At 38.6% G+C, this 72,089-nt stretch overlaps 4 protein-coding genes and 3 long non-coding RNA genes across 19 annotated transcripts in view; 4 read left to right on the top strand and 3 right to left on the bottom strand.

Annotated features, from left to right (window-relative positions):
• LOC111253981 (lysosomal cholesterol signaling protein-like) overlaps positions 1–7,498 on the bottom strand; it is a 21,382-nt gene extending 13,884 nt beyond the window's left edge. For 4 of the 5 annotated variants that reach the window (XM_022814329.2, XM_022814330.2, XM_086974380.1 and 1 more), the window contains exons 1-2: positions 7,147–7,498; positions 5,180–5,325 (exon numbers count right to left, since the gene is read on the bottom strand). In XM_022814329.2, the coding sequence (XP_022670064.1) occupies positions 5,180–5,325; positions 7,147–7,346 (346 nt within the window). In that variant the 5' untranslated portion in view covers positions 7,347–7,498. The remainder of the gene's footprint in view (positions 1–5,179; positions 5,326–7,146) is intronic. The other variant, XM_086974382.1, reaches the window with a different exon arrangement.
• Positions 7,489–16,542, top strand: LOC111254217 (uncharacterized). 3 transcript variants are annotated; one of them, XR_015316629.1, is made up of 3 exons: positions 7,489–7,622; positions 7,884–7,989; positions 15,319–16,542. It is a non-coding gene; the product is annotated as an uncharacterized LOC111254217 (long non-coding RNA). The 3 variants fall into 3 exon arrangements; XR_015316628.1 differs by lacking the exon at positions 15,319–16,542 and adding an exon at positions 10,315–10,631; XR_015316630.1 differs by lacking the exon at positions 15,319–16,542 and adding an exon at positions 8,729–10,631.
• A 13,200-nt stretch (positions 16,543–29,742) lies between these two features.
• On the bottom strand, positions 29,743–67,426 carry SmD1 (small ribonucleoprotein particle protein SmD1). 2 transcript variants are annotated; one of them, XM_086974392.1, is made up of 3 exons: positions 67,272–67,426; positions 34,516–34,701; positions 29,743–30,272 (listed from the first exon to the last, which is right to left on the bottom strand). In XM_086974392.1, exons 1-3 carry the CDS (start codon positions 67,277–67,279, stop codon positions 30,110–30,112), a joined length of 357 nt encoding a protein of 118 aa, XP_086830518.1. In that variant the 5' UTR covers positions 67,280–67,426; the 3' UTR covers positions 29,743–30,109. The 2 variants fall into 2 exon arrangements, with proteins under 2 accessions (XP_086830518.1, XP_022670070.1); XM_022814335.2 differs by lacking the exon at positions 67,272–67,426 and adding an exon at positions 35,409–35,578.
• Positions 35,748–42,102, top strand: alien (COP9 signalosome complex subunit 2 alien). 2 transcript variants are annotated; one of them, XM_022814332.2, is made up of 12 exons: positions 35,748–35,869; positions 36,684–36,806; positions 37,463–37,510; positions 37,620–37,705; positions 38,700–38,847; positions 39,118–39,289; positions 39,642–39,794; positions 40,081–40,223; positions 40,573–40,674; positions 41,052–41,164; positions 41,454–41,598; positions 41,838–42,102. In XM_022814332.2, the coding sequence occupies exons 2-12, from the start codon at positions 36,711–36,713 to the stop codon at positions 41,952–41,954; spliced, it is 1,323 nt and encodes a 440-aa protein (XP_022670067.1). In that variant the 5' UTR covers positions 35,748–35,869; positions 36,684–36,710; the 3' UTR covers positions 41,955–42,102. The 2 variants fall into 2 exon arrangements, with proteins under 2 accessions (XP_022670067.1, XP_022670068.1); XM_022814333.2 differs by lacking the exon at positions 35,748–35,869 and adding an exon at positions 35,975–36,115.
• Positions 45,953–50,510, top strand: LOC111254684 (uncharacterized). 2 transcript variants are annotated; one of them, XM_086974384.1, is made up of 3 exons: positions 45,953–46,020; positions 46,991–47,108; positions 47,840–50,510. In XM_086974384.1, exons 2-3 carry the CDS (start codon positions 47,007–47,009, stop codon positions 49,091–49,093), a joined length of 1,356 nt encoding a protein of 451 aa, XP_086830510.1. In that variant the 5' UTR covers positions 45,953–46,020; positions 46,991–47,006; the 3' UTR covers positions 49,094–50,510. The 2 variants fall into 2 exon arrangements, with proteins under 2 accessions (XP_086830510.1, XP_022671526.1); XM_022815791.2 differs by having other exon boundaries at positions 45,956–47,108.
• Positions 52,437–66,391, bottom strand: LOC147754203 (uncharacterized). The gene is made up of 3 exons (XR_015316631.1): positions 65,945–66,391; positions 54,092–65,545; positions 52,437–53,644 (listed from the first exon to the last, which is right to left on the bottom strand). It is a non-coding gene; the product is annotated as an uncharacterized LOC147754203 (long non-coding RNA).
• LOC147754202 (uncharacterized) lies at positions 65,798–71,617 on the top strand. Of its 4 annotated transcripts, none has more exons than XR_015316635.1 (3): positions 65,798–65,812; positions 68,711–68,982; positions 70,501–71,617. It is a non-coding gene; the product is annotated as an uncharacterized LOC147754202 (long non-coding RNA). The 4 variants fall into 4 exon arrangements; XR_015316633.1 differs by lacking the exon at positions 65,798–65,812 and adding an exon at positions 67,524–67,538; XR_015316632.1 differs by lacking the exon at positions 65,798–65,812 and adding an exon at positions 67,910–67,924.
• The last annotated feature ends 472 nt before the right edge of the window (positions 71,618–72,089 follow it).

Below are 72,089 nucleotides of genomic sequence, written 5' to 3'. Positions count from 1 at the left end.
ATATATATATATATATAGTGCAATCTGGGTCGCTACTTTTTATTTACTTAACCTAAAAAAGTAACCTTTATTTTATCTGAATTATCTTCTTTATTTAGTCTGCATTTATCAATACGTTTTTTATTAGGCTGCTACAAACGAGTTCGGTAGATTCTGGAACTAAACTTTGTAAAATTATGCACTATGTGCGTCCAACTTATTACTGTCCATTGGCAAGCCAAGCAGTCAAAACGATTCAAATATGCTTGATTGTAGAATTAAGCTACTTTTAAGTTCTGTTTGAAAAATTGACGAATTTTCATGCCATCATTTTAACAAAAATCCGAGTTCAGCCTAAGTGTTACGTTTCTGATAGATTTCAGATGTCTATAATAAGGAAAATGTCTCTTAAGACCGCTAGCCATTTAGTTATAATGATTATTCCCAAATCGATCTGGTAATTACTTATATTTTGCTTCATGGTCGTGTTTGTCCATCTATATGGACAAATGTTCTCAAAAGTAGAGTGAACTTACCAGCGCACGGTGGACCCACCATAAAGGAAATCGTTTACGCCGCGAGCAGACAATTTTTGATAGTGATGACAAAAACTATATTAGAGATAATGCCATTTTTTCTTAGTATTACAAGAGCAAGCTTTGAACTTGATGTTACAGCTGTTAATGGCTTTGCTGTTTCATGCTACTTACTTTAACTGCTACCATTCTAAAACGTTAAACCTTATCTATTGATTGCAATTATAAGTTACGTTTTCATGGATCATGAGTATAACAATCATCTCCAGCACCTGTTTAAGTTGGTAATAATCGTTGCTCGATGACCAACAAACAGTCGAATTCTAAATATGTCGATCATTTCCGTGTATAACGTATAATCAAACAGTCACTACCTTTTATGGTCTAGCTATCAAGGAAGATTTCTCCGGAATATAATTTTAAGTCCGCTTGATCTTATGATGTATAGATCTATCAATATATTGAGGTCAACCACAATTATTACCCCATCATACACCATCATTTTGGCACACGATCTTCAAAATTGAAGGTCGAGATCTAACTATTATCTTTTTTTGTAAATTATTTGTAATTTTTAAACCGAATGATACTACTTAAATATAATACTGTCAGTTGTTTTGCGCAAATTATCCAATAGGACAAATTTACCTTCAGAGGAATTACATCTAACGGTTAAATAATACAAGCCGAATTAGAGCAAGTGGGAAATGCTACAATTTTATACAGTAAAACTGATGTTATTTGTATTTTTTTCAATGTAAAAGTATACTGACATCGCGTTAGACAACGATGTAATGAAATCCCCCCCTCTCTCTCGCTCTCTCTCTCTCTCTCTCTCTCTCTGTCTCCCCTTCTCAGAATATCCTACGAAGCGCTTCGAGGCTACTCTATTAGAATATTAGGTTCTCTAAGCAGACCAAAAATTACACACAGTTAGCAAAGAAAATTGAGTAAATATTATTTAATTATTGCAACCGAATTCCACGGAATTAAAAAACGCCGCGAAACACGAAACTTGGCGGGTCGATACTCCAGTCTTCTAGAAACCTGTGAGTGGAAGCTGCCTGGGTTTATTTCAGAAGAAACGAATTTAAAAGGAACACGGCTTTACAGTATACTCAATTTCCGGCACTACAACGCCTTTCGTTTGTCTAACAAAGTAGCAGAAGCAAAATTACCTCTCAAACGTGACATTTCGACCCAATTGAATGCCACAAAGATATCTTATTAATACAGGATTTGCGTGAATTTATATGTACATCCTACAGCAACTACTCCAAAACTCATACAACCTTTCTTTAGTCCTGCAAAGGTCCCCTTGACAATTTAGCGTAAAGCAATGATCTAGGTAGAAGGCATTTTTAAGACGCTTTTCCTACGTGAAGTTTAATGTTTAAGCACAGTCCAGCTGAATGGCACACAACAACCCAAACATTTGTCCATTACGTCTACCATAGTACTATGAAAAGTACTACGAGCAAAATGATATAAATAAACGTCTAATTTACCTTTAGATCTATTGACAGCACATTAGAAGAGTACACATAATTAAGAATTCCTATCAGATTGAGCGCCAATATGTGTGGCTTAAAATACCCAGAATAAGTAAGTCATCGTTTTGTGTACATTATGCATACAAGTGAAAACAAGTTCGTGTTCAGCAGTTTTTTTCCTAACTCTTTGTCGCATGCTATATAATAGAATAAATTAAGAGCTTTTGAGAGGACTGTAGGGTAAAAGAAGCTAATTAATTCGACACGATATGATTGTGTTTATCTAGAGTACGAGCTCCGTTCAGAGCAGAAGGCGAACGGAAGAGCAAATGGAAGTAGGGCAAAAAAATGACACGGACCAAGGGATGAATCTGAACCAAACGACATATCATTCATGGTTGAAGGACTGAAGCAATTTTAATAATTTTGAAGATTAAACATTTTCAGTTATCGCGCCCACCAGGTAGATACATGTCTCTTTCAAAGCATAGCCTCAGCGATGGGGCAGCGATTGCATAACAGGATTCCTCGTTGTCACACGGCTTGTAAATTACGAAGGCACGTAAAGTGATTTTTGAGGGTCTTAACCACACTGGTTCGTACTTTTCTTTTAATTCCTAGATTCAAATTCGCTTCCTACCAAGAACTTGCATAGCAATCCCGACACAAACCGCTTTGGTAGGGTCTCTAACGAGAAAAGCTTCAAGAACATTTCAGTGAACACTTCCCAACTTCAGAGCCTCCTGGCGTCAACGAGTACAACACCGATTTTCGAGATAACCTACGAGAGGCAGTTCGTGACGTCAAACCTCACCTCAACGGACCACGGTTCAACGGTACATGCTAAAGTACTTACCAAGCTCAAATGCCAGCTAGCGTAATCTGCCCAGGGATGGATCCCTTTTTCATCATTTCACGCAGATGCACACAGTGCACTAATACAAAAAAACGCTGCTGTCCTTTGCCGACGTGGGGCAACATCTTTATAGATGGCTACGACGGTCTGAGTGCCCTTCCGGCCCCATCAGATCAAATATCCTCATTGCTTTTGCCCGGCAGAGCTTCCAGTAACATCAGCAAGTGTGAGCTGCCGGGAACGCCAGAGTCACTGTGGTGTGGTGCGGTATACGACGAACCGACAAACTGTATGAAGACTGCGGCACCCGTTGGCTCTAAGGTTGGTATAGTAGTAGCAGAGACCCAGCAGTCCAAACTGGACAAGACGACCGGTCCCAGTTAGATCAAGACTTCACAAAAGCAGTAGTCTTAGCCTCATACAAACGTGCTAAAAATCTTCAATACAATGCCGACCTACGAAGTGCTGCTTGCCACTATCCAAAACAGCGAACGTATTAGTCAGGACTCGAATTCGTGGAGCGGAAACCTTGAAGAGCTGTCACCTAAAAATATTTTTAGCCGTGCACTTTGCACCGTCCGTTGCTGGAAGCTGGATCCCTGTTTTTGTAGGAAAAGTCAATGTATACTGTATGCCCAATTTTGCGGGCCAAGATAAAACCCTGTAAGCACAAGAGGCATCATGTCTGACGTAAAATGGTATTGAAGGGAATACTGGGAGATTGGATTTCGTCCAAGCTCGCTGAGGCATGCTGGACTTTTCCCAAAGGTAACATGAGCGGCTCAGAGCATCAGCCTTAGTTCCTTAAATTTTTTTCGGTCCTCCTGAACGATCTTGCAAGCAGCATAATTGGTATGCGCAGGTCTGTCAGGACACTTTAATGATGTTGGAATTTACGCTGTAAGCCGCTGTGGGGGTCAATAGTTCAACATTAACCTAGAAATCAACTTGGACAAGACCAAAGTTAGAGTTACGAAAAGTATAATTACTAAGAGCAAATGACACTCGCCGGTTGTACCGTTTGCCCCCCTGAAGAACATGCAGCCATCCAAGCCGAACTCTGCCCTGGCCCGACATCTTCTACACTAAACATGTAACAACATACGTTAGAAAAACCGTGGTAGCCAGCGCGGCGGTAGAAGAATTCTCATTCCTCTTACTGAACACGGCGATACGCTTTTGAAAGGTCAGGTTCGCGCCAATGGCCTCTTAAGGCATTCAGCCCATCTGGGAAAATCTCAGTACAATTGAAAGCACAAGTGCTGGGTAAAATCGGCTTTTCCAGAGGAAGTACTAAGACTCCGCAAATCTTACTATAGCCGCTGCGTGTATTTGCTAGCAGATACGCCGCTATTTCTGAAGGGTTTCTAACGTTAGATTAGTCTACAAAAAAAAACGTCTGCCTATCCGGAATTCATCCGACATAGGAGGAAACGAATAGCCGAGGTCTCGAACTAGCCTGGAGTTCTTTGTCGCTGGCGTTAGGTTGAACAGGATATAACAAGGGTCAGATTGGACAAAATGAATTGCAGGAGTCCGCTACGCAATACATGGCTTCCGCCATATTGTATGTTAATTGTACCATGGCCTAATAAAAGCCGCGCCCGTGTCCGCTGCGGCAGCTCGTGTGAGAGATACAACTTAGGCTCATATCTAAGAGTGCCCTCTTTGAACAGTGCGAGGCAGAAAAGAACAACGTAGTGACAGCAATCTGAGCTTATATGTTTTATCTATATAACGTAATATTATGTTTAGTGTTATGCAATATACAAGGCCCGACAAAAATAAATGAAGATTATTTCAAAGTCTACTAAGCAGAAGAAGTACATTACAGAGTAAGATAGTTTAGTCTATTATACAAACATCCACCTTTCGAAATTGTGAAAAGGACTGAATCGGGTTTAATTGACGACTGTATACTGTCAATGTTGTACGTCGAGTTCAAGAATCTTGCGGATGTATGCCGATAGGGCGTTCTGCTCGAGACACCCCGAGATACCCCTAGCTCAATATGTTGTAAATTGGTTTATTTAGATAGATGAATAACCGCACTCAGTCCACGCGATGGGCCGTAAAGTTTATGATACGATTAGTAGCCAATGTCTTACATTGACCTATATAAATTAAATAACAAATTAATAATAAGAGCTTTAAATTAAACGTAAAAAAAATTGTTATATGATAGGATAACATTTTTTCAAGGCGTTGTTCACTGTGATCTAATACTTCTACCTTGAATGCTGCCGCAAAGGAACTGTACTAAAACTACTACTGTTACGCAACTTATTTAATGTCCTCTATCGATGACCACGTACCAAAAATCATGTTGGCATGTGCCTTTTGGAGATCGATGGAGGCCATGTTAGTGAACATGAGGGCCGGTAACGCTAAACTGGAGGTGAACTTCTCTACGCCCTGAAGCTGCTCTTCGTTGAGTAGATGCAGCTTCGAACTCACATAACTGCGAAACGAATATACAATTGCCCACTTACTCCTGTTCTGTTAGCACTATATTTAGAAATTTTCGAAATTAAGCAAAAAAAAACACTCACCAGTAAAGCTGTATATATCTAAAACTATCGTAACGAAAAATCGTTTAGCTATACGTATCAAAGCCCCCCCCCCCCCGACTTTGCAAATAGAAACACAATGTCAGACGATGCACACGTTGCGACATATAATGAAATGCTGGAACTGTGAATAGTAATCAGTGGAGATGAACGGTGCGTTATCATACAACAAGCAATAACTGACCACCATTGTAAAGGGACCAATCAAGCCGACTACTAGAACTTTTCGTATTTTTCGATTTGTCCTATCTTTGTTTAGTTCCGCTATTTGCAACTACTCTTTTCGCGACAATATCAATCGGCGGTCACGGATAGGCCAACATTAGCTTCCCTTTCAAAGCCTTCATTAGATATCGAGTGATTACAATTTCAATAGTTTAGATCTTAACGAGCTTTTTTCGCATTTATGTTGGAGACCTATTTTATATATAGTATTTTTTTCAACCTGAATCTTAAATATTGTATGAGTTTCCAAGTGTAAACAAGCGTATGTAGCATATGAAGCCGGTGCTACAAGTGCAGGACGCGACAATGGTTCACTACGCAGGTTAGATACAAATGGACATTGAACGAATAGGCAAAAAGATGTAGAGGTTTGAGTAGAAATACTTTTTACGCAAACTTTGAAATTAAGTTCCTTGATGTGAAACGGCGTACAAACTGGAACCCCCTATACATCTAAATGCGTATGTTCAATATTCATTTAGGTATAACGAAAATACGAACTATAATAACTGATAATAATACTAGAACTAAGAGTTACTAACATATCACTAAGATATTGTACTGCTGCATCCTCCCTAAATAATGATCTATCGCTTTAGTTTGCTCAATACAATAGATATGTGCTGATCGAGAACATCTGGTTACGTCCTGCTATGTATGGGGTCAGATTTTTCTCTTTCTTTATGTTCAGATATGGTGCGAATGGTAGCTTTGCCCCATAGACGCCAGCACTGATAGAAGCCGCCATTGCATTATTGACCTATATCAGAAATCTGAGTAGTTCAGCGAATATCTACACAAAGTGAGCTGTTTCACGATCGGGGTTCTACGCCAGTGCTCTGCATCCTTTCGAAGCTCCTAATGCTTCGTGCGAAAAACAAGCTTAAGGCATACGATGAGGCGGCTTTCCTGCAGCTATAAATGTATGATTGAAGTTTGACCAATACGCTTCCCTCAACAGGAAGGTGTCACTCGCCATTGCTACTTCAGTTACAGGTGACAACTGGCGAGCCCTCGATCCTTAACGAGGCATCCATTTTACTTGAGGCCTGTTGTAACGCCGCTTTCGGAGTTTTCCAAGGACTTTTTTTAATCTAGAAATTTTTTGACAAGCAACATCTTTCACGACGAACTTCTGTGCAGTTGGTTAGCTATGAAAAAATAACTAATAACATATTTTGGTAATCGCATCAGAATTATGCTATGAGAAGGAAAACACTATGGTCGAACAAACAGAAGTAACCCGTCGCTGCGATCTGAAGCTCATTCTATTTGAAGAATCTCCCTAGAAGCTGTATGACACAATCCCAATATTGCGTATATCCGAGAAAGTGATAACTGATTCTAGTTTAAAATCCGTTCACTTAGAAATGGGTCTTTCAATCTGGTCTATCATCTAACAGTAACGTTGCACGAAACCTATTGATAGCCCTGCATAGGTATATATTCATGCCAATGCTAAGTAGTAGCATTAATGATAAACTCACCCAGTTATTGTAATGAGCACGCACTGGGCCACAGTGGCCGAGGTATCGTGCACCACGGCCATCTTATCGTCTTCAGATTTCACGAGATGCACTAAATCTGAATGGGAGCGTGCAATGCCCACAGGATTCGAATCCGATCCATGCAGCAATAAGTGCTGTTGAGTCAAATGTCTCGTTGAGTCTGAGCCTTGGTTCCACATGATTACGGGTTTTACTCAAGGTCTGTATGTCAGCCTCTAACAATCTTTTCGTCGATGTGGGATAGAATCGCCCGTAGAGAGGAGCAGAGAGGAGGGTCCACGGTCGCCCGACGACGGCTAGACCGGCAGCGAATTATAGAGAAGCCGTTCGCGGATTCCGACAATGCTAGCTGGCCGATTAAATGGCCGCATCAATGGCAAGCGAACTAGTCGAGATGAGTCCAGCGACTTAAAGGGACCTCATTGCTTATCCATCGGGATACAACATGGTGCCAGGTATGAACTACGTCCGTAGGGGTCAGGGGCAAGGTAGCCGAGCGAGCGAAGACCGAGATAATGTAAACACAAACAAGCGTCAGTCGCACGGCTATTTGGCCGCCTGTATATCTGTTTATTGGAACGCCTATAGAGTACGAAATCCGCTTGGTAAAACAGTTCGATTATCGCAACTGTACATCTGTGTGTGCGTGAGAGTTTCTAATAGATGCCCTGTTCTGTCGGCCGTATGCTCGAATTTTGTGCGTTTACGATTTGCAGGATCACCACCTGTAACTTCAAAACAAACTTACGATAGTAGTATATCAGTGTACCATATCGGTTGGCTATTGGAAGTCACAATACGCCCTGTAAAACATGTAGCAATGTAAGTCTTCGAAGTTCTCTTATTGTAATTATCTAGTCAATCAAAATAAGCTATTTTACTCACACACTAATCAACGTTGACCTTTACGGTATTACTAACTTTCATAAAGGAAATTTCTCAGAATTTCAGAAAGGAAAGGGTTTGCTTAGCCTGCAAATACAATATGCGTGTTGCTAGAAGGACCGTGCAATGGGTTTCTGGCGTAGTGGTATTAACTATGCATTGATTTTCTAAACCTCCAAAAACTTTTGAAGCAAGTAGGTATTTGGTAACCTTACGATAGTTGGGGTTCGTAGTGGCTTTGTTGTTATCGGCTGTACGATCTGCATTAACTTCTATCACATAGTGCAACAAAAGTGCACAACTCGAAAATCTCTCTGTAGACTCTGCTGTAACAGTCGTTTGGCCAATTGCGTTAAGATATAAATTGAATTAGCGCTTCCTCGAAAACACCGTGAGAAGCAGACAATTATTTTTAACATTGATTTTATATATAGCAATACGTATGTTAAAATTGTTCCTGTCAGAGCTGGCCTTCCTTCTTCTGATCTGAATGTGCCTGTATACGGCTTGGCAATCTACCACGCATCTGTGATTGTATAATATAGACTAGTTTTAATTCGCGTCTTGCCCTACGGAAAGCTGGAAGGCCTTTCTAGTGGAGACTCGTCACTGTTCGAAGCGAGAAAAGAACGTTTAAAGCATTTTTGTCCTGTGTATCTGTTCGGACCTGTTTTAGATTTTCTGGAGGGCCGGTTTGAAGCGGATTTGATTGTGGAAGCTGTGCCAACTGCACCCCAAACAGTAGCTACTTCCAAGTCGATTTCATCGACCCCTTGCCATTTAGGCGTTTTCTTTTAATGTGTCTGGCCCCTATGCGCAAACATGCGTCTCATAGCGTATGTGACTAATTATGAAAAAATATCATATTTTCCCAGTTCGAATTGACTGGTACTATTTTAGCGTTGCTTCAAAGCTCTACGCACTATATGTACTGTAAATATGAACTTATTATATGCAGAGCTGTCCCTCGGCGAGCCAAGCAGTGGGGACGACTCAAAGTTGATTGAGCTTTTATGTTTTATTTCAAAACCTGACAGTGTTTGTCCGTCGCCATTTTGGCAGTTCAAAAATCCGAGTTCAACTTGAGTTTTTATATTTTTAATAGATTTCAGTTGTATTTAGTCAGGAGGAGATCTGTTATCCCTAGCAGTTATCCCTAGACTGATTTGGTGATTAAGTTCAATTGTCCTGTTTGTCCATTTATATGGACAAGTGCTTTCGAGAGTAAAGTGAACTTACTTGCCAGCGCGCGCTGAAACCACTACAAAGGAAATCTCTCGTGTTGACGGCAGGCGACTTTCGAGACTGATGACAAAACTGGTATTCTTAAGAACGATTTTTTAAACTCGTTATGTTACTACTGTTTACGGTTATATTGTTCTCATGTTAGCTGCTTTGGTTGATATCACACCAAGATGGAGGGGTTCGTCTACTGAGCCATGTTTTCAATCGGGGATATGAGAGTAACGACTTTCAGCCCCTCTTAGAGCTGCCAGTAATCGTTACCCGATGGCCGGCTGACAGTCATATTCCAAAAATGTAGATAACCTTTACATTTAAGTCGCGAATAAAACAGTCACTGCATATATAGTCCATCTAGCAACAATATTTGACAAATCAAATTGTGGGAAGTAATTATAAATATATTTTGGGTCTAATTTGATATGAGTATGTAATTGTTAGCACACCATAATTCTGGCACCCAATCTTTAAGACGTTTCTTTTGACAAAAACATTTTTTAAATTAAACGATATAATTTGAATATAATATTACAATTTGACATAATAGATAAGTTTACTTTCAGCAGAATATAGTGGAAAACGTTCGTATTAGGTAAAAAAAAAAAAAAAAAAAAAGAAGCTGTCATTACTTTCAATCAATGTTTTCAATATAACAAGTACATTGATGCTGCATCAGACAAACGTGCATGTTCAGATATAATTGCTTTGCTTACCACGCTATAACATTAAGTTCTCTAAGGTTATTAAACGTCTCGAACAACTTTCAGACTACGCACAAGTTAGTAGATATATATATATATATATATATATATATATATATATATATATAGTAGATAGTTATTAAGCGGATCTGTGAAACTGAATAACTTTTGACTCATACATTTGCTAGCAAAGGGAACTTGTCTGGTACATAATACCTCAGTCCTGCAGAAACCTTAAAAAAAAAACTAATCTAGACGGAAAAACATCTTTGAGTCCTAAAAATCTAGGCTCAGGTGGTCATGTTTTTGCTGCTCGAAGACCACCGTTTTCAGAAATTCCTCAGAACGATCACTTCAGAACCAATTCAGAAAGACTGGTGAAGATATGAAGCAAGGAGTCCTATGTAAAAACACAGTGTGTGAATGGCGAGAACGTACGAAGACTGGAGTGCTGGATATCAGCGAGAAGGTAACTAGGAGTCGATTACTCGGAGCACAAGAACGCATTGTCGTTTCAATTTCTGAAAGCAGGGGGTGGAGTCTAAAAGTCCTGTCGGTCAAAACTAGCTTGTCACATCTAATATGTTACAGATTTATAATCGAAATATTGAAAATAAAACCAAGTAAAAAAAATTACTTATTCCGAGAACTGACTCAAAAGACCCGCGCGGACACATACGATCACCATAGACGAGGCATGATTCAGTCTCCACCACGAGCCGGAAAGGGGCCAGGCGAACGAATGGTGTGTGGGATCGATTTTGGTGGCAGTGTCGATTAGGTTCCGATGTAAGGCTATAGAGGTACGTGCAATGAATATCACGCTGCTACGAGACGCTTGTCGAAAATAGAACAATGAATGCAGCTCGCTATTTCGAGCTCGTCGAGAAACTTACGGAGCGTTAACGCAGCAATAAAAACTTCGCAGTCTGTTTACTTGATGACAATTCCAGATCCCTTCGTTATCCTTCAATTAGTTTATGGATTGAGCGGGATCATATCCAACATTGAGTTTTTTTGAGCCTACTCATTTTCCCGATCCGAGTTTGTTCAATTAGGGCATTTTCTATGCCCTAAAAAGAACACCTGGTGAGCAACCCTACCAGACTATTGATTTAGTTCGAGAAGCCGTGGATAGACAAATGACATATGTAAATATGAATGGTAGGTGTATGGCTGTTCAGAAACTGCCAGAGCGCTGGCGTAAGCGCCTAAAAAATGAAGGAATATGCCCAACTAGTTAAAAAGGTATTCAATTTCAAAGTCCGTCGGGTTCGTTCGTAACGACCTAGCACACCTAGCACTAGATTAACTGTCATCAGAAAATAATGGAGCTTTGAGCTCAGCAACAAAAATTGTTCTAAGCACGAAAATTGGTTGACACACCACAAAGGAAGTATCTATATTTTAGAGCCTCTAACAAAAGCACGAATTGCAGTAATCACGGAGTCCTTTGAAAAAAAAATAGGACGTGAGCAGTGCGCTCCGTACCAACTTCATACTGTTTTCCTCGAAGCATGTGACGTAAACACATTAGAGATGGAGAAGAATAGCAAAGACTGTGTCTTCTATTAATTGAGTCTAAGATAGATGGGAACAATTAAAGTGTGGATATTTGGGGCGTTTGCCAAAACAACTTGTGCAACCACTAACAGCAAAAGACCCGACTGGAAAACCCCATCGAGAAGTTTCTGTGATCACAGCAGAGACTTATAAAATAAAATATATTTTTAGTAATTAAAGAGGAATAGATTTATGTATTAGACATACATTGACCCCGTTGCCACACGGACTTGTTGATAACATCTGTACAAAAGATTAGTTTCTCACTGGAAGTTTTTTTCTATAAAACATTTAAAAAAGACTAGCAATAAGTAACTCACTGGATTGCTTGTTTGTTGATAATAATAACAATAATAATGGATAACAAAATACTGATCACGAATGGTAGCAGGACCAATTATTGACCAATTATAATTGTTATATTAATAATTGTAGAGATATTATCTGTGAGGCTTGATCGAAACACAAATCAGCCGTTTGAAAATGGAAAGTTAATCATAAATGGATTGAATCTAGGACGATGCTGGAAGTAGGTGACACAGTGTATGTATCACAGCTTCCCAGTTACGCAGTCAGCGTCCTATTTAATGCAGCCACAAATCGAAATCATCAGGCAAACCTACATCAGGCGACGACTTTGGTACCAATGAGTAGTCCTGGCAGGCATACACAATTTTAGAAAACCGAATCATGTATAGTCGAAATATGTAGCAAAGTAAACACAGCTTTCACAGATATTTTGCCCGATCGGCACAAAAAGAACTAGACATCTGCGACGATGCCCCCGCCCGCATGATTTGATGTAGTGGCTATCAGAATGGAACGGTCAGTCGCATCGATATCGTGACGGATAGGTTATGCAACAGTCCCCAAGACACCATGTGGTGCCTTCGGCCTGACCGCTAACCGTTGTTAAATAAATGATAGCTGCCTCGTTTCGTGCCGAATCAAATCGCGACTCAAAATGTTTATTTTATTATAAAGTATTATATATTATTGTTGTGTGCGTTGCCTGAATACTGCACGTCCGATTGTATCTTTCGTATTGATTTCGAATCCTGATTGCTGCTATATCTGAGAACATCGTCATAAGACTATGCTATCTGCCTGAAATTACGTGGATGGATTCACAGCTCTCATCTCAATCAGTAAAATCTGTGCTTCATATAAAATTAAGGACGGTTACCAATAACGTGTGTTTTAAATTTAAGCAAGCGATACTTACTGATAGTGACAATGTCGAGGCAGAATAAGTATCTAATCCGTCGTGCTTATCTTCCCATTATCCTCGAGTTTCTTCTGTCTGTCTCGAAATACGTTATCATCATGAGCACACAACGTTGCATCCACGGTTGGTAGCGTGAGTGTCAATGGTAAATATCAAGTAGGTTCATAGAAAAAAATTTTGATAGAACATAAACAACAGATTAGACCTCAAGCTCTGCACGTCAGTAACGTTTTGAATTTTTGTCTCATTGATGCTGTAACGTTTTGAATAATGCCATGTTCAAAATTTTAGAATAATTCAGTTATTCTGTTTAGCCGGCTCTTCTCCCGCTTGCCTTACCGTTCACGAGCTACTCTATGAACGGGTGGTTGAGGTAAAACTGTCTACGTTTTGCTGTGAATTGTATACACGGAAGTAACGACTGAATTTTGTGTGTGCAGTGTTCGTTTGCTGGGAAATAGGCCTGCACCTATCGTGAGTTAACTTCCATCATCTGAATATATGGCACAATACCCTAATACCCTAGCGGTGAGTTCTCAACCCAGTGGAAAGGGTCGGTGGGGCAGCTTCGGCCATAGTAAAGAAAGAGGAAGAATGCAGCTGCATTGGTGGCGAGCGGCGAAGTTCGGAGACGTAATAGGCTTTTCAAAGGCACAGCAAGAGATAAGCCCTATAGTTCGCTGGTTCCCTTTCCTCAGTCGCGCCCATTAAGAGCGATAGGCACCTGCGACGGACTTTTGGAAAAACCCGTTGGGGATTTTCCGTGACCCCTCTGCATTCCTATCCTCAAACATCCGTTTTCGTCTTCTGCTTCAGGGAACTTTAGTCAAATATGGGCAAGTAGGAATTGTAGGCTTTTTCAGAGGAGAACACTCCCACACAGCAGCTCCTTTAGGTGAAACGTGTCTTGATTAATATGGAATATCAAAACGGTATATGAGATCGGTAAATGTTGAGGTTCTTAGCTCATTCTGCTATTTGCACAATACAAAAGGGCATAAAAATCGGTGAGCAGTAAACGCGTGTCGAATAGTATGATTGTTTTACGTTCATTACGCCCGTCGCGTATTGTGGTTTGCAAGCCCTATTCCGGCAACAGATGAAAAATAAATAAACTGAAATCTGAGCGAATAGCCATATTTACTTTTAAACTCAATAACGCATATAAACCATGAAAGGTTCGTGATTTTTTCAGTTGTATTACAATATCAGTAATTTTCAAAGAAATTAACAGGACTTTTTGCAGGTTTTTGTCATAGAAATTAACGATTTGCACCAAAAATCAGCAGTCAGATGAGGATAAATCTTCTATGACGGGCATTTTTAATTTCGCATTCCTTTAGATCCCATCATCGTCAGAGACTGTTGAATGAAATAAGTCGTAGCCCCAACCTCAAAACAACCTTCCAATAAGCCACCCACACACTATAATTTTCTCCTCATCTTGGTCCTTGGCTGTCCGGTTGTACAAAGAGGAGGAAAGTGTGGGAGGAATGCGATGATCGGAATACTTCGCTCATATTTATTACTTTACTCCGCTGATTATAGACATTATCGATGAAGACTTTCCGCCAAAGAGAATCGCTATTATGCCACTACACCAGGTTGTTGTATATCATCCAGGTATCGCTCAGATCTAGATATTCAAATTCGTCTTACAGCACTAAAATAAAAATCCTACAAATTCGAGGAACGTCAGCCCTATGCATATTAAGTATAAAATAAATAGCGTTTTTGAAATTTCTCAATATGTATAATTGGACAATGGGTAAAGCCCGGCTCTGAGTCTCAACTATCATTTATTTAAAATACTTTACCCGACCCTTTTCAATATACCAGTTTCTCTAGTCTGAAAAAGACTAATTGTTTCTCCTTTCATCCAAGATCCTCACTCACTCACTCAATTCTAACGAGCCCAATTAGCTCACACAAGGGTAATGTGTGATAGGAGTTTAGACGCTCTAGCTAAAGCAATCGGCAGCACTTCAACCTTACGTTGATAACGAAATTGAGTAGGAGACCGGGCAAACGTAGCCGTATTAATAAGCAAGTAAGTGAAGCTCAGGAAAATAGTTAAAATATTACGGTGATTTGAAGTGAAGCTTCGGAATGTTATTTGTTTCGAAAATGAATTATACATTGCTGCCAATTCAAAATCAGAGCATCTCTAAGTATAGCTGATTGAAAAGCATTTGACGTTCAAACGCTCTTATCACGTAATTTATTAGAGTAAACGCGATACATAGAGGGATTCTGTCGAATTTTCAGATAATAAATTCGAGAGAAATTGATTATTGTTTCACATAAGAAACAACTAGATAGTGGTTACTAAGCGACACGGAAACCACTCATAGGTTTTGGTTACTTGTTAAAGTTACACGGCAACCCTAGTGAATCATGTCACTTCCCTGGATAAGGCATAAAACAAGAAGCAAATGTAAACTACTTTAGTAGTAAAGGAAAGTTAAGTTTCAGATTTAAGCGCATACGCTCTATAGGAGCCACTTACACTGGAATATCTTTTTAATTTAGGCTGCCCAACGGACGGAACTCCTGGCATCAGCTGAATCTGATTCAGCCGCTTTGATAAAGCATTTGGTGGTAAGGTATTAATGCTGCCTTGGCTTTGAAAGAGTTTGATAGTTCTCGGAAAGATCGCCCCATCAGTTAGGACTATAGAAACACGGAGTGAAAAGGCCGTACTCCCAATAATTCAGCCTCACATAATTGAATTTTGGAAACTGTAAGGCGCTTCGAGATGAAGATCGGGAGAACCAAATGGACCCGCATCAGCGGAACTTTCAACAAAACTAAATACTTTAAAAAGTGTCATATCGTATGAACATTTATAGAGCTTCGGCAGTTTATTAATAATCCCAGAAGAGGCTCACATGATGCAACGTTCAAGCTAGTAGTAGAAGGCAACTTAAGGTCTTTTAATCTGCATTTTCTCTTCGTCCTAATAGGCACGTGTCTTTCTCCTAAAAGACACAACATGTCCTTTCCAAACGAGGCATTTCTCAGCTAACGTTATCGCGCGTACTTACTAAAACTTAAAAAACGTGATTGACTCACTTATGGTCAGCGCCTGGAAACAAATAGCACTTGCTAGCTTATTAACAAAATTCTCCTTGGGTTTACAAGTCTTGCATAGGAAATCTCGAGCAGAAGAAAGTCAAATCCAATAAGAGCTACCGCTCATATATAACCAGCCGTCTACTAGTTAGTTTGCTAAGCTTATTGAAACCTATGCCGCGGAACAAGAGGGCAAAAAGAGCTCACAAGGATCATCAAGTTCATTACGTTCTCAAAGACGAAATTCCTCAAAGACGAAGAGTAGGAAAGAATAAGCCGAAAACTGACGTGGAAGTAAACGATCCGAATAGAAGACACGGTTCTCAGAGAGGTATCATTCTTCACTGCATCCTGAGCGACAAGAGAACGAAAGAATCCCATTTTCTTGTTCAGACGAACCATTAGATGCATGGACAGATTCATCTGACATGGGCGGCTTTGAAGATATTAAATCTGTGAAAATCGACATATGTCCACTTAAATAGTACGTTATCTCTCATACGTCAAAGCATATATTAAATTTTAGGCTTGTAACGGTAGCGCACATTCTCATTGGGACTACTGCTATATGGCTGCATAGCATACATAGTGTTTATTTATCCGTAGATCGTAATAAAGGTGAACGTACATACGAACCGTATTTTCCCAGCTGAAAATAAATGCACGCCCACGCGCAGACGATATGGATGTTTTCATTAATTTTCATTTTTGCTCAAGTAAGCTGATTAAGGCTAATTTGACATGATCAAGATCTAAGCTGTAAATGCAAAGAACCAAATCCTTTAAAGTCTAGCGTTTGCTTAGATAAAGACATTACACAATCAACAGCAGGCCAACCTTGAAATCACGAAGCTCCTGTAGACCGAATTTTTTTGCTAAAATAGTGTTATTATTTAATGCATATGAAGACCTAAAGTTGCGGTATAGGACGCATGAATTTTGGCCGATTCGTTTACAATAATGATAATACTATCGAAATAATAGACGTGAGATATAAGCATCTGTACACGTAATAGTTAACAATTTCGTCGAATTTACAATAGAACAAGATATTACTTTTTTGTAGTTAATGGTTAGACGAGGTCTAATATATCCGACATGAAATCAAGTAGCTAAAACCGTAAGTAAGTATAGAAAATGAAGAGACAACCGGCTTTTTCCATGCTTGGCCTTTCGTCCAATCGAATTTGCCTGCATGCATATGCATATTTGTCCTACCTGAACATTCGATTCTATCCAATGGGTGCTATAAGATGAATACCTTTTGGACAACAGTATTTTGATTTGAGAGTGCGAGCCCGATGTGAAGTTTCACTACCGGACAAAACGATCCTAACAGACTTGTAGAAAAGCGCTTTCGAATCAACAAACAACAAACTTCATTAAATCGTTTTAGAACTTACAATTATTATATTTAAATACTGAGTATAGTATTAGTGATAGCGCAGGCCCCGGATGGCCTATAACATTTTGCAAACAACAAAAAAGGGGCGATATAAGAAAAGGAGCGGTCTTTTTTGCGCATGTATTATAGTTGTCGGAAAATCTCAAAAATGGTTTAAACGTTTTTGACTATTTTTGCGGTTTGGCTTGATTTCCAGTCTGAAAAGATGGTCTTTATCTTAGAAATTTACTGGAAGTACGAGTATGACGTGACTCAGTAGAATTTTCAAGTGATTAAACTTGCAACTTGCTGCTGCTTAGGGTCTTCGGGCCACTTAAAGTAGCGAGCAATAGTGAATAGAATAACAGACGGTTATTTGATCAAGCGTAAAACAGCCATTTGATTCCGGTACTTATTCATTCAGTGTTCGTTGCAACGGCTGTATTTTTACGCCGCACACTTACTTCGTATCATAAATAAATATCTAAAAATCGGGTTTATATTGCGTTTAGCTCGTCAGACCCTATAGTATAGACTGTATGTATAAAATATGAGTAAATATATCACAATAGCCTCAACAGGAACTTGCCTTCTATTCCCAGCAGAAATATGTCGACTTTATATTTGCAGAGCTTTTAAGTAAGGCGAACCTCTTTATGTATGTTTATATTTCAGCAAAAAATGAGATCCTCTTGTTCCGTATCGTTCCGTATCTACTAACGAATAGTACCGCTCGTAGGACTGAACCTTCGTCGACTTTGACTTGATTGCTAGATGTCCTCCAAACTGCAATCTTTACATTCTAACCCTTACCGATTTCCCGAAAAAGAAAAACAAAATTTTACAAAATAGAAATGCGAGTATGTACTAATCTTGTAGAGCTGAAAACATGAACAATGTGGATTATTCTGAAACTCCCAACGATCGGCGGACAAACTACCCAGGCATAGCTAAGTTTATCTCAAACCGTAAATACATCAAAAATAGGAATTTATGATAGATATCATCCTAGCAAGATCATGAAATCATCTTATACAGGCTAATCAGATCTTTCTTAGGCTTCGAAGTTTTTAGGTTGAAACAGCAGGATGACAGAAATAAGTACGTATAAAAATATGAGAGGTTTTGGGCAAATGCGTTTATGTGCACGTACCGCGTTACATACCTACTCCTCAATGCAAACCAAGTTTAATATAAGCATCACACATTTATTGATGAGTATGTACTAGTTTCCATCGGTGTCTTTAGGTTAAAGCAAGCAACCAGTGAGGACGTCTAAACGGAAACGGTACAACTACTTAATAATTAAGAGCTGTGTAAATAACCCCCCTGATGTGCTCAGATCCGAACGCTTTAACGAAGTGCAACGGCTTGACCGATAGCCTATTGATTTTGTATCATGTTTTAAGGAAGACCTTTCCAACGATCCAAAGTTCCTCTATATACGTGTATTCGTTTATAGATTTCCTAACAAATGATGCAGAAAATTTGCTACCAAAATGATGACGTAAACGCCGACAGCATTTTGTTTCTGTTTGGGCAGGAGTAGCACAAATTCATCACCATTCCGTTAATTAAAGCTATTTTTCTAATATTATTAGGCAGGCAACGACGCATAATGCCGCTATTAGCACTAGATCATTTATTTGAATCATCTACCCGCCCGTTAACATTCGGCTTAATAGTCTCTCTTTTTATCTTTCTTCATGGCCTGTCTAATGTTCTCCTTTTGAGACCATAATGAACTTTGTGGTCTATACGGGCATCTTTTGTCCTGCTGTTTTCCGACATAAACTTGTCATAGGTCTCGCTAGTTACAAAGTAAAGACTTAGTTATATATGAGCAACAGGCCTTACTGGATTTGACCACTTTCTGCTAAAGCTTCTTTGTGGGAAGGTTATAAGCCTGATAAAATTTTGCTAAATAGGGTCAGAAAAACGTGGGACCTAGAAGGACGTGACGAACATATTCAGTGAATACGCAGCATAATGAAAATGCGCGAGTAAATTGGTTGTAATATATTCTAATAAATAAATGCACCAGGCAACTTAGCTGGAAAATCGCTAAGTTAGGAGGAAGTGTCGTACAATTAACACCAGAATAAAGAACATGCGCTCACTGGGAAAATTAGCAAATTAGGGAGAATAAAGAGTTTTAGACTAAAGGGTTTCAGGTTTTACGGTTGTCTGTTACCATTAATCCGAATTTGACATTGCGCAAGCGACCCCCTAACTATTGATAGGCAGCAAACATGGCGTGGACTTAATTGACTTACAAGTCTTCCGAGAAGAAATCACATTGATGCTTCGTTCATGCAATTAAATTGTGGGCAAAAATTAAGGAACTGAACATTTGTTGCAATGACCGCCAGCATATTTAAAAGTACTAGCCTATGCAGTGGGGCAATTACATGATAAAAATATACACACGTATAGATCACGTAATTTTTGTGAATAAAATAACGTTATGTATACTATATCTTCGAAAGAACAAACAAGGTGGTAAAATATCGACTATAATGGTAACTTTATTACCTGACTCCAGTGGGGTGCCGAATGGGTCGGCACCATCATATTTATACCAATCAAGAACAACGGCGTTTTTTTCTTAATTCAAGCTTCTTATACATGTTTCCCTCTACCTGTGCCAACTAACCTTGTAGGCAGCCTGTGTATCTCGGCCTCTCTCGAGGTCTCAGACAGTGTCGGATTGGTCACAGTGTTACGAGGTAACTGGATTTGCGATGGTTTGCCGAGTATAAAGTCGAGTGATGCTTTCATTCTTGATTTTAACTGGTTCATCAAACCCATTCTATGTTGCTGGCCTCTACGCGATACATCACCTTTTTAGATCTTCCTTGAATCTAACTTGGTCAGTTGGGGGCGGGCGGCATCTTTATTTCGAAAATCATGAACCACTAAAAATCTTTGTAGGATCTAGACCGTACAGTCGCGTGATTTTTTTCGCCTCGAAATTTAAAAGGTCTAATACCGTACGGACCTTTTTCCCTAGGAGAGCTTTTTTTCTGTGAAATAGGGAGTAGCTCTGATATGTGTGCTGCCAAGGGACCTAACAAAGTTAGCGGATGTCGCTAAAATAAAATGTGAGTCATTATTGCTAATTATTGTGTTGAGATTGCTGAATTGTGCGAAAATGTTTTATGAAGCTTGGATTGTAATGTTTATAGTTGCAGATTATATCGTGTAAATCTCAAACCGGTTAGAAAAGGCATCTAAAAGACCTGCAGGTCGATATGTCGACTTGTCAACTGTTTTGATCGCCTCATATTTGAGTGGCTGTAATGTTACTATTTGCTAGTTCTATTTGTAAGGTTTATGACAAAACAACACCATGATTTATCAAGATATAATTTTTGGTTGGCTCAATAAATATAAACGTGATAAAAACTACTAAAGCACGTGATGTTGTTTGTTACTTTCTGTAGAGTAGTATAATTCTTCGTGGCAGAGCGAATATCCTCTAAAGTTATTTGAAATGTATGAACAGTCTCTAAAAACGTTTCGGTTGAACTGGGCGAATACTTCAGTTTCCAGTTTCCGTTATTTTAGTTACTGAATGTAATAGAGCAAATAAATAAACCCAATATTAAACTGCTCCAATCAACATGGGCTCAATATAAGATTTAAGCACTATATTGATCGAACAAATTTGGTCTAGCTTTTGAGCTATGAAACGCGACTTCTCTTCATTTGTTTGGCCCAGTGTCTTTTTGCACAACATCCGAACAGCGAGCAGGCCTTCAAAATGAAGAAAAAATCGTGTCGAAAAGTTGCTGCCTGCTTACCAACTTCCTCGTATTTTCCGACCTTCTCGCTCCCTATTGTACACTGTTTTCCGAATCCCGTAATTGCAAAAAAAAATAATAAGTGCCGATAAAACACCGTCAGTGATTCGAATGGTTTGGTTTCTTCAAGGGAAATCAAGTTTACTGTCAATAGATATCTAAGACAGTAGAATGTCTCCTTAGATTTAAAAAAAAAATCTATTTATCACAAGTGTATAACAAAGACAAATGTGATAAAGATATGCTGAAGAATACAGGTTCATTCTACTCGATAAAAAAACTGTGAAGGCCAAAGTCTGTATCAGTTTCAGTTAGTGGTAGTTTATTAAGTATGTTATCTTAATTAACTTCTTCTATATATATATGTATATTATGCATAGTTTACGCATCCCCTCATTATCCTGTTGGTTTTCCTTTCAAACTTAAAATAATAACAACGAATAACTTTGACCTTTTTTCTCTAAGCATATATTCGTTTATCTGTGTTTCGATATTGCCGTACAAACTAATGCGTGTTGCCGATTGAAACACGTCAAATGGCACACAATGCAGAGACGGCTGACGACACCTCTCGTTGCTTTACACATGGAGAAGAAGAGGCTCTTTAAAGCCATTTTTTCACAAGTGCAAAACGATAGGACCACAAAGGACATTAAAAAAATCTATTTCTCTTAGTCATTCAAATCGTAAAAAGTTCAAAAATATTTTTAAAAAGATTTTTTTTTTCAATATTTTCTTTAGGTGTTATTCATTCGTAAATCAACAGGGCTCTCATGAGCTCCAGGAAATTTACTGTACATTTTTAAAAATCCTTGCAAGCTTCCAGCACGTCCACATCTTTCCAAACTTCGAAAGGTATTCCACTTTTTCTATACCCTGGAACTTATTATATTGAACACATGACGTTAATGATGTCTGAAAAACTAAAATCAATTTTTGAGTAACCGACCTGGAACGAGTAGACGGTGAAGATTCCCACTTGTTTTGCTATCGGTTTAGTTGGCTAATCGTGATGAGGGCTACCGATTGAAGTTAGGATGAAATTTCGAAAAGCATATTCGGATATTCTTAGTGTCAAATATTGGCTAAATAATAGAGTCGACAAATATCACTTGCATCGAACAGATAATACCAGCATCTTCTGCTAAACTTACGCTTTCGCCCGTATGAGATAAATTTTCGATCCGTTTTCCATAGAGGAGACGGGGGCACTTGGCAATAATTTCTTTGCATCAGTTGGGCCTTGAGGTAGTTGACAAACTATGTTGTCACCCATAAGATAATGATTCCTGCTTGTTTCAAAGATGTTTGTAGCACACTTTGTTGGCATGTAATTTGTAGCCAACAAGTAAAACACTGTAATCATATTTGTCTCTAACAGAAATCATCAACTATACCACACAGGCCACCATTACAATCTTTATTGGTTTCGGTTATTATTATTGATAGCGTGCGTAGGCCTGACTAGTATCGAACATCTCGCTAACAAGAGGCGACAAATTTTAAGGCGAAATCAAATAATTCAAAAGGCCATTTTTTCTATGTGTTAAAGTTGCCGGCGAAACCTCAAAAAGGGCTTAAAAGATTCAAAGTTTTTGCTGAAAGGAAAAATTATTTTACCATTTAAAAATCAAAATGAACCGATTTCAACGATTCGTTACGCATAGCAGTTTTTTTCGCGTGATCAAGCTGCCTACTTGCTCTTTAGGGTTTTCATGCCAATGAGAAAGGATCACTAAAATTTGTCCTGACGTGTTGAAGCTTTTCGGTTTCGGTATTAGGTTTTCTTCATCCACTGTACGCTGAGATGGTTCGAGCAGTTAAGGTTCCGGGAAGGTAATTGGTTCAAGTCCTTCCATGAAATATGCGACTTCTGTGGGTTTTAAAGAAGCCAACTAAAACAAATAAACGTTGGAAGATGGAACTTGCATATCTTTAGTATATAGTATGTTTATGTAACAAGTAGTTGTACACGGATAAGTTTGAAAGAGTCCTGTTTATTCTAATAGCTCACTGAACACATCAATGCACATATGTTTAACTCTCTCTCTCTGTACCGAAGAGTGAGATCCGATTCTCTGACCGCTCAGTGAGCAGTGATGAATTATGCAGTTCCGCAACTAATCCTTTCCTTACCATAACTTTCGGAACACTCGTTAGATGTCGTTCGAAACAACACACCGATGAAGTAATATGACGAGCTCTTCATTACCAGAGAAGATCTATGACCTTTATGACATGGGATGCGGAAAAACAATCTTATAGGAGGCTGATAAGGCCCTGTTGTCGTGGTACTACTTCTATCCACATATATTTCTTAAGTGCTTTGCTTTGCTTTGCTTTGCTTTGTTTTAATCTATTATCTTCTAAGGCCTGCATATACTTACATATTTTGTTCATACCAACAAACTAACAGCGTATTACCCGTGATTCTCGCCCCCAGCATTGCTACGTCTCGTTACCCCAATCGCGTAAAGCCTTTTTTGTGTAAAACTTATTCCAATATGTTACGTAAAGTTTATCAAATGATTAAGCGTGACTAAATCATGTTATTAAAGTTATAAAATATTTTATTAAATCAATTTTTAACTTCCTCGTTTGCTTTAAGTTCTCAAAAAAGGCAAAATTCCCTTAATGTCCCAAAAAGGAGAACCGAAAAATAATTTGAATAGGTTGATGATGCGGTTAGGTTTTCTGAGAGCTAAGAGCTGAGTTGGGAAAAGGGTAAAGGAACAGAATAAATATAAAATAATGGTGATCTTAATAAATAACGACTACTGTTCTAATCTATTAATGTGTCACTATTGTATACGGGCTGCTCTAATCGCCTGATTACAGAACACCTGTACGAATCAATGAATCATTTCTTTCATCACAACACTAGATACCAATTTTTTATCTTATTTTAATCACTTTATAAATTCTTTAATGTATTTTGATAGTCGATATCGAGACAGGGACGACTCACAACAGAGTGTAGAGCTCTACTCATCACACCGGCTCGATTTAAAGCCATTTGGATTCTTTTTATACGTAAGTAAATGCGTAACGCATCCAATAGTTAACCTATTTTATTTATTACAAGGTATGAAGATATATTTAAGAAGATGTTGAACAAGCAATATAATTATATTAGGTTGTAACGTATGATACGGCGATCTTTCACTAAAGCCTAAGAAACAAATTAAATTATTATACATTCGTCGTCATTTTCTGCAACTCTACCCCATCTCTCGACCGGTTTAAATATTCCGCTTTGCCAAAATTCTTCAGGTCTAAAATTTGAAATTCATCCAGTTAGCTTTTGACGGGCTCATCATTATCAAATGCATTGATATGGACTTGATGTGCTAACGATCTTCTAAAATGGCAATCATTTGACAGAAGGTCTATGGTAGGTGCCAAAGAACCTACTATTCAGGCTATTGTGAAATCGCTTGGAGGATATACGGAAACCGGCGTTGCCGAAGAGAAGAATCATTTTGCCTTGTCTACAATAAAAAGCCCGGTTTCCCTGGGCTTCACCCAATTCATAAATTACACAAATCTTTTGATGAATTCTTTAGATCCAAACGCCTCTTGATGATGCATTTTGCTTTCTCGGTCAATTATTTAGACCGTCCTTTTTTAAAGGTTTTTTTAGGTGGTCTTTACCGACTTTAGATGGTCGACAGGGTACATATGTCAGGTCCAAAATCCTATCATTAAACTAAACAACTGTTCAAGCAGTCGTCACAGTTATAGAGGTATTGCTGTATACTGCACAAACGTCTCACTACCTCAGCTGCTGTTTTACCTCGGCATAATGTGAAATAGCATACGTGCCGAAAATGCATCTCTTTTTTACTTCGAATATCTTTCTTTAAAGCCTAAGCTATAATTGAAATTCTATTTACTCTACATGTAACGGATTAGCAGCATGAATTAACTTTAACTGTGTTCTTAATTCTATCATCTCCACCATCTTCTAAATTCTCACCGTTATTGACTTTTTACATATTTATACATTCTACTTTATTCTATCTTAGTTCTTTTGCAAGTTCCTACTTGTTTGATTAACTTAAATCAAGAACAGAGTAGGGCCAACGAAGAGATGTGCATTGAGCTCATTCAAAAAATGTTTCAATTCACCTCAAAATTTATATCCTTTATTCAGAGTTTGCATCGACGTGCTTGTGACGTATGGCAGTGAGGTACAGACCAGATAAAAAAAAAAAGGCTGAATGCGATGGAGGATAGTAATTGTATCTCTTACATCTTGTCTGTAGTAACAGTAATTCATGGTAGGAAACAAATCGTAGGAAGTTCGTGAACCCTATCTATAAAATAAAGGCGAATAACTACTGAACTCTGCTTGGGACCTCAGAAACACTTAACTTAGCAACGATTTGCTTTCGCCTTATTGTACCAAAACTATAAACCTATCGAATATCTGCCCGCCACGTACCGCCTCTGATCATGGGTATTCTTTAGCGAAACTGTACAGGCAATTATCAACGCAATACTGTTTTTTTTTTAGAAGAACACAGACAATATCCAGAAAACTCAAAACGAGTCATGATCAAACCGGCAAGTATCATATGGGTCACACTCTTCTTCGTTATGCCGCGCCATGACGTAAGTAAAGGGACGTCATTATGCCTACTATGGATTACATCAGGTGTTAAGCTTGAAGCCGCCGGCACCGCAACCGACTCCCAAATATAGATTAGAAAAATGCTTTTAGTGCAGGGTTTTGAATGGTGTTCTTTTCGTATCTGACTAGAGTCCACTGCTTTGTCCAAGCATACTCATAGAACGTCGAATCAGTCTCCGTCCCGAACTCAAGGGCCGTATTAAATTTTCTGCAATAGACGTTTTTAAAGCCGTGCCTGAAGTTCGAAGTTGATATTAAACATGATCAAGCCTGTTAGTATTCTCTGGTTTATCGATGAGGATAACACGAGGCACATTATACGGATGGCTTCGTTTTTCGGCAGGATTCCGTTCGATATTTTTAATTAAGTATGTCTAGATTGAACTGCACTTAGATTTATTAGAGGGTAGGGCAAAGTTTATGAAAAAAAGCCTCTTAACGGCCTAAAAAAAATTCATTTTGTACTTCCGTTGACCAGAGATTGTTCTAAATTGCCTAAAAGGTTTCGCTTGTCTAAGATCTTGCATTGTAGTTTTCTTGGTGTCCAATGAAAGCATGAATGAATATTTCTGAATGTTGATCTAGAGCATCTTTGTAGTAACGCTTCACCTCCACTGAAGAATATAGCAGCCCATCCAGGCTCCTTTCCATGGACAAATCGATGAACAAGCCATTATTGGCTTTTGTAACAAATGCTTCTCTCTTTTAGCTGCTCAAACTGCAGGGAGCCTATTTTTGATCGAAATTAGGTGGCTAATTGGGTTGATCATATCATAAATAAGTTAGCAGGTAAACTTCGTCTGGTAGGCCAACCAGTCTAAACCTTGTCCTGTATCATTTGTTAACCTATATTTCTTAATTTGATCCTAAATTTCTACGCAACTGATGATTTCTGACGTGTTCGTAGTGGATAGGGGTGGTCCATAAAACAACGACAACAAAACTTTCAGACACCTCCTGCATCATATTCTCTTCATTTGCAAAAAAACGAAAAGCTTAAGAAAGGCCACGTAAGGCCTACATAAACTTTTTCAATGCCTTAAGGGAAAAAGCAGTAACTTCTGCACTGTTCCAATTAGGAATTAGTAAATATACCGTTTTAAAATTAGGATACCCCATTGCATGCGGAAAGTCACTTTTAATGAACTCATCGCTTGTTTTATCAACAAGAAGAGATAAGTAGTGACCGTTAAGGCGAATCGACCCAAAACCACAGGCATTACGTTATTTAATAACATGGCATTTATCTGCTACGAATTCGACGGTATACTCTGCCTCATTATTATAAACAGGCCTATATAGCATCGTCGCCTATATATACAAATATTATATAGAGTGTGTCTGCTGCAGGAAACCACATTTGTATTGGTTTCCAGTGCTTAATCATAGTCCAACAGCCCTAGCAACATATCTTGCAGTGGATGCGCTCTTTGCACCTAAGACTCGTGCGAATTCGGTTCTTTCTTGTAATAGGCTCGACAAAACCTATTGCAAAGATGACACGTATTGTAGATTGTTTTCCTAAGTTCTTCACAGACTGGATTGAGCAAATGTATATTGTATATGGCCGCTTGCTCCCCATAGTAAGCATGCCTGGTTTTCTTTCTGGTCAAGCTTCTTTCCTTTGCAACAGGGCCCCTTCTTCGGCCTTTGCCTCAGCGCCAACAATAACGTGGCCCACTATCGGTTGTCTCGAGAGTGGTTTGCCTATTGCGGCGGTTCGGAACCGTTTCTAGATTTCGTAGTTCGATTGCATGCAAAAGTTCGGTTGCGCGCAAACTTCGTTGCTGCTATCAGTTTTTGAATAACCAAGCCGTTGGTCAGAGAGTAACTACGTATCGAGTAGCGGCTAAGACTTTTACCTTTTACCCACGTCTGAACAAAAATAAAAAATATGTATGTATATACACACATATATATATATATATATATATATATATATATATATTGTCAAATGTATGGATTTTGTGTGTATTGAGCCTATCCTACTACTTCGGAATATGAAATTCAAATGCGTAAGTCACTGAAAATATAGTTTGGGTGGCTCACACAACAAAGACACCTGAATGTAAAGCAGCCACTAAGATCGTTCCTTACATAATATAGCAGTTGATTTAGGCATCCATTATAAAGTTTCGTAGGTTTCAGCAAACCGAACGAAAAATTGCAAAAGTCGAAAAAACCGAAAAAAAAATTGAAAGGTAGGAGAACTAAGCCATTCCAACTATGTTCAGCCCTATGCCTTGTCATTACGTGATAAGGTACTCTTATTCTCTATCTAAGAAACCCAACATTTAATTAATTCAGTGAAGTATATATATGCAAAACATGACTGAATTTGCTTTGCTAACTTCTATTCTATGGGTTCTGTACGATTACGTTTTTTTTTACTAAAAAGCAATGATAGAGCAAACTGGAATTGGTCGATTCTTACTACCCACTAAGTGTATGGAACAGATAAGAGATTCCCTTCATGTGTATATTGACTTTTTTTATTAAGAATTTAATCACATTGCCATTAATTGGTTAAAATAGTTGTCTTCGTGTGCCAAACTGAATGAAGATTGGGTATTTAAAAAGCTGCAAAACCCAAGTAACTGAAGGAGAAGCTGTCTAATTTTCTACAATAATAGAATTACAATAAGGTAGCTATGCCGGATAGACTACAAAACGAACATCTTAAAAGCGCACTAGCTATAGCGCCCTGATCGACAAACGTTGCCACTCGGCAGCTTTGCGGTCAAAAAAGAGACACCACTCTATTGGTCACCCTCAAAGGCCCAGAGACAACTAAACACAGCCCGCATCAAGGGGAGCCTACTTCTCTCCTATCTTTTACGTAAAGGCAAGCAAAAAGAAGCACAAAAACTAGGCAAGTTTTTAGAAAGTGTGGGTGCAGTTCCACAAAAGCAACATGAATGTAAGGGGATGCTTGATAGGAAAGGCAGTAAGACTCTCCCCACTAATATGAAACACTCGAGAGTTCCGCATAAATTCACGTATGCTATATTTGTGGATTGAGGCACATTATATATGTCTACATTAAGGCAGCTTGATTTCATAGGGAAGCAGTATAAATAACTATCGCAAAAGGGGAAGTCTTCACAAATGTGATCGGTATGATAGCAGTGACACTTTAGGAAGCAAAGTCACAACGTGCGATAAAGTCTCTGAGCTGCTACCGGTCTTTCAAGCCATTGGTCTGGCATAGGGAGATAATTGAACTTATTTTTTTCTACGAAGGACCTATCCAAGTGGGTTCATGGGACCCGAAACCTTATGGAAATGCTCCTTTAGGCAGATAATCTCTTTTTGTACAGGTTCTAGATACAGCAAGCCCTTGCTAGGCCGCATACATCCGCCGTGGAGCTCGGTTTGATGTACCTGACAAAGACGAAAACGATGAACCTCGAACAACAGACACGCTATCATGTACGCTACTAAAGTATATCAACAAATTTCCGAAACTAGGGCACCTTTTACCGCATAACGGCAGCAGCTTCACAACGCTCTTGTCTTCGATGAAAGACGTAAAAGGTACCTGGTATTGGAGCGGCTAGAATAGAGACTCCGCAACGTTTGTTTATTTCAAATGCTGTAGATCTTTTTCATCTCAAACTCGCTCCAGTAGCAACACGTAATACAACAGAATTTAAGCGTAAAGAATATCGAGTAGCTAAGTCGACTTAGGGCGTTCTTGAAATACGCGTTGGGGCTGGATCGCTTAGCATAAAATAGACTTATGCATCCCCTATCGTTATCGCGCGACTTACGGTCCCTGGCTCCCATCATATGCTGTGTATTAAGTCGCGTCTGGTCAAAATTTAGACACCCCTACAACACGCATCATCAAGCACCATGCCCCTAGATACACTCTCTAAGAAATTTTATACAGTAACGAAACTTGTGAGACTTTTTGACAAACCCATTACACTTCAACATATTAAGAATGTTTATACAATAACGACTGACCTTTTTTTTGGATTAAAGCGTAAGAACTTCTCATCTTAATGAAATAATTTGTTTTTACTTTTGCAAGAAAAATATATCAGTAGTAACGAATTATGGCAATTTATTATTCACCGTTCTTTACTCCTTCACTTCATCACCTACGCTGTGTCTCGAATCAACATATGGCGCCTTTTTACATGAAACGAATCAAACACCTTTACTTTAATATATTCACATTTTAAAGTACATATCGCGTGCAACTTCACATTTGGCAATATGGACGCCTCCGCATTGTCAAGTCCCAGCAGAGCTTGTTGTTTTTTTACCGACATTTGTAGCTACGAATGATCACACCGCAACCATTTATTAAAAACGCCGATCGTACTCATTTGGGTAAACTGAAATCGTTTTGTAGCAATGGGAGATGCTGCCGCAATCACCACAGCAGTTGTAGATGACAGACAGCTTCTGCTAACGTCTTGCAGCCCTTCCACGAGCGCGACCTCGTGGCGCACCCCTGCCCCGGCCTCTGCCGCGTCCTCGACCGCTGGCGCCCTCTTTTTTCTTCTTCGCTTTTGGTGTGTCATCGATCAAAAGCGTCTCGAGCGGCAGAGAATCGGGGAGAATATAGTACCTGGAATATACATGCAAATTAAATCTTGGATTTATTTCAGACCACTGTAAGCTGATACCACATCGTGTTTTTTTCCAATCAATTTCTTGGTAAAAAAAAAAACACAAATTTTGTGGTAGTTCCGGCAATGATTGAATAAGCAGATCTATCATTGCTATTATATTTGCCCCACTTGTTTATATGGTGCATTACAAAGCAGTACATCAAAAAACGTATCTGATCTGACTATAACTAGCTAAAGTCACTTAGGAAAAAGATGTAGTTCTACGTCAAAATTCCACTACTCACAATGAAACACTTGTTTTTGCAGAGCTAAATGTTTACTGGTTACTCAAATATATGTATATAGGAGTCTTATAGTAGATTGTTTAACCCAACGTAGTCCTGTTGTGATGAATGTAGTTGGCTTATTCGCTACACTTCTGGGCGCCGTAATGCTATTACTAATAATATTTCTCGATACGTTGATGTCGTTTTTAACATCATTTTAAAAAACAATTCATTATTTACTTTCAATTGATTGGCATGTTGCTCCCATTTCTTCTTCCTTTTCTATGCACAACACTTCCGGCACGTGCTAGAATCCGCTCTGATAACCAAGTCGGATATCCGCATCCTCTAGAGCTGATTAATAAAAAAGTTTTCTTTGAGGTAGAGCGTTCGTTCATTGTACGGATCTTGTGTTCATTTTTGAATTTTAAAAAACCAAGAGGATTTTCAGTTTTTTTCTCCAGGAAAAGCTCTACTCGGGTAGTTCCTGCCGAATTCGGATAATTTCTGTAGAAAATTACAAGTAGGTCACAAGCCATATCCGAATCTTTTTTTGGAACCTCTGTTGAAAATATAGATAAATTTGCGGATAGAACAGTGCGGTTCTAACGTTATTATTGATCCGGAACTTGGAGTCTGTAACTGTTTGTCATGTTTGGAGGCCGTTATCATTAAAAATTGATTGCCAAATTGTGTGGTATCACATGTGTATTTATGTTGGTTGTCAGCTGTTTAGAAGATATATTTGGAACCATTTCTCCGATATTCTTCGGTACATAAATTAAATTTAGGCTAACTAGTTTACCGACGTTTTTCAAATCGGACTTTCAATCTTAGGTCCATGATTCGTTAGAACAATTCATTATTCCGAAATAACAGAACTAACAACCACTGCGCCATTTAAATAGGCATTAAAAAAATGTATCATTAGCGACTTTTCTATCATCCTTTGGAAGATAGCTGGAGCCGATTGCACTCACAGACAATCTAAGGAAGTCGATAGTTTTTCGAATTCGTCATTAATTTCAACGTGCAAATATCTACTGTGAAAAAATATTTCCGCCATCGAGCTTAGTAAAGATGCCATCTGGTGTTGGTAATGAGTGATATTGTTCTGTTCATACATTATCTGTTAAATTGCTACCACTGGATCATCATATTTCAGGTGAGTACTTAGTCACAAATATCAGTTATATATAATACTACTAACTCCTTCTCTAGTTTAGGAGGAACATTGGATAAAACCAGCCACGACCTAATATTTTTTTATTAAACGATTTTTCATACTCCGGATACACACGGATGTAAGCCTTTATTGTGGCGTATTTGCCCAAATCGGCGGAAAAAATTGCGGATATGCCTATTTCAGGCTACTAAGCAAACCTTTTGATTTTGCTTTCAACTTCTACTACCCCTACCGTTGTATTATCTCCGGATCTTCCCGACCACACTTCTTTGCTTCAAGCAATTCGTAAAAATACTATATTGTACTCAACGATACAGTAGTTCTCTCATCGTTCTTTTGCGTCAAGTGCGTCAAGCAACTTAATTTCTGCATGTTGGCTGCACATAATGCACTTTTATAATGTATCAGTAGGTTTTTTTAATAGTAGTAACATCAGATCCGGTACCTTGTCTCTATGTAATTTCCTTTGTTCTGCATTGACGCACTGTTCTATAGATTCTTATAAAAAAATTTATCACTAACTTTATGAGCCCAGTCTTAAGGCTCCGGTTAGTAAAGTCGATTGTCGCGATGCTAGGCCAAGTTTTTTAGAGCTGCCTGTTTTCATATTCAAATTTCGTAAAACATAAGTCATAACGGAAAGCTACTCCATTTGATGTAGACGGTTGATTTTACAAACGTACTCATCGAATATGGGGCTACATCGTTCTCGTACGCCTTGAAGAACATACATTTTCCGGAACTCGATAACTGACCATGAGGCGACGTGCTTTGAGGTAGCTTATCGTATCATCGAAACTTACTTGGACGGTGCGCCTGAGAGCACGTGTGAACTTAATTTCGTCTATTGACAATCAGGTCTTTATACCTTACATACCAGTTTTCAATCACAACATAATTCGCAGATTCATACAAGAGCTAGAGAATTTCATGAAGTCTTCTGTCATGAAATCACTGTATACTGGAACTCTTTCGCTGCTGTTGTTGTTAGGTCACTGGTAGGATCTCCCTTATGGTTTGTAATAGCGTACCTTGTAGTGCCTTGTAGTGATAACAGGAAGCTTAAAAAATCGCTAAATGGGTTTTATAGGGTATATATGGTATATTTTGGTAAAACTGGATAAAATGGTATCAATCGTCACCGATTACATATACAGACATGCATGTGTGTCTGTGTGCATATATAAAGGGAGAGAGAGAGAGAGCTACGTCTAAAAGTTATCTGTTATCTACTGGCCGAACATGATACAGTGGAATTCAAAAATTTTCTTGCTAGGGCTAAATTTCGTAATTTTGGGTGTTCCCTTTGATTGAAGATCGTCACCTAGCACAACGAAAACCAGCTGAACTTTTTTCAAAACGCTCGTATCTGTTATGGCTTTAAATATATTTACAATGGGACGTATTTAAGTACAAATAATCACAAAAATATCCAAATTTCTTACAGTAAGAGTAGTACAATGAAACGCCTACTTGGAGATCGGATGATCTATTTGGAAACGCGCTAGTAGGTGGGAAACTGAACTACTGTAAGGGCCATGCACCAACTGTCGCTTTGTTATTCCTTATCATTTCGATCATTTAATTTTGTCTTAAAGAATCTTAGATAGTGTGTCGGACACGAAAACAATTAGATAGTATGTTAGCTCCGATGTATTAGCCATTATCGCTCCTTCCAACACATCAATACTTTAAACACTAATAAAAAACATAATAGTTTTTTTTTGGTTTTTAATCAGTTTGACTCACTTTTACTGAATAATCTTTATAACGATGCACAATTTTAGACGGAGCCTGTTTGCGCTCCGGTTAATACTCTGATTTGAAGGCAACAATAGCCACACTACAAACTACATCTACCTTATGAAACCTTAGATCCAAAAAGTTGAGAAGGTTTATCAAATTTATCAGATAATGTATACACCTTTAGTCTTATACTTCATCCTAACAGTTCAACAATATTTATTTTACCACGGAATAAGCAATAAGAGCAATACAATACTTTTCGTTTTTTTCATCTTTTGATTATCGACCAAGTTGTCTATCACGGTGCCATCCAAAATTCAAGTAGCGCAGTAGATAAATAAAAGAAGCGCGTCAGACTGGAGCCCAAATTTTTTATATAACAGCATAATTTAAAGCTTTTTAGAATGACTCTTCGATGCTCCGAATATATCATTCAGCGTCTACCATTGGATACAAATTGTAACAACCGACAGGACGTATGGTAATCCATATCGTACATTAAGTGTGTTTGGAGCATAAATCAAAAACCTTCAGAATCCATCTCTAACTGAGTAGATACGTCAGACCCTCGGATATTTAGGTACGTGTCAATATCAATGAGCGCCATTAAGAGCAGCGCTGTTATTTGGTGTGGGATAGAAACAAGAATAAACCTTAGTGTGCATATTATTGATATCACGCCAAGGCCTAGGCCGAGTAGCTTTGCTCCACACACTGCAAAAATCCAACTCTCTATTTTGCCAGCCAGTCATCTGTTTGGTGTGCTGCTAAATTCACTTGAAGGAAAAAGATTTGAAAAAGTCGCCAAGAATAGGGAATACGCATGAAAACAGAAAAATATATAAGTCAAACTTCTTCAAATATGGATGCGCGAATCGCACAGATTTGTTTCTTTGCACAGCAGTTGCATCAAAAGAAAGAGGAAAAAGTGTCAGGAGAAACTTAGGAAGACCCCATATCATAGCTACGTTTAGTTGCGCTATTTTTGAAAACATTTTACAATACTATTATATCACAAAAGGTACAAGGAATATTTCTTACCGAATGTTATTTCCACGAATAGAGAGCGTATCTAGTGAGATGGGATCCTGTGCATTTTTGGGTGTCATTTTGACATTCTTGAGATGGGTGTTCATGGCCACGTCGACACCGGCAACTGTGCCACGCACTTGAGATCCATTTTTCAATTCAATTGTTACGGTCTCGTGACTCAACTTCATCAGAAACCTAAAAATGCAATTGTGTTTTAATGTCGCGTGAAATCTATCAAACAATATATCTGACTCATCTGAGCTTTAGACGGTGCATGCAAGATCCGTAGCATAAAATATGCCTTATTCATAGTACATATCACTAGGACAAACATTTTTATGTAAAATTCAAAACGTATTTGCTCCAGCCTTTTCAACCTTCAACATCACCAATACACTAATACGCGTTGAATACTCCACCTCTATTGGAAACATGTAGAAAGCATCATTGCCGGTGAAAAAATTAGAAATGATTGTTTGCCTTTTAGAAACATTGAACAATTTTATGAACTATTTTATATCATCATTTTATATTTTCATTTAATATCGCCTTCTAGGTTTACTGTTTATCCACATCCATGTCTATTTACTCGATTTCGAAACACTGTGCAAAGTAAAATCAGTCCAAATTGTAACTGCAAATACCATTGTATTTGTAAATCGTAAATAAACCGAAATAAGTTTCTCACGTTAAGCCACTAAGATTAATCAATGGAAACGTAATGTTATAATAGTAGCCAACTGTTATATACAGTTAACTTTACGGCATTTGCTAATATAAATGCTTTTGTCTCTCTTTGGCAAGCTACAAGAAGCTACAATCATGTTGAATTATCTAGGAATCCTAGGAAGGTGGAATCTAGAAATTGTCTATGCGTGAATGGTTATTAAACAAAAACTTACCGCACTAACTTCATTTTAAGGGACGATTTAAACGGATAGAGTTTACAAACTTCAAGAATTGAACCACACACAAGTAGCAATGAGATTTAAGAAAGATGATTACACTTCAACCAGATGCCGGCTTAATTGTTTGTAAACACATCGACTTCCTAGTTGCGCGCTCCGTGCGTAAAACCAGATCGAAACTTTTCTTTTGCTTAATTCTTATATTTACTATGTAATTATTCATGTTAAGCACGGCTATTCATAATCTAAACTTGCGAATAAAAATGGTTGCCAGACACTAAAAAATTGACTCGATAAAAACTAAAGGATTATGATTTTGCGCTTCTGCCAAGCAAATGTATTCAATAAATATCAAAGCCCAAGTGGTTTCGTTTTCGGCACAGCCCTTCGTACCCCGTCATTGATTGTTGACTGCTAGTGCGGCAATCAAGAAAAAAAACAGATCGAAATTCAAGGTACGTGCAGCCTTACAGCAGAATTACCCAACTTCACCTATTGTGTATGAAACGATGTAAAGTAAAAACAAATGGCTATTTATGTAAACAGGAAGAATGTTTGAAAATAACTTTATCTGTAATGAATATTCCCGGCGTTCATAGAAAGCGTGAAGTAGTACATTTCCAACGAATGTTCGTTGCAGTAAAGAAAACGATTTTGTGCTTTGTCGCAAATTCAGTAATTGCAACTGGTATTGCAGATAAGTTGCGTATAGACAGCTAAAGCAGATATAACAAATAACTGCAAATGATTTTTTAGTTTAATTATACCTTATCGACATAAACAAAGCAGTAAATCTATAGCATATACACTTTTATCCTAAACGCTGAAAGGCATTTATTATTATTGAAAGTATTATCTGAAAGATATTATTTAAAGTTTATTTTTCATCTTAGTACAGCCAGTAGTTTATTTGAGACTAACATGCAAACCATGTATTTTACCGCAATACCACAATACTTATGGCTGATATGAGTTTTTTTCGAGCTATATCGATAAAGGTAAGGTGGTATTTTATCATAAAATATCATTTTACCACACATATTGTTGCCTTTCGACAATAATTTGTCACTTCATGTAGTTTGAGGGGATCACATTTTAACATTTTTGGAACACGAGAATGACTAAATGAGAAATTGTGCTTATGCCCAAAATGCTTCCGTTTAATTAGTCAGAATTTGAAATCAATGGTTCTAAAAACTTGTTAATAATGTACAAGAGAAAAAGCTATTGCTGGGTCCTTAAATGTACTTTAAACATTTTCTATAACAGATCGTGAAAGACGATACAACTGTGACTATGTCTGACGCCGAGGAAGATTATGAACTCGAGTACTCAGAGGACGACGATTCGCAACCTGATGTTGACCTCGAGAATCAATATTATAACTCCAAGGTAGGATGCTGTACATAGCTTTATAGATTTCGACTAAATAATGATTCGAATAGTTTAGAAATTTCTATCACTAGAATATCGTACTATATTCATGCCTGTTCCTTCAGCAGATTTAATGTTACTATGTTTAGTGACTTCCTTATACTTATAGTTGCACGCGAAATTTAGTTGAAAAATGCCTCTCACAGTCGTCTCACTAAAGATCTTTACACAAAAAAAAAGTTACAGTACTTTCATGATAAAAGCCGGAAGTTTCATTTTTAGCACTCTAATTGAAATGGCGAATTCGGTAAGGACGTACTTAAAATCGTCAACCGATTTATAATACTTAATTACCGACGAGTAATATTTTATTCTACAAATGGTAGCCAGCTACTAAAAATGAACCTCGTGTACTTAAACAACCACACGCGTAATGTATTGGCCATTGGAAGGGTCCAAGGGAAATATGCCTTTAATGTTTGTCCAAGTGGTCCTTAAACTACGATAAGATAGAACGGTTCTTATTTTGCTTAATGAAAACGACACTATTTGTTACAACTATCGACTCGATTTAAAAACTATGTGATTCTTTGTATGATTTGTTACAGTAGCTAGAACACTCAAACGTATATGAATAAAAATATTTGAACCTATTATTATTTGTGAATTTCCAGGCACTTAAGGAAGATGATCCCCAGGCAGCACTACAAAGTTTCCAGAAGGTCTGCTCATTTCTTAATTAATTATTCTATATCTAAGATTAATGACATTAATTATTTGAATACTAAAAGCATAAATTTATCGGCTCCGATATTGGTTTCTTTCTTGTAGGTATTGGATTTGGAAGGCGGTCAAAAAGGAGACTACGGGTTTAAAGCACTAAAACAAATGGTGAAGATCAACTTTCAGCTTGGAGAGTAAGTATCTTAAATCATCGTGGAATAATGTTTACGATAATATATTACAACGTGGCATTACCTCGTGGAAGTGTTTCTTTCATGCGTAAGTGTTCACCGCTTTCGTTTTTGTTTCTATTTTTTAATATTTGTTGATAGTCGAGCTTCATTTACCCTTAAAAAGCTTTTTCATTGCTATACAGGTTGATGTCGTCCTTTCGTCCGTTTTTACTATGCCTCACATTTAAGCTTTGAAATAGATATACCTGTTTTCATACTACAACAACTTCGATGTTTCATAAAGTGAAAACTTTTCTAAAGATTTAAAAAATCGCAAAAAGGTCAAGAAAAAATTGAAGTCGGGTAGGTGGTTGGAAAAATATTAGAAAATAGATAATAGAAAAACATTAGAAAAATGCTCATTATAAAAAGAAAACCCTGGAAAAGTATACAAAAAAGATCACGACTATTTCCGAATTTTTTCAGTTTGGTTTCTGTATTTTTAAAATGTCTGATCCAGTTATCTTTTAATAATTTTTAAGATTTGTTTTGTATTTTCTACTAAATTTCCCTAGCTGTTCCAAAATCTGTGTCCAATTTTTTTTAGATAGATTTGATTCCTTACGCTGTCCAATCACGCATTTTTAATTGTGAATATATTTTTCCTTATATAGCTTACACATCTCCAAAAATGAAAAGCCAAATTAAAAGAAAGATCATCTCTTTTCCACGCCTAGATCCTTGGACATTTTATGATCTGCACATAACAACAACAGCAGGCTTGTTAAAGAAAAGGAATATTCCCAAACGTGTACAACGCTTGACTATTAGCACACGAAAAATGGCAATAACGAAGTAAAAAACGAAAACGATGAAATAATAAGCATGATAGGTAATATCGTTAATATCGTTAGGTAATAAGGCACAAGTTGTTTTTATAAGTAAATGTATATTTAATACGTATTTTGTACCTTATTATATGTAAGTGTTGCGAATATCTGATCAATACTTGCAGATTCAAAGAAATGATGTCTCGCTATAAGCAATTGCTGACGTACATCCGTACTGCAGTAACCAGAAACTACTCCGAGAAATCAATTAACTCGATTCTCGATTACATTTCAACTTCAAAAAAGATGGACCTTCTACAAGAATTCTACGAGGTACACATTAGTGGTACTTTTACCACGGAATATCAAGCAGCTTAAGAGGTTTTTTTCAAAAAAGAGACAATAAATTGCTTTTATTCACTGAGGTCTCGATGATGTTGATTACCCTATTGAATGTGTGTTTCTTATTATCGATTCTATATAAATATGCTTCGCTTGGACCCTTTGTGATGTTTTTGATAATATATGATGCAAGAAATTAAGCATACGACTTGTAAAAAACATTGTTAAGGAGTATTTTGTTCGCATGCATTTCTTATATAGGTTACTTTGGAAGCGTTACGAGATGCTAAAAATGATCGTCTTTGGTTTAAAACAAATACGAAACTTGGCAAGCTATATCTTGACAGGGAAGAGTGGAACCGGTTAGCGAGAATCCTCCGTCAGCTTCACCTGAGCTGTCAAAATGTCGACGGTAGTGACGATCTGCGGAAGGGTTCGTTGTTTTCACAGCCGCGGTTTTTAGTTTCTAAGAATAATATCATCAGTACAGCAGTTGATTTTGTTCCTTCTCTGACTGCTAGTTCACCACTTCTAACGTAATTGAGGCATTAGTTACTCTCAAGAATATGGCGATCTTTTCTACCTGTGAAATATATGACTTCGGAAGCTTGAAGAGCGACTAAGGACGCAAGTTCTCTGAAAATACAGTAATCATACATACCTCGCAATTGGCAAAACTCGAATTAGGGTGGTTAGCTATGTGTAATGATCTGTGTTGCTGTCTATCCCTTTGCTGTTTCTCTGCTTCTCGTATCGCATATGGATATTTTTTTATTCTATTATAGGTACTCAACTATTGGAGATTTACGCACTAGAGATTCAGATGTACACGAGCCAAAAGAATAATAAGGAGCTCAAAAAACTCTACGAGGCATCACTGCAGATAAAAAGCGCAATTGCGCATCCGCTTATTATGGGCGTTATTCGTGAGTGTGGTGGTAAGTTAATTTTGTAAGGGTGTACCAACGAGATTATCTCTCTCAGAGTATTTTTCAACGAACTGCATCAAAGAGTACCTAAATAAGAGGACCATATATTAGAAAGTATGGTGGATCGTAAAGTATGGAATCAAGGCTTCCCTATTAGTCTGATAGTAGCGTATCTTTAGATGACTAGTATAAACTACAGCGTGTCGCTTATGTGTGTTACTCGTTTATTTTATATTTACTATACCAAGCAAATAATACATTTTAGTCACCTGACAAGCTGTTGTGAAATGTCTAGGCAAAATGCATCTTCGGGAGGGAGAATACAATTCGGCTCACACGGACTTTTTTGAGGCTTTTAAGAACTACGATGAGAGTGGTTCACCACGACGCACCACTTGCCTTAAGTACCTCGTTTTGGCATCTATGCTTATGCAAAAGGTAAGCTGGGTTAGAAAAATCATGTATAAACAATACACATTAAATCGACCCTGATCGGTAGAGCTTCTCCCCAAGATTTCACGGTTCCAACACGGTGGTTTCCGAAATACGTTTATTTTCATTTGAACTATTAGTTCAGATAAATAAGTAAAACTATATAATGTCTGCTTACATTTGATTAAATAGTATGTTACGAATGGCATTTTTATGTATTATTATCTATAATACGGAAAACACCGTATCGAACTAAAATTGCCTAACTTGTAACTGATAATTTATTAAAGTTTTCAATTAATTAGTTTAAAAAAACAGTCATTAAACTGTGCAATTTCTGACGATCTGTATTCAGGAAAGTGCCAAAGTGATCAACGTTCTGGATTCTCAGGAAGCAAAACCATATAAAGATGACCCGGAAATTGTTGCGCTTACTGATCTGGTTGACGCTTACCAGGTAATTTCTTATACTTATAATATTTTATATTATTAAAGTTAGCTTATTGAGGTTGTCTTATAGTTTAACGTATTGTATACTAATAATTACACTATTTTCGCTATGATGCATCTACCATTTCTCCTAAAACCGGGCAAAGTAGGTAAATGAACAATATACAAAGTTTAAAAGTCGTACAGTCACCCCAAAAAATATCGCAGTAGAACAAGCTTTTCTCTGCTTTCAGAAGTTCTTTCTGCTCTGTTTAGCGTCCCATAGTCGCCATTGCTAGGAATACCTTCTAGATTTATCCAGCTTTTATTAGCTTTTTCTCGAACATGGTACACTTCGTGTACATGGTAAGTGTTCAACATTTGTTTTTGCATACATTTTGCCAGGCGCATGATATAAGCCGTTTTGAGTCAATTGTGTCAGGCCCTCACAAGGAGTCGATCATGAAGGACGCATTCATTAAGGAACACATCGAGCAACTTCTGCTTAACATACGACGGTAACTACTTCTAGTTCCTCCATTGTTTATGTCTGTTTCATTACTATTCTGCAAAAACTGCATAGCTGCTTCAATGTGCTTACCAACGGAAGTATATCATCGTTTCAGTCTTCGTCGAACACGTAAAAAACGTTGTTATTATATTTTTAGGTCACAAGATAGGTTTTGTATTCCGCAAATGCGAGAGAGTTCTATTAATTCGCAGTGGTTATATCTACAAATCGTCCACAAAGAACATATTAATTGCTGCTTTTATTTTTTATTCTTTATTTATGTATATGATCTCTAGGCAAGTATTAATTCGGCTGATTCGCCCTTATACACGCATTACAATCTCGTTCATTTCCCGAGAGTTGAATATCCCCTCTGCGGAAGTGGAGAGCCTACTTGTATCATGCATCCTCGATAATACTATTAATGGACGTATTGACCAGGTGAGGTTCGTTTATTGTTCGTATAAGTGGTTATCAAAACTAATGTTTTAGTCCTTTAGGATAAAATTCTTTCCCATGAATACAGATAAGAGGTGGAGAAATACATATACGTATGTGTAGTTTGGTTGCGAATAAACTATCATTTACCCTTGCTACTAACCCTTGCTTGCCATACGTACAGATAAATAGCCATTTTATAGCGTGTAATCCTATCGTGTTCCCTGTCCTGTTACGCACAGGTAAAGCAGGTGTTGGAATTAAATCCATCGCCCACGGATCGACGATACACAGCAATGGAGAAGTGGGCTGCCCAAGTGCAACTGATTCAGAGTACTGTTGTGGGAAAGCTGCTTTGAAAGGCTTGCTAAATGTTCAATTGTAAATGATGTAATGTTTTACGTGCAAAAGCTGTAAAGGAATACCGAACTTATCTTGACAATGGTTTTAAACAACTATTGTATAATCTACAGCAATCTACAATAAAACCTTCAACGTGGTAACGTCTGCAGCCTTTGTTTTCATTTTCTGTTAGTATTTTGTAGTTTATAATTAAATGCTTATTGTTGTTCGTTGACCATTTTTTTTTTTATAGAATCTTACAATTGTAAAAGAACATCGCGAGCTCCTTTGCGTATGGCAAAGGCCGCATAGGAACGTTTATCTGGTTAAAAATTTCGTTTTTTTTAAACTATCCCCCATATATAGTTTGCATATCTGCTATCTGTTCCGCGTTATATTAAAATTATACGCAATAGATTAGTGTTTGCATTGATTGAGCGTAAAGAGTAAAAAAAACGGCGGAGCTGTCTTTTAATGTATCACACTATCTTTAGTACGCGAGTAGGTATACAATCAAGTACCGTGAAGTAACTTTAGGCGCACGTATCTATGAAATTAGATCCCTTAGGGATGAACCTTCACCTCGTAAATCGTATTCAAAGAAGCTTCTGAACAGGTTCGTAAGGTCTAGCGCCAGCGCCAGACTCGATTAATGTTGAGGCTTACCTTTTGTTTGTCCAACGCGCTCCAGGAGACATCGGTCATGGTTTAATTTCAGTTGTTACCTCGCCCATCGAACTCAGAATGTTTCTAAAATACCGGCAAAACTACAACCAGCAGTGCATCATTGCTTACAGCGTCCAAAGTTACCAAGGTACATGTCATCAAGCGCACGAAATACCTAGAGCACTAACGGGCCATTCTCAAAAGGAAAGCCGATCGTTAGCCATGTCAAAGAGGTCAGTGGGACTAGCCAGAGTTCAGAATGCCAACGTTAAAGCTGCCGTGGAGCTAGCGCCGTGCCGGGCTGCCTTTTTCAACGAACGTCCTTCTTCCGGATCATTTCCTCCTTATTGGCGATATGTAACTTTTCTCGCTCTTCCACAAAGCAAATGCATTTTAAACTAACCAACATCGCAGCGGCACATCGGGAAAAATAGCATGTGTTATGAGTTTCTTCCGTACATGCTGACGTGTATACTAAACATGTTTCTGGATAATGTGAGTACCATACTTCCAGAAAGGCTATTCGACCGAAATGAGTCCCTATTCGTCAAAAATAAGCGAATTATAAGTAGTCCGCGACAGTATACCTACGGAGGGCTTGTAAACTTTAAAGCTGTTTTTAACTTCATCCTAATTAAGCCTTGCAAACGTGCTTAACTTGCTAGCTGTGACATTCCAGGAAAACAGGGTTACAATCCAGGATGGGTTATCGGAGCGGTGAGCGTTTTTTCAGGTTACAGCTGTGGTTTGGCGTGATAACTTGAGCGTTCTCCTTTTCTCGGCCTGGCTTAAGGATTTTCCTGACAAGACATAAGAAGCTAGAGATATGGTGAAAGTCCCCTTCTATGCAGACGATTTAGTTATTTACGGAAGCAATGGCTTTCATATTCCTAACCAGGTTATATTCTGCCGTCTCGAATTGGCTATCGAGACAACGCAATTCAGGAATGGCAGGTAGCAGAATTGCGATTCATAATACACTATGTTTCTTTAGCAGATTTATGACCATATTAATCGATTCTTGTTGCTAATCTCATCTAAAAGCCAAATTTTCTCCGACGACAATATAAAATAACCTTTATAGCTTCGTCTTCAATATTTAGTCCCCACTGATTATTCTTCTCAACCGCTTTGCGATTTTTCGATCCAAAAGTTGCGCCAGTTGCTGCGTGCAGGGTAAGCTTAATCTAAGCCGGAGAATTTCAAGCATTTGAAGCAAAAAACAGCCTTGTTGCTTAAACGAGCGTTGGGATTGCGACTGACAACCCGTAAGAGGCTTGTCTACTTTCTGGAAGTGACGCCACCATTCGCCGTGGATCTCCATCACCATCTTAACCCACCGGTAACCTTAGTACTCCAGCTTGACAACATGGGATGCCAAATCGAAAATTCTATGAAAAGGGAATTAGGTCGGAGAAATTCTAAAGGACTTGAATGGTCTAACAGATATGTAGTAACGCGCTATACAATGCACGGATTTAACAACTGCCTATGCATAATACAGAAGTTTCATAAATTTGATAAATCTTGTGTTTGTTCTAGCCCATAAGTTAAATGGCTAGTTAGCCTTACTCGGTAACTAAGCGAAGAACGACAGTAACATAGTATATAACATAATGGAATCATTGGTAAGTCTAAAATAACCCTGTTAGCCTTATTATTCGAGGAACCACCTCATGACATTTACCTTAGCCAAGCTCATTAAGTCCTCATATGTATGGCATATGAGAACTTCATGAGCATTCAAAAACTAAGCATATGAAGCTTAGTTTGCCAAGCTGTTATAAATGTATATATTTCAAGTATTCGTAATGTTACCTGACACAGGTGAATAAATAAGTTTGATTAATTTAATAATATATAAATTTAAGTATGTCGGAGCGAACGGTTCTTGAGCCAGTTTTTGCGCAAGAAGTTGCTGAATGTTTGTTTTAAGTACCGTCAGACCTCATCAGCCTCAATCTTCAACACCTGCTACATTCTATCATTTCCATGTTACATTGAGCACATGGTTGCACTCTTAATGATAAAAATTTTCATATACATGTTTAATTTTTCTGCAAGTAAGGGTCACCCAAGTTCGTTACACCGTGGCCCTGCATAAAAACATAACTAATATGATTGATTGTGTATTTTCAAGATCTGTTAATGGTCATATTTTAGTATATATCATCAAGTAACTCTATACATGACCTTGATACAAAGCGAGAACTGTTGAATACAGTACGAAATGCAAATCTTGTGTGAAATTTACATAGTATAATCTATTTGTCTACCTACCTTCAACTTTGTATCAATTTTCGCAGTCCTACTGTCGCTGAAAATTCAGATATATTCAAATGCTAAATCTTTTATAATTTTAACAGTGAAGCTTGCGTAGAGCATCTTTTTATGATAATAATGTATTATGTGCTTGATTTCATTCGAGACGGCCGGATAAACGGTTCTCTCGAAATTGGTTTGAAGAAGTATATATCTCAACCGGAGTGAAAGCGTCGCAGTGCAGCGGCGGAGTGTGAAGGGAAGTATAACCGTTATTGAACGCAAAAGAATACTAAGGAAGAATGTTTCAACTAAATCGAACCTATTGCTAATACGCATATTGTGTTTTACAATCCAGAGAACACTTATGATTCCTATTTTATCAACATGCTGAACAATCTAAGAAATCACACCAATAATATATATTTTTAGAGGTTGAGTAGGTTTTACTGCCGATTATTTTATCAGAACAGGAAAATCAACTCCAATCGTATAACCAAATTTCACAAAATAGCAGAGTTTGGGATTTACTATTTTCTCCATTACATGCCATCAAGTTCATTAATATTGGTGTAACGGTAAGACAGTAGAATTATTACTTCTGTTCTAGTGTTGTGGATGTCAATCTAGCAAACACTGGGAGTAAGATCCTCAAAAGAGATTGCCTTTTAACAGTTATCATAACCTTGCTTGTATGTATCATATTTTCGATTATATTGCTATTATATATATATATATATATATATGGCTCTCTACCTAATGTATTTAAAAATACTGCTGTCTTCCATTGCAGGATATAAAAAGTATAGTTGAAACATTGCTCCGGCCAAATTGCTGAAGGAGATTATTATATCGCATTATATATATACATTACTTAACTCTTTGCAATGAAATTTACGTATTAGATGAATATAATTATTAAGACTAAAATAGTAGGTATCTTATCCGAGAAAGCATACAAATCAGCATGGTAAAAACACAACAACTCTCTGAGATCATTTGCCGGGTCACCTCGATTTAGATCCTTCGCTTGCAGCGGACGACGCTGTATCTCTAGCAGACGAAACAGTGTTTTGTTGGTGGTGTTTCGCTGTTGGCAAACAAAGCCCCCATGGCGAGCGAGAGAGGAATGTCAATGTTCGAATCTTAGAAAAAGTGCGATGCTGTTTTTTGCAGGTTCTTTTAGAGAATACTTAAGTAAAAAAATAGTTCTATGAATTTCCCGTGTTATCCACATGGTACTGATTAACTAAATTGTCGATCAGTGAAGCTGCATTATCAGCTGGGCCAACTTCAGACAAAATCACTGTGTATCGGCATTGGCAAACGATTTTGTCTAAGACAGCAAAACATTGTGCTCTGTGTATATATGTGTAAAGAGTTTCGCCGGCTTACGCTCAATATTTTTGCACTGTGTGACTTGCTACGATTTTTCCGGACTGTCTTTTGCACTCAAATAGCAAATGCGTGCAGTCTGAATTAGACTATACATGGAAGAATCGTTGGTGATCTCGTAAATTAAAAAAAACCGAACCTATTTAGATAAACAAAATCGTAGCTATCTCATAGAAGATACGGCGTTTGAATTCCCGTTTATTGAAAAAAAAGTGTAAAGTCGGCTTCGGATTTACTCCATTCAAATTAATTTAAAATTTAGTTCATCTTTCGACCGGAAGAACGTTTTTCGTGCTTAAAATTGGCATACCAAACGTAGAAATTTGGATGTTTATTATACCGACAAGTATAATAATTAATAAAACAAAAAACTGACTAGAGAATTTTTCATAAATAAACATAGCCGCACACTCTATATTTTTCAAAATAGTGCTAAAATGCCTCGCATAGAAAAATAGAATTCGCCTACATCGCATATAAAAACCTACATCATGATTTAATTAGAAAATGAAAAGTTCTATAAAACGGGTCTCTCAGGACGAAACGATGTGAGAATAATATTGTTCAAAACAGCTAACTACGATCAATTGCCGAAACTAAACGAAGAAATTTTTTATGAAGACGGAACATTGTGAGAGGACGCAGCGTGAGGAGTGCACGCTGTTGGTATAGTCATAAAAAACAAAAAAAAACTTTGCACTCGACTAAATGTTGTGAGGTGATTCGTCAGTTTTGCCTGGTGAACGATGGATCCCAGTTTAGACCCGAAGCAGCAATACGGAGAGTTGAAGCGGAAGGTTCGTCAGCTTATTGCTGAGAACGAAATTTACAAACAGGAAATTGCCAAGGTTAGTTTTTAACAGAGCTCAATTTGTTCTATATTGACCTACGATATCTTATTTTGAAATACAAAGTTTCGAAATCGTTTATCGAAGCTCTGACGGCTCCACTAAGAGTGAACTAGGAGTTTCTAAGTAGTGTTTTTGTCAAGCGTATGGCATGCTTTATCCGTAAATCGGGTTACCTCAGTCATGCTATTTTTCCTTGTTATAGTGTATCCACATCCTTTGTATTAGCGAAGTTCGAACCGCATTGTTTATACATCTCTTAATTGCCGGTTAGGATTCCTTCACAGAGAGTTATATGCATAAAGGAAAGATATAATTCAGTTTGTACATAATACGTTGAATTTATATTAATGTATACATCCTTTATATACGGCCTGAAGGATGAAAGCCGTATGTGAAACATTTGTTCGCCCTCAAATTTAACCACTCACATTTATGCTTTTTAGTTCTTATATCCGTCGAAAAGTAGCTGACTTTCTCGCACATTGTTGCTTTTGGAACGCGGCAAATTTTTACAGTTGGACAGCTATATGATTGTTTACAATCTCATTGTGTTCAAATTATAGCATATACGGGTTTGTTCCTATGCTGATACCCCATCCATAAAGCTCGGATATAAAGTCGACAATTGAGATCCATTGTAACATCGCGTTTTTCTTGCAATTTATTATTAACGATTATTATCTGTTACCTATAGTAGCAATGATAATTATAACATTTCATCATTACAGGTAAATGATCGCCTGCTCCGTGTGACTCGCGATAAGGCATTCCTTTTAGATCAACTTCTGCCATATGAAGAAGACGATTCATCTACTGAGAGTGAACTGTCTGATTCAGATCAAGATTCACACCTTCCAACCCCACAACCACAACCTAATACACCATCTGTACCACGTCGCACACAACTACCGCATATAGGAACAACAGGTCAGGAGAAAAATAATCGTAGTGGAACTTCAGTCGCCTCAGAAAAGCCCCCATCTGGTACCAAAAAGCCGCGACCTCCGAGGCCGCGAAAGCCTCGCAATCCACAGGGTGGCGGGCCCGGAGGAGAACCAGGTGGCCCCTGCAGTAGATTTGGTGGAGGGGGTGGCCCAGGTAAAAGCGGAAATGGCAAAGGAGGGAACAGTAGTGGTCATAATCTTGACGCTAGTACAGGGAACGGTGGTGCTGGCGGTGGGGGTTCGAAAAGACTTACAAGTAGTAGCAACGCTCAAGAAAACCATTACCTAGAAGGAAGTGGTGGAGGGTCAAGTGGGGGCTACCAGAAAGGTTCTGGAAGCCACAAGGATGCCAGTGGAGCGGTAACTCATGGGGCACCTGGGGATCGGTCCTTCCACTCTGTTAGTCCTGGGAGCGGGGGCCGAAAGTCTGGTGGTGGTGGAGGACAAAGAAAGAAAGCTCGATTAGAACAACAGGCTGCGGTAATAGCAGGGCAAGGTGCACAACCCGTTCAGGCTGGGAGACAACAACATGCCAAATCAGCCTCACGCCACAGAAGTAGTAATTCCTCCAACACCAATCAAACTTATCTTCATCAAGGCACAGGAGGTTATACACAAAGTAACACCTCCGCACGTCATGCTTCTTCCGGTCGTAAAAGTGGATCACATGCAGTCACAGTCGCTGCAGCTGCTGCTCTGGCAAGCAATGCCGGTTCTCCCATCGGAGTTGGACTTACGATATCTCGCGAAAGTGGAACAGGAACAGCTGTGTCAACAAATTCAAGTCTTGAGGCGAATCACAGCCGTAGTGGTCACCACGGTAACTCTTCTGGAGTAATACCTTCTCCGTCTGTGGCGGCAGCAACTCGTCCCAATAATCCCTTAACACCTGAAGAACTTGAAAGGCATCTAGCGGCCAAACAAGGGGCTCGAAAGATACAGTCACTACCGCCCCAGCCAGCATCATTGACACTTCCGGCTGAATTATTCAATGAGGATGCTTTCTTAGGTGACTTTGCAGCTGAACAAATTGTCTAGCGGGAGTGAGAAATTAATTAGAATAACTTAGGCGTATGTATTGTTTTCTTCAACATTTATCGCAGAAAAGTGTTCCTATCGAATCTTCAAGCAAAGTACCAATGATGAGTAGTTACACTAAGCGAACCTTTTGTGAACTGCGCTGCATCTGAAAAAGTTCACATAATAGTATCAGTATAGAAAATGATTGTATTCACAGTCAATATTCTGTCAACATTTATTTTCAAAATTTAGCGTGGGCAGCTGTTGCAGTAAACCAGCCGGTCAAAACTGTACAGCTTTGCTTAACAAGCAGTCTACACCGTATATTTTATCGTTACAAGATCAGTATCTTATTTATCTTTTGTAATATTATGGATTTATCATGGAACGCGTGCTGTTTGGTAGTGATTCCGGTATTTCGCTGTTTGGTAGTGATTTTGGTATTTCACGTCATGTAATTAACTTTCTTCTCTCTGCCATAGATCTCCATTGTGTAGAAGTCGCTTGAGAGCGCAGATGCATCGATTCGCATCTGCGAAAATTTTCGATCTATTTTAAGCTCAATAAGAATTCAAGACGAAGTTTTGTAATGGCCCACGCCTGATACTATGTGCATGATAATAATATTAGGAAATTACTAATTGTAACAGTTAAATATTGCATTTAAGTAAACCCTCATTCGTTGAAGTATTCTCTCCCGTTTAATATAAACTGCCCAGCCGGACCACCTACTGTTTGACTGGGACTGTATAGCTAACCCTGTACATACATAGAGGTTGGGATATGTCCGAGAATTCAACTTAGTTGTTATAACTTTATTCATTTTGCTTTTTTACTACTACACCATTAATTATTAAAAGCGTTAATTAGTTTTAAAGTATTGATTAATGGTGAATAAAATGCAACTTATATCTTCTGAATTTAGAGTTCACAGCATCGTTTCTGTGTTTATTTGCTTCAATCCCCTAAGAAACTAAGCTGTCCACTGTCGGATGCATCCGAATTGAATCTACTAGTATTATGGCCAATAATATTATGATATGACCGAACAAAGCGTATCAAGTAGCAGCCAAAATATTTAATATCACGAAAACAATAACTAAGTACAGGTTAAATAAAAAAAAAAGGATTTTTTTTATTTAGAAAAAGGTGTGCTAACAGCTTACACTGTGGTGTACGTGCGTCAACTGTAGGGTAGGGTTTTCTCCACACAGACACACACATTGATATTTCCATCACCCTGTATAATGCTTATGCTTATTAACTGTACACAGTTGTAAATAAGTGAGTGAGTAATTTTGTCTGACGAACCTGTCCGCTACACTGAAGTGTTTTCCTTAATAATAAATTTTCGAGTGCGCACTCGAATTTTTGAATGTGAATTAATTAACAACAATAAAACAGGCTGAATTGTAATTACGTGTAAATAAAATTATTTAATAGTGTGTTGCTTTTTTACTGGGTTCGTTGTGGAAGAGATTGGGAAGTAATCCAAAAACAAACGCAATATGTTCTTTACTTATTCGATGACTTCGAAATATAGACCTAGCCTTGGTGCTATCACGTTTGGTACTGGAGGTACTATAAGTAGCGCTTATTTAAATTTTTAAATTTATTTGTACTGTTCCTGTTCCCATTTGTATTTTTCGTGGGACTTGTACGTCCTATAGCAGGGATTAACCAAGGAACCGTTATTTTGAATAGGAACTGCTGCAGTGGACCGAACTGCTTTGGTTCATATGTTTGAACTTGAACCAGAGTCCCGTGGGAACTCAGTACTGACGTGTTTGCTTACCAAACTTCAGGGCACGCAAGGTGGTCTGGATTCGAAACTAGACGTAGCCATGCTTCGTTTCGTGTTGCAAGCTACCCCTCTAAGGCAGTACCGGTGATACATTTATTTAGGCTTGAATCAGATGATCATAGTCTCTGTTCTAATGACCAATCCCGTTACAGCAACCTCGTTAATGTTTCGTTTGAAACACATCCCGAATCAATGTGTCTCTCCTATAATTGTGTATAGTGTCGTGGTAAGTTTTACTAGAGCGGACGCCTGCGGCAGCACGAATGCCCAACGCAACGGTCCTTAGAATAAAGTATACTAAGTTAACACACGCACGCAGCTTGTTAACAGACGTAAATTAGCGTTAACAAGGCAATCTGGTCCATAAATAAATTCGGGCTTCATGTTAGAGCAGAATATGATTCTGCAAAAAAAGTAGTATCATACATTTATCCGATTGATTTTGTCCTACCGGATCTTACTGGTCTACTTAGGCTGTATCCGCTGCCGTACATCGACTCGAGGTATCACCACAGAAAAATTTATTTTTCCTTACTTAGAAGGAGCCTACCTAGTCGAAAATCTGACTTTCTTGGAATACATATCATTCAAACTAGGTTTTTTTCATTTTTATGATGTGGCGTATGCATATAGAAGAATGGCCTATAATATCCTTCGGGCAGCGACAAACAGTTAGTGCCTGTATAAAGATAAAAAACGGAATTCCACAAAATAGGAAAGGCTGGCCTATACGCTATGGCTTGGTACGACGACTTCTTGCGTCTGGCGTCCTGCTGCACAACGAGGCTACACCTATGTAATGATGGACTTGGCGAATGGCGACTTTCGCTTAGGAGTCAAAAGCCTATTTTAGAATCTCGTCCTTGACTTGCCGAGATGTGAAGTCACTGAAGTGATTGGCTCATTAAGCACTACGACCAGTGGTGACAGCCCAGAGAAGGCAGAAGAACGTCAGACTTCTGGTTTACCTTCCCACATGACCGCCTCAGATAGCAACTTCTATTTCTCCGTGGTTTGTGATTGCCTAATCCACGGAAGAAAAGTTGTTAATTATAATCAACACGATGTACAGAAAAGAGAATCATCTAAACCAATGAAGCATTTGCCATATGAGAGATTTCGGAACTACAGTTTTTATGGAGGAAACATTTAACCTACGTAAAAAGACGTGAGAATAGTAAAAATAAGTGAATTCATCGCTAAGGCGTTTAAATGGTGACATTATAATTAAGATTTATCGTGTCTAAACCCACTTTCTTTCCAGGCACTTATTGCATGAGCATTTATAAGCAAACAATGCCTATAGGAGACATATGAGCAGAAGACAACGGAGGTCCCCACGACATTTTTTCCATCGTATATCCCATTCTGCTAAGGCTATAACGTGTAGCATTAGAGAGGTAAATAATATACTGAAGCTTCGAACATTTTAAACTGGGAGTCAAAATTGAAACTCTATTTGAACTACATCAATGAAAACGATTTTAATTTTGAAAAAAACTAGAACGGTTGACTAGTGAAAGAAAAAAAATTATGGCAGTTACCGAAGACACGCGGTTCTTATTTCACTTTTAGTTTTTTTATTATAAGGATAACTGATTCCGATAGAGCTGTCGAAATCGTAATATGATTTTTCACCACAAGAGAGCACCAGGATTTTTGGTGCAATATGAGTTTGTTTTCCTTTGACTACGTCCGGAGCAGTAGCTTAGGGACGCGATCACAAAGTCGCTAAAATCTTTTTAATACCTAATATGTGGACAGCAGACGATACACTCATTGAGACTTCGATCTCATTAGAAGTCCTTTTAAATTACCCAGGTGTCCCGGAAAATGCAGTGAGAGAAAGTATGGGTCAATTTGAACCAATGTCTGTATCACAATAGTAACTATGTTATTCTGTGCATGCTACAAGTACAATGCTCCATAATCCGCGTACAGTTTGATTTATCTTCAGTAACTCTTTGTTAGCGTAACGACGTCATTAATGCTTATTACATTATGAAAAAATCTATTGTAAATGTTGAGCCTTTATTCTGTTAGATTGCCGTTATCAATAGGAGTATTCCTAGTAGATACTAACTAATTCAATGCGAAGCTTACACCTTTTACGTAATCAGCGAAATCTGCCATACATGATACTTTCCCAAAACAATCATGAGGTAACAATGTTTGGAAAACATATCACAATAGACCTCGGTAGGTTAGGATATGATAATCAACTGCAATATTGCACCTAACAAAATTATTACCAGCGCATTAATAAGCGGCTTTTAATAATGCTGTTGCCTATTACAAACCGAATTTGTTGTCATATCTTTAGCCAGGTGAACTCCCTTCTGTCAGCTATCTTCAGTCAAAGTTCGGGCTTTTCATAGTATTTCTTCTTGATTTTACTAATCACAGTGAATAACTGCTGTGGTAATTGTTGTGTTGGATTTTGCTCCAATCGTTGAAGTACATCATCGATGTGATTGAGTTCAGGACATTCTTCAAGTATAGCTATGGCGTCGATACACATCGGTAGAATCCTGCGATTGTAGTCAAGATTGGCCAGACACTTTTTCGCCGGTGTACTGCCATTTTCAGCCATCTGCTCATATTCCGTTTCAATATATTTCATTACGCTACGTAGCGCATGAACTCGATGTCTGCTCGCCTCGGACCATTTTTCTGTAAAAAAGTCTGGCCGGGGACAGCTACGATGATCTCCCGAATACATTTTTTGGATTGGGCCAATGGAATGACAGACAAGAATCCGTGCTCTAAAAAGGCATTTGTGCAAAGGGTAACCAATTTTAGGTTTTTCCTGGGTAATTAATGGTCCCAGAGGTTAGTTGAGTGTACCTGTTATATCTGCAATAGTAAATCTCAAACAGGCTCAGTGTATGTATTTGGCTGTACGATTAGAAAAACGACACAAGATTAAACAATTATTTACTGAAGTACACACGATTGAGTAAGCAACAGCGCTTGTTATAAAATAGTAAAATTATTTCGGAATGTCGTAATGTTTGTAATATTTCTATAACTAGAGAGAAAAATAAGTTCAACGCAAAATTCGTTAGAGCTTTCCCTCATTTACACAACGACAATATAAATAAACACTCATAAACAAAATAAAAAATGTGCCTATTATCACAATTCACGTTCAGAGCTCCTACTATATAACTTGATACATCAATGGCAATTAGAACATATGTAAAACTCACTGAGGATCAAGTCAACTATTTCTATAGCGGAAAACCAAGCCTTGTGAGATCGTATCAACTAGGTGCATGCTGAATGACAGCTGGCAGGTTTTATAAAGATTCTCTTCGGCGCATTTCTTACGATAACGGATCGTATACGAACTCTCGGAAGCGCCAGTTACCACGTAAAATGAGTGACGTTCACTACACGTAACGCCAATCGTTTACGTTGAGTCTGTGTACATACGCAAGCCAAATTCTAAACTGAATTTTGTCATGCATGAATCCGTGGTGTATGTGCCTTTTAGTATTTTTGGCTGTAACAACGATTGACTGAGGAGATGAGAACAAAAAAGGCAATGGCTGTAGTTAATAGTGAACCAAAAAGACCCCTCGCTATTTCTAAAAACCATACGTTACTGATTATAAGGAATACTATCGAGCCTTCAGCATTCATCAGAAATGAACAAGTCAGATATTAGACATAATTTGAAATACTAGTTTTTTGGATCTAGTTTAAGTAGGTAAGATCATTGGACCAGGTAAATAATTTAGCATTTTTTTGAATATATATTGACCCATAAAAAACGTACCTTTTCTTTGCTTTATTTGCTATAAGTTTCCCTTGTCCCAAAAATTATATTTTCTACAACACACCGTAAGCAAATTTCGTTTAATTAAAGTGGCTACATTAAGTTAGATTACATAACTATGGTAGGGAATACTGTATTAGGTTACTGTATTTTCGGCATACGTGAAACGGGATTGCTAATTGATAAAAAATCAAAATATTTATTAAAAATTAAACTTGCCTCTGGATACAGTTCATTCTAACGTACATAGATGAATTGATGTACAGAATGTCAGAAAAAAATTTATACATAGCTTATATAATTATAACTAATGCTTTTTTTAACTTTTAATCAATACTCAAATCATACACTTCAACTGGTGCATTATTGAGTCGTTGGTATTCTGATGTAAAATTTATATATCTCACAAGAAAAAACCTATTGTTATTAGATCTGCAGAACAATCAAGATACCATGCAGAATCCCTTGGTCCAACCCATCTGTTTGAATGGCTCTTAGTAAGGTATGCCCTTATATTATTATGCTAGTATGGAGGAGCTCCTTTCTATTGGAAATAAAATTCATTTTCTTTACCAAATTGTGTAAGTAGAGGTGTAATCAAGATATTGGCACCAGTCATTGTACCATCAGAAATGAATATTCTAAATAATTCTTTGTTTTAAATGCCGCACCACACTGTTATTATGTAAATTTACATAGGGTTGTTGCGTAATACGTACAATTGTTCAATAAGATAATTATGTCAAATAATTGTGTCATTTAATTTGGTGCAGCCTCAAATAATCTTCTTTGAAAACTGGGCATTCTGTTCACATTTATCCAAGTATCACTCCCCACAAGAATTAAGCCTGCCTAATGCAGGCTAGATGTGAGACTCAACCGTGGCGATGGACCTCGTTTCGTAGAGACCACTGCCCGCTAAGCCTCAATTTTTCCTTTACCCCGTGTTAGCCCGGGTCTTTTCTTAATGGTACTACGAGCTTTTAGAAGGAAACGGTGGATGTTAGCGGATGAGTTGGCCGAGGTTATCATGTTTTGATTCACCACCACGTCAAACGGGCTGGGTCACTCATCCTATGAACCCAAACTAGTAGCATTGTCTTTTGCACCTATGAATGTAGCTAGTCTTATCCTTTCCAGTCTCATGTTCGCTGTGAGTATTTAATTGGTAAATGCATCGTCATTTCTGACGCACTCCCTCGATAAGCAAATGTGCCCTATAAATCTGTTGAGTTCATCGTACTCTGTGGACATGATGCTTACTGACATGTTCTTATCCCTCATATGTTTCAGTGCAGAGAATACTCATAGTGTGTGAAAGGCGTCGTCCTATGTTTCGTCCAAATAGAAAAAATAAATATCCAAAGAGGCTTTCCCTACTCACAGTAGATATGCCTTGAAGTGACCATATCCACTTAAGGACTGTGCCAAGACAAAAAAATTTGCCTCAGACTTCCTCTAGTTAAGTGTTAAGATGAACAATGGCATCTTTGAACTTAGTTCTTTGGTTGGTATAGCAGTCCATTCGTGTTGCCACTCTTTGACTAAATCTTCTTTCATATCTTCTATGCAGACGTTCTATTTCTTTTGTCTTTCCTTCGCTTTCAGATCTGATGGGATTGTTTTCGCTAGAATTAAAACCGTAATGGTGCTAACCGTCCTATAGACTTGAAATACTATTAACACAAAAGGTGAAGCACTTGTAATAGTCTTTTACGTAGATTTTTAGCAGCTGCGGTGATGGTCAGCATCAGGGCTCAACAAGAGCAACATGCTCGTCGACCGTCACGAGAGATTTTCATTTTCCTTCATGCGGTACATAGTCTGTTAGAAATAATATTTCGCGCTATGTTTGATTTGCGCGTTATTTTAGGATAGCTTCATTTTACCTATAAACAGAGCAGCTTCGGACTTGACACGAGCCAGTTTCGAGCCTTTTTTTTTATCCATGTGAAGATCTCGTCCAAGGGCTGATTAATTCTACTTTCTGAATCGTAGGCCTCCGGGCAGTGACCGTGGCTGCGAGATCACTCACTGCATAGGCAATCGGTCAACTCCTAGAGATCGACCTTGGATACACAGGATTCTATTGTAAACTAGAATCCTTGTGAGATCTGTATGATCATGGGGAAAGTAGTTCCGCTGTGTGTAACTGTTCTGCTGACCGCGTATGCTGAGTGGATCGATACGATGTGTTGTGATGACACCTTTTAATCCTGAAGGAATTTAAGAACTGTCATCTGGGGTAAACTGCTAAAAGCGTTATTGACAACTAAAAGAGCCGCTGAGAATAGACTTCTTGTTTGTGTCTTCCTTTCTCTGACTTGTTCAACTTAGACGTAAAATTCTATTAATAATAGACAAACCTGAATGGTATTTTCTGAAATCGTACTGGTTGTTAGAGAAGAGGCCGTTACTTTCTGAGTGTTTTGAAAGCTTTATGACTCCTTGTTTCTCTTAGAGGATGCGACCGAGCTGTGGGTAAGTAAGGGAACCTTAAAAAATTACCTCGTTTTTTCCTTCTTTTGGTAAATTTGCATGTTCTTTCTTGTTTTCGCTCGGACGTTTTTTATACGGGCGTCCTCAGCAATTATTCTGAACTCTTTAGAGCGTTCTTTTTTGCTTTTGGGACTTGCTTCTTTAAAGTCTTCTCAGCTAAACTATAGCTATCAAAAATATCCTTAAGTGGCCTTGTGTATCCCATGGATCTGGCTCGTTGAATGTCTCTTCTAGGCTTATTACTGTCTTGTACTCGCAATGGCGACAGCCAGGAAGAGGGACAGAATCCAAACATCCTCCAATCTTTCAGGCTTACAAGACAAAGATAAATTCAATTTTGAAGCTTTATTAATTCAGGGTCTGCGGCAACACACATAATGACTAAACCGTAATGAATAAAAATGCACAACATGGATTTATTAGGTGCTCGCGCGGCGGAAAAGGCCAGATCAACCAGATTCGCATAACCGAGGTTAAAAATAGGTTGCCTTATGTTAAACACTGCAACATAGTAGCAGTCAATATAACAGAGAGTACTTTCAATATCTACTATACTACACTCGTTAGTTATCATACAAATCGATGCGTCATACACCATAGTTCACTCAAAATCAATCGCAACTATTACAAACTATGGGTGAAGATTGTTCAGCTGGTTCCTTTTTTTGCCCTAACTATACCTTTCACATTGCACGGTATGGCATTACATACTCAGCAACATAAGTTTTATTTTTTAACTGTCATTTCTATGCTTTTCTGCAAAATTAAAGTATCAAGGTGACACCAGTAGAATCTTCGCGCAGTGAAATCGCATGCAACGCTTATCTTTTTTTAATACGGTTATTGAGGCGTATTGTAAAGCCAAGAGTAAAACGAAAACTATTTATCTAAATAATTTGCCTAAAATTATTAGAAAAAATTAAAAGAAAAAGATAAACCTCACTTTGGCATTCGCTACCTGATCATTTCAAAGCTCAAAAACGTCTAGCATACCGGACAAAGCTTACTGCATCAATAAAACGTATTATCAAACAGCCGATGCACCTGACTTTTGGCGTCCAAGCAATATGAACACTTATATCACAGCTGCACATATGATAGGGTAACTAAATCTCATATCCTACGTTCCTTTCCGTTCATTGTACATCGATAAATTCTGCTACTCCCATCAAAACACTTCCAATAAGAAGTTTGTGGGCTGTTTGCAGGCCAAATGGGACTGGCAGTTAGAGGCGTCAAACTGAAATAGGTCAAAAAAATGTCATTTGTGTCAGAAGGAAAAACATTTGACCAACAGGAAATAGATTACAGCAAATCGAAAAATGAAGATTTTATTTAGTTTGAGTATAATCGAGGCATAGACGACGGCACAGTGTAGGGAAACGTTCATGTGTACATATTATGGCGCATATCGTCTGTAGGAGCGCGTCGTGTAAATTCGCTTGCGCTGAAGGGTACTTTGAAAACATTAGAAGCGAATACCAGTATTTACAGAAAAGGAATTAGCAAATGGTGTAGTCGATAAATTCACTAGGAAAATTAAATGTGTCTCCGTTACTGGTAACGACAAGAACATCAAGTGATGCAATGTTGGGAAAAATGCATAGTCAGGTCACGAAGCGGTTGCAGTTCAGAAGTATAGTGAATAGAAATACAATTTTCAATAAAAGAAAAACTGGCATGCTTTATGGCGTGTGGTTGAAGCCATCTCACAATATACAAGATAGCGTCCAGCTAATAAACATATATTTACAGTTGACGGCATTAACGGTTGACCAAAGAATGCAATAATTCTGTAACATGTGTATATATATATTATCACGGTGCGTGTCAATAATATACTAGGTTGTATAATAATATGTTTTCGTCGCTATTGCTATACAGAGACTAGATGTAGAACAAATAAATCGCACTTATGCCGGTATTAGTGCGTCGTTGTTTTCAATTCGTGCAGGAAAGCGAACCATCCGAGCCAAAAGAATTGCCAAATCAAGGATGAATGAAGTGGTCAGCGGAGCTGCAAGGTGACGGGCTATCGTGGAGCGTTTCGCAGACGCCGCGGAGGAAGTCGCGTTGTTGCCGAGGGTCACATTTCTCAACCGTTCAAAACCTGGGCAATGGATTTCAGTTTTGGGAACAACAGATATCTACGGCTGGTTGCATAAACGTCCGTTTAGGATTGCTTATGGATTTTTGCTAGGTTCAGCTCAATACGGTTCGAATTCGGTTTAGGCAGCAAAGTGACGTGGGATGAATTCAAATGCGTTTATTTAGGCGGTTTCCCTAGGGAGCACCATTTCTATAAGAGAACATTTTGCGCGGGTTTGAGAAGCTGATGAAAACCTGTACGCGTTCATCCAGGAAAGGCAGTTTCTGCAAGACCATGTTGGATTTTCTTGAGTTCGAAAGCGTCCTTTGTATGACATCAATTCTGTGTGACGACTTCGGAAACTACCTGACTGTAACTTTGCCACCTGACCTATCCTAAATTTCCACATGGCTCGCAATGCACCAATATATAACTGAAGCCGAACCGCCGCCACACTTAGTCAGCGTGCATAGTAAATTAGGCTTCTGGGTATGCTGTAGCGTGCCGATTCGCTTCTAAGGTTTAAACTCCCAGCGCGAGAAGCAAGATCTGGTGTATTCGTATAGTATGGCATAGAGGACTGTGTCGAATGCAAAGGTCCTTATGATGTCTGGGAGCTGGTATCAGTAAAATGCAACGGGCGGACCATCATCGGAACGAAATCATCGTAAGACCAGAGATTCAAGAGCAAGTGTCCGGTTCATCTGAGAAGAGAGGCAAGCGTGCAAGCATTCTCAAACCGAACAATAAATTCTGAGGCGCTTCCACATGGCCTTGACATATATTTACAGGTCAGAGAGGTGGTGGCTCAATATGAAAGCTGCCAAAGTGCAGAACCTTCGGGATTAAAGGAATACATATTGACATCCGTCCTCATTTATTAATACCTACAGCTACGGATGTGGTTGATAAACGTTGATGTGTAGTTTTAGCAAGCAAGGAAAGAGCTTCGAAGTTAACGAATATGGATGAGAGAAAGCGGTGGGATTAGTCGGATTTACCGGTGTGGTAATTAACAGCAGGAGGCAAATGTGGTAATTGACGGCAGGAGGCGGATGTGGTGATTGATGAGCGAGAGGGGTTTTGAAAGCTTCCTACGCCGTGGTATTAGGTAACGTGGATTCCTTCTTTAATTGCCAGTCTTGTAGAGAAGGAGATTGGCTCTAACTGACGTCAGCATAGGCACGGAGAACCTCTGCATGGGCAAAAATGCGAGGTTACAATCCCTGACTTATCTCCCTCCGTGTGCTGTTAATAAGCTACTTTCGTAAAAACCAATGACACTGGGGTGTCGAATTGAGGAGTGAATTTTGCTTTCCGCATCTTTCAACTGCGAGAAGTTCCAAAATATGTTCAGAGATGCCTCACAATATTACGAGTATAAGGAGCACGGTCGCTTCGTCTGCTTGATCTGTGCTCAAGGAGGTAATCTTGAAATGGAAGCAAGCAGTTCTAAAAAAAACTGCCTGAACCAAGGTACAAGCAGAAAATGAGAATGCAATTGTAAGTAAGGGAGAACAACGGTCGCAGAAGGTTAAATTATTTTAAACGCAGACCATCCAGGGAAACTTCAACCACCGAACTGTCAACCCGAGCCAGTCATGCCTCTTAAAGTAGCGCAGCAATAGCAATCGTGGTCAACCTATGCAGATTATAGTGGATAAAATATCGGATAGAACGAAATATGCACAGAAGCACCTGCAAAACGGCGAATGGTTTGTGTGTAGAGAAGTGAAAGACGTGGAGAAGGTGTGGGTATATCTCTGCTCTGTCGCGTCGAATGCGTGTTTGAGAAGTACAAATGTTATCTAGGCGACTTGAAGGCTTCACGCTGCAGCCAAACAACGCTTGTTTTGCAGGAGACTTTAATACAGGGCTGAAGGTACGGGGGTTTATCAGTACGAGCCAATGGCTTCGAATAATCCATAAAAGGAAAGCTAATGTTCTGTCGGGTAGCGCAGGAACAGCACGTAGACCTCACAATCAGCAGCGAAGAAATAATGCCCACCAGCTGCATCGAAAGTCCGTCACGGAGCACAAAAGCGCTAGTAGATATTTCAAGCAAAGTAATCAGAAAAAGCGACACCCATAGGAACAGAGGACGAATCTTGGGCAGCGCATGCAAGTTGGTAAGCGAAATAATCAATAGGAGGGGGAAACGTATACAGTCCAAGTACTGACCCCCCTGCCGCCGAAGAACTGCGAATAGGCCAAGAGATCTAGAGGCGACTCAGAAATGATAGCGAGCCTACTCATTTCATACCGATAACGCTCGACAAAGTTCAAGCGCGCTATAAGCAAAAGCGCTGTTAGGACTTCCTTATAAATCTTAATGAGGTTATAAGACTGCTAGAGGATAAATAAGGAGGGCCCTAAGCCGTCGACAAGCAAGGAAATAGCTCCTCGACACGAAAAGTTACAACATTTGAGAGACAGCAATAGGCCTATGGAACGAGGCATCAGCGGTCACGGCGGTTGACATCCTTACGTCAATAGGGTGGATCAAACAAGAACCACCAGGGCCAGGCGGCACCCCGCCTTTAGCGGTCAAATCCTTTCCAAAAAATTTTCAGATATGATGGCTACCGTAGCCACAAAAAGCATGCACAAAATTTCGCTCTCGGCCGCCTCGAAAAAAATGGTGCTTATACCGAAGATAAACGGGGTATATTCTGCTTGATAAAATGGTAATGGCTAAAGGCTTCGAAGTAATCGTGAGGGGCGGGCTGCAGTTATTCGTTGAGGAGCATAGGCTAATATATCCTTCACGTTGTCCTAACAATGATACCAGGTACAGCAGCCAAAGCCGAACTCATACATGGCTAGCCTTTTAAGACTCGAAAGCTAAGCTATTTATGGCAATACTCTAAATGTCAAGAGTGCTTTCAACAGTTTCCCATAAGAGACAGCACTTGAAACGACTACCTACCTTGACCTACCTGGCGCGTAATATCTAATTACCTGAAGAACAGAATGGTAATGAGCAGAAATATCGCACAACCAATGAGGGATAACATTACCAATAACGGCCGATGTATTCCAGGGCTTTATATTATGTTCAATTCTATGAAACATTGGATACGATGATGTCCCAGGACTGCGAGATCTTTGAGCAAAGTGGAGCTCCTTACGTATGCAGACAACCTGGCTGTTATGGTACAAGCAAAAATGACTTCGGAGACGGAGCTATAGGCTATTAAAACAGTAAGATCGGCTGACAGAAAATGTGCTGGAGCTTGCTTCAAAGAAGAACAAGGGTATTCTGCTCACAGGAAGAAAACATGTGTAAGAAACCAGTCTCCACTTAATGAACAAACAAATTAGGATGGTAAAGTATACTGTATATCTGCGCATACGCCCGAACTTAGCGGATTATTTTACCTTAGAGGGCTATGGCCAAAGCTCATGAAACGGTGAACGCTAAGGATCTTGGTTCATATAAATAGACCAAAGAAGGCGTGCAGACGAAAGCTTCTGATGTCGGTCGCCGAGTCAATGATCCTTTTCCGTTCCTTAGTTTGGTTCTAATCGTCGTTGATTGAAATATATTCGTGATAACTGAATAGCTTTTCCGTGAGTTACAACGAACAGCTGCACTGCGAATTTTTCAAGCATATAGGACAGTCAATACGTCAGCGACTTTTGCCTTGGTTGGAACACCCTCGTAGAGCTTTAACAAAAATTGAAGAGGAGACAAACTAAACCGTGAAGCTTTTATGAAGATATGGGCTATACCAGTCATAAATTCGGGAACTGGAGTCTGTGACCTAATCCTAAATATAAACAGGAAACGACTGGAGCGCGCCGAGGGAAAAGTAAACTGCAACGTAGGCTAGATTATTACAGGCTGTGAGTATTTTCATTCATACCTACACATGGGGAAAGTTACATCCCACATGTGTGCATTGCAACCAAGAGCAGAGGATGATCCCATCCACATGTTATTAATATCAGTTTCGAGGCTGTAAGGACAACAACCAGAACAAACAAGATCTAATAAATGGAATGGAGTAGATATCTTCTTTAGGGACTAGCAGAATTTATGTGGAGTTCATATGCAGTAACCACTAAAAGGTGAACACTTGAAACGATTACAGCCAGAGAGGTCCTGAAAGAAAGATCGCGTCGGGCGGCAGTGCAGAATAAGACGTGACGACCAGAATTCCAGGTTCACAAATATCGGGACCTAGCGAATCTGCAAGGCGGAGGCCCCGGAAATGACCATGGCCGATTGTTTTCTCTGCCAATCTGTAGTACTATTCAGTGAAATTCCGTACTGGCAGAGAGTGAAAGGAGGGTCGTATTAGTCTCGATGGAACTTTACCCAGCGAGGCTAGATTTGGGACTACAGTGGGTGGGTGTCCAGGTGTCACTTGGCCGCCGGTGTTCGCAACAATGTATTATATCCTCCCCTATAAAAATACACTAACCGAGAAGTACTATTAGTGCTAGACTCAAACGAGCCGCGGATACTTAAGTAATCGCAATAAAGATAGAAAACAAATACAATAAAACGGATTTAAGTTGTATCGTAGGAACTGCTGTCGGCGCAGCAGTCCAGACAATGCTGATTTGACGCACGCTATCTAGTTGCACAACTAGACTTCGGCACCGGGTCGGCTAGAAATGTATTTTTTTTTGGAAAATTTATAAATTAATGATAAACACTTGACCTTTTATAGGACACTTTGAAGCCAAGTCTTCATTTACTTATAAATTAATCTGTATCAGTTTGTTTTATGCGTTCTAATTAAAAGATAGTACCCACGAGAATTTTGTCGAGAACATTTTATCTGTTTCATAAAATGAATTAATAATCCAAGCAATCGGATAAGGAAGGTCTAAATGCGTACAGAGGACGATCGTTCGGTCGCTTAGTGGATCGAAGGCTTTAACAGCTGCTGAAAACGTCTTGCAATAACTGGTTTAGTTTTCTAGTTAAGCGGATCATCCTAATAACAGAACAAATGTTTGCTCATATAAACATCGTCAACTTCGATGATAAAGCACACAGAATATAGTGATCATGACAAACACTAATAAGATTTTGACACGGAAAATGGGGGAAAAAGAAGTTTAAATTTTCGCCTTTATTTTTAGATTTCTGCATATCTAGATTGTGGTCACTTTTAAGTAGGATATACGCCAACTTACTAAAAGGTAATTAAGCATGCTATTATTAGGCATGCTGGGTATATCGTAACTTTAGGTGTCGCACACAGCAGTGGCCACAACAAGTGCGGAACCTATGTACACGTGTGCGGTAAACGCAAAAACCAAGTATTATCATCGCCATCAGCATCTAGCGCGAACCAATGTCTTATCACAACCGAAACCATTTCTCAATACAAGTAGTTACAAATCTATAATAGTAATTATATCACGACGATTGGTTATAATAACACTCTTAAAGTCCTCTATCTCACTAACACCTCGTTAATGTAACAATCTCTTAGCAATGCAATGTAGCAATCAGAATTGTCGCAGCGATAACCATTAGGTTTTTTGGCTATTGTCGAAAAATGTTTGCCCTTTATCCACTTCCTGTTTCGTACCAAGTGGACCCCAAAAATGATTTAAATCAGATATGAGATAAAAACTATATCCTAAATGAACCATTGCTTCTAGTTGGCATCGGCCACAATGACCACTACCGAAGAAAAAATCGAGACGTCTTACTACATTATTACATTCAACTACTGATGCTTATTTTTTTTTTCTTTCAGTCACTCACTCGCTGATCAGCCTCCGAGAGCGCTTGCCCTCTACGTTTACAGTTATCACCATCATCTTGTTGGCGGGTCAAGCAGACCACACCTGTCAATGGTTTTCAAGCACGTTTAATTTCAAGCACCGCAAAACTTCTTCGGTTTTCTCATTATGTTTGCTATTGCTTCGAATTTTTGTTTCGAGATCTGCTGAGCTGGCTCGGCTTCTAAGCGGACAAGTACATTCTCAATTAAATCTATCTCGGGACATTCTATGATTTGACCCGCGTCTACAAGACGACATATGGCTGCCTCGGCAATAGGCAGAATTCTGCTGTTCGATTTGACGTTAGCTAACATCGTTTTTGCTTGCTTGTCGCCTTTCTTATGCTTCCGCCGATATTCAAGCTCCCGTTTGCTCAAGAACTCGCTTATTTTATGAATTCTTTCTATGGCTACTACCTGCCAATGCTCCGGAAGATTGGCGGGACACCGTTTGTTTATGCTAGACGATGCCCCCATTGTGTTTGTTTTTACTAGACAATTTCAAGTGGTACAGGAAACTGGAGAAGTTGCCGGGGAGTTACTGTAAAAGCAAATACGGTTAAATCGATTAGTCATTATTTCGTATGGTAAATAGCTAGGGGCTGGTGAACTGATTATGACCATTGGCACATTTGCTACACGCCAGACGCAATGGTTGTACCGGTAACCTATTATATCAGCGTTCACCAACAAAACAGTAGACAGCGCGGCTAGAAGCAGTAATGCGTTTCTTCAATATCGCCAACCTTGGAACAGGCTTTGAAGATTGTTTACGGTATGACGAAAAAAAGAGAAAGGAAAAATAAGCGTGAGTTTGAAAACTGCTCCAGGTTACAGCATCCAACGTTAATGACACACTCTTGTTTACCAAGACCCATAGTCTATCCTATACACACTAAAATTCGTTCTACTTAACAAAACCGCACTCATATACACTTACGCCAGGATGGCGGATGGTCAGTTCACGGATTTGTTTCGAGTTTCCCTTGTCGCAGTAAAGGAATGAGACGACATAGAATAAGCTAGACACGCTGCACTACTGACTCAACTATGCACGTCACGATTTTGGTGCACGTTACTTGCGCCCGATCTATCATATTGATCATCTATCGAACGCTGGAATGTTGTCTGCACGGTTAGATATTAGTGGAATTCTTTATCGTTTTCATAGACTGCGCTGACAACTTGAATTCATATTAGGGAAATTGCACACAAATTGTGGAGATATTCTCTTCTCAAGGGTTCATTTGTAACGGATGTATTCGAATTGTGGGCTTGCCGTAGACAATTGGTGGCGCTAACGTGACCACAATTGTCTGTCCATCCAATATTCGTTTGGCTTTTTTTTGTTACCATTATGAACTTTGGATGATGTGCTGGCTAGATACTGCCTCTTCTCGCTTATGTTCTATATACAATTAACTAAATGATATTCATTGCTGATGTAGAAGACCTACGCAATGTGGATAGCCTTCAGGAAGACAGATAAATTCCAACTGGGATTTATTTTGACGTTATTCATCGTTTAAAAAATTGTTTTCTTTTAAGAGCCAATTAGAAACTAAGATCTAGAGAACTAAGCGTCGGCGCTGCATATATATATATATATATATTAGTATCGCGCGCGAGAGAGATCTGCGCATCTGTTTACGTATATATAGCTAATATGAGTCACGTCGAGTTGGCGCTACTGTAATCTGAGAGCCAGGCTTTGGTAGCAGTAAATGCGCTCGTATCGGATCGATTCAAACATGAAGCAAGCTACCACGAAAATAAAAAAGAAACACACGCCGGGATTACAAAGAAAGACCGCTAAAAAAAGTTGGTATATTAATTATTATGGTATTATTGTAAAAAAAAAAACGCCATCGGAAGAACTTCGATATTCCTCATAACGGTCGACCGATTACGGAAAACGTTTATGAAAATATCGGGAAAGATCGACGCATGAATATCTATGGTATCGCCAAAGAACATTTTGCACAAAACAGCTTTAAAACCGTTCAAAGAAAGCTCGACGTTTGGGGCGCTACACGATTTGACACAAGCAAAGTTCATATTTGCATCTGCAAAGCTCTACGGCACGAGATGGACGACTGGACAACTCGAAAGAGCCGAAACAGGAATCTTCAATCGCCACGTAGTTAAAACATTAAACATAAAAACGTTCGCGTTGACCGATACCGTAACGTTAAGTCTCAATTTGTTTTTCTCTACTATAATAATTAAACTGGCTTGTTCAATATAGATCGATTAAGGCCACTTACCACTTCATCGAGCGAAAGCTACACCAGGCATAACTTCAGTATCGTGTGATGAAATCACTGATGGCACAAATGATAGTTTTCTACGATTGTTTTTAGAGGACCAAGTAAATTGGCTTTCATATTGTGGTTATTAAACCCTAGCTTCTCTGTACAGCCATCGCATGTAAGACGCACACTTAAGATGGAAGTCAACAACCCGGTCGCAGCGACATGCAGGAACAAATGCAAAATAGTGGTCAAACGCTTTCGAGGGAAAGTTACATTCAGGTGTAGTGTTTTCAAGTGTACCTCAACGTATGGTGACTGCTCAACTTATTATCAGAACTCTCCGACAACCGTGGAATTGATAACCATTTGAATCTCCTGAACTTAAATTAACCCTCAAATATTTCCACTAGAAATGATCTAGACTAGGTCCAGTCGACTGCTGATGTTTGTTTCATTTGAGCAAATATGTAAAGTTGCTAATGTATTTTGTACACTTTATTTCTATCATTGATAGCTTACTTCTACCAACTAGGTCTATTGCTCAAAGGTTTAATTTAAAAGCCAATTCCTTATGTGGCTTTTGGGGCTTTTCCTATTCGGCGCACGTTCATCGTTGTAAACGTTAACTTCAACGACTGAATGGGTGCATTCCACTAATTTGAACGGTACGTTTAAGGAACATAGATTCCAACTGTGAGATTATTTTTTATTTCGAAAATTACAGTTATTTTCACAAATATTTCCATTTTCCAATAGAAAATCATTGAAATTCGTAGTCAGTCTTCACGATTGTTAGCATATTCGATATATGTATATCCCACGTAATTTACCTTCATTTAACTTATCCATTACAAGTTATAATATTGAATGCGTAAGGGTTGAAATTCGGATATAATCTACTGTGCAGATTCGATATTCTTCCGGCAACCACGAGGTGGGAACTCGACAAAAAATCTAATGCGGTGTATGTATAGTTGAAATAATAGAAACAAAAACAGCGGATCATAACCACAAAAAAAAATGGCAACAATTATGTTATGGTTAAAATAACGGCTCGAGTAAGTAACATGCGCCAATATGTGTCGTATGTACCAATATGTAGTAGGAGTTCTCAAAAGTTGCCTACTCTGTTAGGTTGTGTTTTTTATGCTCGCCATGAACATTTCGATTTAAAGTGTTTAAATCTCTACGCTATTTCACACGTCTCATGCGCGCCCACATCCCACCATTCGCCTTTTTATCTCGAAAACATTATATATATCTTGCATCAAGGTTGCATGGTTGCTTAGGTAACTGCAACAAATTGGCGTAGTTACCGTGGGAATTAGCCGTCTTTGATTGGCAACCGCGAACGCATTGTTTACTAACACTTGATGCTGTTACCACAGCAAATTGTATGGGTCAAAGTAAGCTATCAGAAAATAAAGTAATTTCTTTGTTCTTAATTTCAGTAAGTGTTAGACTGGTTCTATGATCGCTGCTTCTGAAGCATTACGTAAGTTGAGACGGGGCAAATCTGCCCTTGCCACACCAGTGGGTCTAGTTTGTTGCTCGGTCGGCAAGTTTGCCTCATTCGCACGCCTATATAACGGACGCCGACGTTGTGCGTTTGCTGGCGCGGAATCTGTTAATTGATAAATTTTAGTCGTTCGGAGCATTTAAAACATCAGCTAATTCTAATCTGTTAGTGCGAGCCGTCAACAACGAACTACTGAGATTCCAGGTGAGAGCAATGCAGTTCATAGAATTTTTTAATAATAATTATTTCAGCACTGATCATCTTATAATCTTATTGATCCCCTTAATAGCTCACCGACGATTCCAGACGGTTTTCGAAGAGTACTACGATTGGGTTCTCAAACATGCATCGTTCCCTAGTTCTCTAAAAGGAGTGCAGAAATAATTTTGGGTGGAAGTTGGTTGATAAGGCCCTTCAGAATATAGCTTTAAACTCGATTAATTGGAAGCCTTAGTTCTAGAAAAAGACACGAAAAAATTAGATAAATCGCAAACTAAATCAAATAAAGCTTTCAAAATCGGTTACTTACTGAACATATATATGTTCTATTACCATTAGGTGTCAAAACAGTTTTAAAAAGTTCATTGTCTACCCATTCGTCAACATGCCTAAGTGCACGGCCTTGGCAAGGCTTACGGCAAAAAATGCTTTTCCTCTCCTCGACTTTTCAAAAATAAATAAGCGACTATGTTTCCTTCTTCTATTTATGTCTGCTAAGGATATGAGGATACGGGGACATGCTCAAATAAATAATTTCATAAAGTTTTTCATCTCCCTATTTATCCTTATTATTATCTGCTTTGGTATTGTCTTTATCAGTAAGGCGACTCTTCCCGTCTTCTTGCAACCTAAATTCTGATTAAAAAAAAAAAGTGTAATTGTTCTCGTTGGCTTCTATAGGCAATTTTTAAGATTAGCCTAAAGCCAGCAGGCCTTCAGCCTCATATAGGACAAGTTTGCAAATTCATGTTGGGGCCTTTTCAACTGGAAGGGCATAGGCTCGAAGATGTTCTCCAATTCAGTACCTCCACGTGTGGTCGAACCGACTTTTAGACGTAGAACAGAACGTAAATTGAATTCAAATCTCTAAATATAAAACAAGTTCTTTTTTTATAAAAAAGCAAACATTTTTTAAGATCGTCATGTGTTTATGACACTACTTCTGTATTCCCCCGAACTACCTAAAAGTTATTGCAAGATAAGCTTACAAAAAGATTTACACCAATAAATATCACCACAGATGCGATTTATTCGGGTCATACCTCGATCTTGTAGCAATAGCAACCGAAATGCCAAGGATTATTGAGACAAGCCGAAACACACGCGTACTGCCCCAACATATGGTTGAAGCTCGCCCACACTTTCTGCACACGAAAGCTTGTTCTGTTTACTCAAACCGGAATTTCCCTTGACTGCCGGGACGATGCCGGCTGATGCACACGAGTAGACATCTCCTACAGTTGACCCATCAAAGATGGTAATTTCGATGCCAGCGCGACTTCCTCCACGGATCTTAGCGTTGCTAATTGGTTTACCAAGTTCGCCTATCCTTTATTGACAAATACAATTTATTCAAAAATATATCGTCCTTGTATTGAAAATACCCAGGACTATATATATGTATATATATATATACACACGGCGTTTATTTGAGGGTTTAAAACAGTATTGCCAGCGGTAATTACGCGCAGAGGGTACTAACTATGGCGCTTAATCTTTCAGGCAACAACGACAACAACAGACGAAGACGACTAAATGAAGAGAGTATTTACAGGTCTTATTGTTCTCGCGACAGTTCTAGCAGTCGCGCACGGGGGGATCCAAGATTATATGCTGAAGAAGGTTCGCCGCCCGTTGTTACTTGCGGCCGCTACAGGCGGCGCTATAGGGCTGGGCTACGGTTATCTTGTGTCAGGACAGGGAGGTGATGATGGTGCAAAAACGCATGTTTATAACTACGGAAATTACAGAACCCATGCTGATGAAGGCATTCAAATTATCAACCTTGACACAAAGGGTAGATGATTGCATTGTATTGAAAAATGCGCGCATGTCACTTTACTCGCATTAAGCACTATACATATATATATAAGTAACAAATTAAGATTTATTTTCAACGATGTACTACACTCATGGTGCTTAGTGTACTAGTCACAACGCACCATATATTGCGCATGTTTTGTATACACATATAAATAAACGAGAGGATATCTATAATTAGTATCTAAAAAAGAACTAATGATATCCGTGTTAACTAATATCTGTGTGAAGTCAAACAAAGAAGTGCCTAACAGATAGTAGGTAGGCTCCGAAATCATTCTGTGCATACGATTCCAAGCATCCTTATTTGCAGATCCTCCATAATATACTAGCTGCGTATTGGGCTGTGTTTGTTTTTTTTTTTAACTAGATTGCTTCAAAGTCATACTTCAAGTTAGATCGTACAGGTTACGTCGCTGTCGTTTGACAGCTATAAGTGCGATAGCGCTGTTCGAATACCTTTAGTCAAACGAAGAACTTCTTCAAAATGAATAAATGTTACAATTTTATCTACAGAGACACACATGCTGGCCATAGTTCAAAAAAGTTGTGATATTTATGGTTAAAATGCGTTATTGAAGGAAATGACTTAATGATGGTTTTGTGGTTGGCAAAAGATGCTCCTCATCGTAATCGACCAGTTCCGTAAAAAAAAACGATGAAATTAAAGCAAAAATTAACTAACAACGATACGTGAAGCTAGCTGTCCGCCACAAAAACGCTTTAACCAATTTTGAATAGGCTAACTACAAAAGAAGCTCAGTATTGATTTAGTTTGAATAAAGGAATGTAAAAATAATTTGAGAGAATTTTTCATTTAGAGACCTATGGTGATGGGATTATGGTGTTACCGGAGAAATAACAGGAAGTCACATATATCGTATGTGAGAATGGTGAATATTTGGGTTAGTAACATTAGTTTAATATAAAATACTGTTTCCTTCAGTTTGGGCTTAAGAACAGCCAATACTTTTTCAACAATCCACTTTTACGAGACGTACGCTAACAGCATACTTTGTTTCTGATTTGAACATTTTGAAAAAGGCAGCATTTATATACAAACTTCTGTGTATTCATCCGGCGGAAAGTCAATAATTTTTATGATGGGATCCTTCATCAGATTATATGCATAGGACAGTAGAAGGGCTATCGGATCATTTGTTAAGAAGCGTATTTATCGTGTACTTACCTTAACCGAACCGGCGGTGTTATTTATAATGAATGTATACCCTTGGGCCTTCAAATTTTACACTAATCAACACCATGAGCTT

Source organism: Varroa destructor, unplaced genomic scaffold (genome assembly GCF_002443255.2).
Source record: "Varroa destructor unplaced genomic scaffold, Vdes_3.0 BEIS01000007.1, whole genome shotgun sequence".
Taxonomy (NCBI): domain Eukaryota; kingdom Metazoa; phylum Arthropoda; class Arachnida; order Mesostigmata; family Varroidae; genus Varroa; species Varroa destructor.
The sequence above is the reverse complement of the archived record's forward strand: the minus strand, read 5'-3'. Positions and strand labels throughout refer to the sequence as shown.

Bases quoted from the DNA above. Each gene is read 5' to 3' on its own strand.
- SmD1 (XM_022814335.2), bottom strand. The intron at 30,273-34,515 runs GTAAGAAATATT...TGTATATTCCAG, and splicing joins ATTCGTGGAAATAACATTCG to GTACTATATTCTCCCCGATT.
- alien (XM_022814332.2), top strand. From the start codon at position 36,711: ATGTCTGACGCCGAGGAAGATTATGAACTCGAGTACTCAGAGGACGAC. The intron at 40,224-40,572 runs GTAAGCTGGGTT...ATCTGTATTCAG, and splicing joins CATCTATGCTTATGCAAAAG to GAAAGTGCCAAAGTGATCAA. The intron at 41,165-41,453 runs GTAACTACTTCT...TATGATCTCTAG, and splicing joins CTTCTGCTTAACATACGACG to GCAAGTATTAATTCGGCTGA.
- LOC111254684 (XM_086974384.1), top strand. From the start codon at position 47,007: ATGGATCCCAGTTTAGACCCGAAGCAGCAATACGGAGAGTTGAAGCGG. The intron at 47,109-47,839 runs GTTAGTTTTTAA...TCATCATTACAG, and splicing joins ACAAACAGGAAATTGCCAAG to GTAAATGATCGCCTGCTCCG.